This window comes from Manacus vitellinus, unplaced genomic scaffold (assembly GCF_001715985.3).
Source record: "Manacus vitellinus isolate BGI_N305 unplaced genomic scaffold, ASM171598v3 scaffold_0_pilon, whole genome shotgun sequence".
Taxonomy (NCBI): Eukaryota; Metazoa; Chordata; class Aves; order Passeriformes; family Pipridae; genus Manacus; species Manacus vitellinus.
Genome location: NW_021938789.1, coordinates 21,763,020 through 21,817,393, shown reverse-complemented (window position 1 = coordinate 21,817,393; position 54,374 = coordinate 21,763,020). Strand labels below are relative to the sequence as shown.

At 38.9% G+C, this 54,374-nt stretch overlaps 1 protein-coding gene across 1 annotated transcript; it reads left to right on the top strand.

Annotated features, from left to right (window-relative positions):
- The first annotated feature begins 4,998 nt into the window (after window positions 1–4,998).
- CHIC2 (cysteine rich hydrophobic domain 2) lies at window positions 4,999–34,763 on the top strand. Its single transcript, XM_029961068.1, is given in 9 exon segments — window positions 4,999–5,038; window positions 5,041–5,076; window positions 5,079–5,113; window positions 6,667–6,668; window positions 10,813–10,867; window positions 11,014–11,169; window positions 24,398–24,454; window positions 24,621–24,680; window positions 27,583–34,763. Coding segments are annotated over 9 exon segments (492 nt in total). The 3' UTR covers window positions 27,634–34,763.
- The last annotated feature ends 19,611 nt before the right edge of the window (window positions 34,764–54,374 follow it).

Genomic DNA, 54,374 nt, shown 5'->3' with positions numbered 1-54,374 from the left:
GAGAGGTACAAACAATAAAGGAGAGGAAAATCAATAAAGCAGACATTGCAAGAGAGAGGTAACTGGAATAAAGGGCTACATAAAAAGAAATGTGACGATGATTTAAAGTTCCCTTTAGATTACAGTACGCAGTTCTTACAGAGCAACTCTGAGGACAGCGAGTACCTCAGTCAGAGAGAGCTGTGCATGATACAAATTCTCCCCTGCTGCAGTAAGGAAGTTCACTGAGGACGGAGGGCACTCCTGCCTGGAACAGCAGCACAGTGCTCCTCAGGCTAGACTTTAGGTTTACCTTCTTTTTTTAGATATAAAGAGAGTAAGTGGCTTAAAAAGGCAATCAGTACAAGCCCGGCACTACCCTCCCTGTTCCTAGAAAAAAGACAATGCACTATAAATGTGAAAGGTGTCCTACCATTTTGAGTCAGAGTAGATACCAAAACAGTCCAAAGCAAATGCTATGATGTGAAGGCACTCAGGAGTGTGTAGCAGGTGGCAGGGCCGGTGCATGGAAGGGAGGCATTGGCAGTGGAGAAAGTGATGATTCACATGATACTTCTTCAAACAGAGGAGAGGCCCACCTTATTCAGTATGTGGTAGAACACCAGCTGCACCAAATGAGTTTACTGGCTGCCTCTAAGAGTGGTCCAGTAGTGATGAGACCAGTGCTGAAAACTTTGAGCATAGCAGGTGCTGCAGAATACATGCTGAAACATCATGGGCAACTCAGCCTAGAAACTTAGCACTTCTATGTCATACCTGCCACAGCTCTTCATCTATTAAAGGCTACCTCATACTGAACAGCTCGAAACTGCAAACCATGCAACTGCATTTGTTAGGTGAGTAATGTACACCTAATGCAATGAACTAATAAAGGGCCCTAGGACTTTCTTTTTGTCTTATCTCAAATCCATCAAGTCAGATAACCAAGCTTGTCATGCCAAGCAGTGCTGCTCCAAGGGCTGAAGTGTGATGTAGGTAAGCCCATCCCTCCAATGTAATTTCCAAGATTTCCAGCATAGTGCTTCACAGTATTAACTCTCATTACCTGCATGCTACTGTGAAATAGGCATCTAAATACAAACAGGTTACCAAATTAATCTGTAGAGTGAGCTAGCACGAGGAGGCATAGCTTCACTGAAATCAGTGGGTTTCTCTTGTTTTTGTCAGTATTAAGTTTCAGGAATGTTAGACAGAATGAGTGAGTCATCAGTCCTGTTAAATCCAAATTCTACGTGTGAGACATGTTTTAAGAACAGTAACTAGGTAAGGAAAACCACACATAAGCATACTAGTATGAAAGCACACTATTACTCCAGGGGATTCTGTGTAATTCTGTAGAATTCTGCTATTTGGCAAACGAAACCTGTTACAAGTAGCTCATGACAAAAATATTGTCACACTTTTCCAGTGTAGCAGCAAAAGATACTGCCTTTTGCTTTACAGCACAGACAGTGTCATGGATTCTCTCACAACCACACTGCTTCTACCCTGCTTTTACACAGAGCAATAAGCACCATCATATCTTTGTACAGACTCTATTCCTGAGAAGTACACCATGAGGATCTTTATGAATAATGGAGAGTAAGTGGCAATGTAGTCTTCCAGAAAATAAGCTGATCAGTATTACGAATCCAGAGGAGGGCCACGAAGATGACTGGAGGGATGAGCACCTTTCCATTGAAGACAGGTTGAGAAATTTGGGGTTTTTCAGCCTGGAGAAGGCTCTGGGGAGACCTTACAGCAGTCTTGCAGTAGCTAAAGGCAGCCTACAAGAAGTCTGGAGAGGAACTTTTTACTAGGGCCTGTAGCGATAGAAGGGGGCCTTAAATCAAAACAGGGTAGATTTAGATCAGATGTTAGGAGGAAATTCTTTACTGTGAAGATGGTGAGGCACTGGAACAGGTTGCCCAGAGAAGTTGTGGATACCCGATCCTTGAAAGCGTTCAAGGTTGGATGGGTCTTTGAGCAATCAGGTCTCATGGAAGGTTCCCTGCTCCGTAGCAGGGGGACTGGAACTAGATGATCGTTAAGGTCCCTTCCAACCCAACCATTCTATGATTCTCTGATATACCGTAACAAGACAGGAAAAAAGAACTGCAGGTTTCAGAAGAAAAATGATCTAATGTGAGAAAGAGGCTATTGTAATTAAGATATATGAAGTAAAGTACTGGGAAAGAAAAGGGAAATGTAGAATTCCCTTCACACTGATGAAAGTGGACAAGGAGAGGGCTACAGATGTCATTTATCTGGACTTTTAAAGCCTTTGACGTGGTTCCCCATGATATCTTTCTCTTTAAATTGGAGACAGATGAATTTAAGGGGTGGACTGTTAGATGTATAAGAAAGTGGGTGGATGGACGCATTCAGAGGGTAGTGGTCAATGGCTCAGAGTCCCGATGGACATCAGTGACAAGTGATGTCCCCCAGGCGTCCTTATGGGAACCACTGTTATTTAATATCTTCATTAATGACATAGATGAAGGGTTTGAGTGCACCCTTGGCAAACTTGCAGATGACACGAAGGTGAGTGGTGTGGTTGCCGCACCTGAAGGACAGGATGCCATCCAGAGGGACCTGGACAAGTTCGAGAAGTGGGCCCATGGGAATCCCATGGTTTAACCCATGTTAAGCCCATGAGGTTTAACAAGACCAAGTACAAAGTGCTGCACCTGGGCCAGGGCAACCCCCAGTACCAACACAGGCTGGGACATGAATGGATTGAGAGCAGCCCTACTAAGAAGGACTTGAGGGTGCTGGCAGATGAGAGGCTGGACGTGACCCAGGATTGTGCACTTGCAGCCCAGAAAGCCAATTGTATCCTGGGCTGTATCCAAAGCAGTGGAGGCAGCAGGTTCAGGGAGGTGATTCTGCCCTATTATTCCAGTCTTATGAGAATCCACCTGCAGTGCTGCATCCATGTCTGGGGTCCCCAGCACAGGAAGGACACTGAGGCGTTGGAACAAGTCCAGAGGAGGGTCATTAAGTTGATTAGAGGGATGGAGCACCTCTGCTGTGAGGAAAGACTGAGAGAATTGGGATTGTTCAGGCTGGAGAAAAGAAGGCTTAGGGGTGTCCTAATTGCAGCCTTCCGATACCTGAAGGAGGCCTACAAGAAAGATGGAGAGGGACTTTCTACAAGGACATGTAGTGACAGGACAAGGAGGAATGGCTTTAATCTGAAAGAGGGTAGGTTTAGATTAGATATTGAGAGAAAATTCTTTACTGTGAGGGTGGTGAGACATTGTAACAGGTTGCCTGAAGAAGTTGTGGATGCCTCATCCCTGGAAATGTTCAAGGCCAGGATAGATAAGGCCTTGAGCGACCTGGTCTGGTGGAAGGTGTCCCTGCCCACGGCAGCAGGAGTAGAACTAGATGATCTTTAAGGTCCTTTTCAACCCAGGCTATTCTATGATTCTATGAAAAGCAGATTTACCTGGTTTTTTGACAGTTTGGGGCTGAATCCTCTGACATTATACATTAAATACTGCTGCAAGTATATGATCTACTAGTCAACTCTGTAAAATAAAAAAATCTGCTCTCCCTTTTTAAAATGTTTTCCTGCTACTACTGAATCCCCTGTCAGCACTGCCTTCTCCTGTTGTTACAACAGCTGATGGCCTACTTGTTGCTAAGGCTATTATGCTCACTCCGGTTTTCCAGGTTTTAAGTTTTGGTTTTGACAAATAACAAAACTGGAGAGAGAGAACAAAAGTCTCCACCATTTTTAGGGTTTTCTGGTTAGCTTTCATCTATGTAGTCCTAAAGGGGCTGTTCCTCTGCAATTTCATTGTTCATTGCACTCCATGCAAACAGTGGCCTTGGCATGGTGCCTACCATGGAGGGCTGCAAGGCTGCTGCAGGAATGGCAGACGGAGGCACTGACAGCACCAAGGGACATGCAGACACCTGGTCTCAGACCTTGTGTGAGCAGACTGGCCGTGGCAAGGGCCACTTCCCCCACATTCCCCTCCACTAGATCAGAGGGCCCAATGGGCAATCCCTTAGCTCACAGCAGGTATCCAAAGCCCTTGGTTGACTTCATGAAGACCCAAAAAGGGGCTAAACCCTTGTGCTCTTGTGGCCAAGAAGGCCAATGGTATCCTGGGATGCATTAAGAAGAGCACTGCCAGCAGGCTGAGGGAGGTGATCCTGCCCCTCTGCTCAACCCTGAAGGCCCCATCTGTGGAGAGCTGTGTCCAGTTCTGGGCTCCTCAGGACAAGACAGACATGGAGCTCCTGGAGTGGGTCCAGTGGAGGGTGACAAAGATGATTAAGGTATTGGAGCATCTCTCTTATGAGAAAAGGCTGAGAGAGGTGGGCCTGTTCAGCCTTGAGAAGAGATAGGAGAGGGGACCTCATCAATGTCTGTAAGTGGCTGAAGGGAGGGTGTCAAGAGTCTGCTCGGTGGTGCCAAGCAATAGGACAAGAGGCAACGGGAAGAACCCGATGCACAGGAAGTTCCACCTGAATACAAGGAGGAACTTCTTTACTGTGCGGGTAACAATCACTGGAACAGATTGCCCAGAAAGGTTGTGGAGTCTCCCTCACATTCAACAACCAACTCGATGCAATCCTGCTCTAGGATGACCCTGCTCGAGCAGGAGGTTGGGCCAGATGACCCGCTGGGCTCCCTTCCAACCCGACCCACCCTGTGAGTCCGTGAAACTCGAGCAACGCAAACCCCCGGGGCCGAGGCCTCGCCCACCCTTCACGGACACCCGCCCCTCGCGGACACGCCCCGCGCGGCGGGGGGGGCGGGGCGGGGCGCGCGGCCGGTGTTGTTGTTTGTTGTTCCTGCCCCGCCCCGCCCTTCCCCGCGGAGGGTGTCGGGCGCTCCCCCGCCCGGAGCGCCGCCGCTCCAGCCCCCCGCCGCGGCCTCGCCGCCCGGCCGGCCCGGCCCCGGGGCGCCCCGCCCGCCCCCTCCCGCCCGCCTCCGCGGCCGGCTCCCGTCGCGTCCGCCCCGGTTCCTCTGTCTCAGCCGGACGCCCCGGCCCGGCCATGGCGGACTTTGATGAGATCTACGAGGAGGAGGAGGACGAGGACGGGCGCTGGAGGAGCAGCTCCTCAAGTACTCCCCCGACCGGTGGGTGTGCGCGGCTCCGGCCATGTCACCGCTGTAAGGGCCGCGCCGGGGCCTGCGTGGCCGGGGGCGGGCGGTGGAGGAGGCCCGGGCGCGCGGGACGGGGGGGCCGGGGCTCCGAGCCCGCGGGGACAACTCGGGGCGAGTCGGGGCAGGCGGGGGAGCGCCAGGCCGGGACTGCTGCCCTTCCCCGGCGGCCGTGGTGCTGCGAGGGGGCTCTTCCCGGCCCTGCCGGGCAGCTGGAGCCGCCTGGGACTCGCAAGCGGGTGCAAACCTCCACCCAGGCGCTGAGGAAACAAGGCTGGCATGGGCTGTGACTGGCGGAGGAATGTGAAGTATTTGTCCAAAATGATGAGCTGTCAGGAAGTCAGGTGCCTGTGTTCCTGTGTATAACAGGTATGTGCCAGCACATGACTGGCTGGACTATTGCTTAGGGTTATTTATGTACCTCTTTCCCACTCCCGTTTAACATGTGACCGCTAATATAGCTCTGAGGGCTTTAACAAAGAAGAGGCATCAGTTAGATAGGTACATGTAAAATTATGTGAAGCTGTGATTGATATGTGTTGTTTCACTGTGTTTACCATGGGAGCAACTTTAGTTTTGATTTGTGAATGTTTGGTATCTCTGACAGTCAAACAGCGAGTGACCAGCTCGTGTAGTACTTTTCCATAATGTAACAGATGAGGATATCTTTCCTTCAATCAGTTGAAGTGTAGTTGTTGTCAGTTATGAGGTATACTGTCAGAAGCTGAAATATCAAGCTGGAGACAAGACTCAGTAGTGCAAACTTTTTCTTTTTTAGCGTTCAGTGTTCAGCAGGACTAGTCTGGGAATAGAGACATAAAAGTTGAAGGGATTGTAGTCTGTTGCTCTGAGTCCCATAAATATTGATTTTCGGATACTGACCTGCCCAGAAATCCAGGGTTAAATTTAGAGTAGTTCTGTGGCATTTTGGTACATTGCTGCTTTAATATCTGGTTGGCATGAATACTAATAGCCAGACAGGACAGTTAGCTCTCTGATTAAAAAGAGGACATAAGTCATGGATAGACTGAGAGGGATTTGGAGAGCTGAAAGAACATAGATGGGGCAGGAGGCCGAGGAGGCCCTGTGAAGGAACAGAAGCGTGAAGTCAGTGTGTTCAGCTTATGACTGTTTATTGTGAACAGAACTTGTACCAGTGATTCACTGAAAATAAGCCAGTAGCCTTAGCCTGTTTCTGGAAAACAGAACAAAACCGCAATTAGATAGTTTTCATACTCGCAAATGAAGACTATAAAGAAGTGAAACAGAGGCAAACATTGGTTTCATCTCTAATACTCAAAGGTTTAGTTGTGCAAGACAAGATGAAGGCCTGCTAGTGGAATGCTGGGGAAGCTTGTGAAGTGTTAGCTGTGACTAGTTAAGGACATTGTGGTTGAAGGATGGCTACTTCATTAATTGTTCATTAGTGGTTACTAGTTTATTACTTTAAGATCTTCCTTAAAATACTTGTTCTCTAGGTTTTGGATGAGCAATGAAATATGTACATGTGCCTCCAAAATTAGGCAAATGATCTTCATATGTTTTCTTTACTGTGCCAGGTGTCAACAGTTCACTAAATAGCATCAGCCACTTTTAGCTCTGTAGAGCCTATAACTTTTTTTGTCATTGATCCAGAAACTTATTATTAACAGTTAGATCCCTGTTAGAACATTCACTTGGTGGATATAAGGGATAGGTCAAGTCCTTATGTACATGATGAATTAGTCTTGCCAGTATAAAAGCATGTATACGTTTTGAAGGTCTGACAAAAATTATCCGCAGTTAAGCAGATACTGGATTGATCTGTCCCTAGCTCTGCAGATTGAAGAGTTGCTGACTGCTTCTGCGATGTGTATATTTAAACAGAAGCCCTCTTTTCATAGTCTGTTGTTATATCCTCTCTGATCTCACATAAGAGTCATAATGTTGAGTTTGAAATATGTCAATTCCATGACTACAGATTAGCATCAGAAAGACATTTACCATTACTTGATTTCATCCAACAGAGAACGGAAGTGTGTCAGAGTATTTTCTAAGCTGAGTAGTTAAAAGCAATTAAAGGAAAGCAGGTAAATATTATCCAAATAAAACATACAAAGGCTTTGCCTTTGCAGGATGTGGGGCTTTTGGTTAGCACTAAGAGTTTTCTCCTTAAACTCACTGTTTGGAGCATGCTGCAGACAATACTAATTTTTTTTCTAACATTATTTTTTAAACTGTTTTCACACTGGCAGAGTTTAGGTAGCTTGGTAGACAGTAGTAACATTTCATCTAATTTCTGATAATGTGAGGTGATCTCTTCTAATGGCAAGAAACTTGAAAACTGAGAAAATATAGATCCTTACTTACAACTGAACTGAAAGTCCAAGGTATTTCACACTTGTTTCTAAAATCATATTGTGGTAGGAAGGGAGGTACATGATGAGTTTGAAATCATGAAGACAATATTTATGTGTTTTTCAGTGATTGTTTTCCTGTTCCTTGACCAGTTGAGCCTTATATATATAGCAGACAGCATTAACTGGTAATACTGAATTTCTTAGTCTCTTGCAGTGTTGGAATGATGGAGAGCTGTTGTGTTGTGCTGATGAATGCCTTTCTGTGCTGTTTGTTGTTACAGCACCTTGTGTTTTGATGCAAGATAACTTTTTGTAGGGGGAACAAAACCTTGCAAAAGATATTTTCACCCAAGTCAGTTTCTTTGATGTTAAACTGCAGTTTCAACCTTATGCTGTATCAAGGACATATAAGTGAAACCAGGGCTATGTGAGAGTAATGGAGTGTGTTAAGATTCGTGGAATATGTATTTATTTTGTAAGGGTTGGGAACATGTGAACTTAAAGTTGAGAGCAATGAAAAAAATGGTTTAGTGTCTCCATAAGAGAGGACAAAGAGGAAGAGGATGGCATGTATCAGTTCTTTTGTGTGAGAAAGATCTGAACTGCAAGCTGAAAAAGGTTACAGATTGGCTGTATCCTGCACTGTAAACTTCTGTACTTTGAAGTTTCCACCTCTCACCATTTCTTTCTCCACTGTACATAAGGGCAGGAACTCATCTGAACCTTTCAAGCAGTCATGTTCAAGAAACACTTTTTCAGGTCCAGGAAGGTTAAAAGAAGTACTCATGCGTGAGGTGAGCATGGATCTGTTGAAGACACAATGTAGAGTGGAAAGGCATAGAGCAAGCAGAGAAGAGTGCGTGTCACTGGAGATGCAGTATTGCACATAGGAAATCTAGTGCTATAGTAGGACAGCTCTCTGAGGAAATGCATCTCCAAAATATTGATTTCCAGTGTTTGATTTTGAGACATATTTTTTCTGCTTTTTTATCAGAGCTGTTAAGTCTTTGTGGTGAACATGTAGTAGTGTTCTGTGAGGTTTCTAATATTTTTGTTTCCAAATTGCAGCTTGCAGTCAAGAGTGACAATTCTGAGATCACGTAACTACTTACAATGTGTGGTATGGTTTGCTTTTAGTGTATAGAGTCACCCTTTTTTGCTACCTGTGTATGGTGACAAACTGTAATGGGGAAAGCTCAGAATTATGTTGGTAGAGTTAGCTTCAGTTTCACTGTCCCACCATGCATTCAACATTGCCACAAGCCTCAAGAAGCAACTCTTAGTCTATTTGCTTATAACTTCGACCAAGTGTAACAGCACTGGTTGGAAGTTTCTGTGCTTTACTCTGCCTCAGTGTTTGCAATTTCAGGGTTTTCCAGTAGAGGTGCCTTTGCTAGGCATGGCTTTTACGATCTTCATGAATATTTGTTTGTGTTTAATGGAGCTGTCAATATTTGAGTACTTTTGGATCATACATTGACAAAACAAACCGCTTTGTTTCTGTCCTGACAAATCTTCGGCATGAAACTGAGGAGTGTTTTCCCTGCAATTACATCTTTTCATGACTTAAGGAGGCTTTCTTGTGCCTGTAACTTACTTGCTCATGCCTCAGAGTCAAGGGCTTCCGTAGTATTCTGGGTAGAGGGACAGCTGAAATTCTGTCTCATCTCTTGGTCAGGGGCTCAGCTTCATTTTAGTTCTTGCAGCACAAGCTGCTTTAGCTGCTTCTGAATGTGTGTGGGTCCAAGGGATTTTTTTCAGACTTTGGTTTCCATTTCAATTTACTGGCAATTTTAAAAAGCTTAACTGATAGGGCATGACACTTTCTGACGTTTACATAACTTTTGCCTCAGCACTTAGTTTCACTCAGCAGTTTGGGGAAAGGGTCAATGTTCCTCCTGTGTTGGAGTAGTCAACAGGATTTTCAATGGTAGAGCTATGTTTCCATTAAGTATAAGTTTTCTTTGTTCTCTGTTGAAGTGGTAATGCTTGGTCGCCATATGTTTCTCTGGTCAACAATTTTCATTTGTTATTCCACCAGTTTTGAGAGATTTATAGAAGTTGCAGAGCTGAGAGATAACTTATATGTAAATATGGTCTCTGGAAAGATCGTATTGTGGCCTTTCAATATACAAAGGAGGCTTATAAGAAAGATGGAGAGAGACTTTACCATGTCCTATAATGACAGGACAATGGGCAATGATCTTAAACAGAAAAAGCATAGATTTAGCTTGTATATAAAAAAGACACTTTCTGTGACGAGTGGTGAAACACTGGAATGGGTTGCTCAGAGAAGCTGTAGATGCACCATCATTGCAGGTATTTAAAGTTCAGTTGGATGCAGCTTTGAGGAATCTGATCTAATGACAGAAAGGTTGGAATAGATGACCTTTGATCCCTTTCAACACAATCATGCTACGTTTCTACGGCTGGACTGCCAATATTCAAGTCTTGAGCAGTTTAGTTTCTGATTTGTGTTGTTTGTAGTATCTGATAGTAAGACTGCTCTGGTTTATAGTCAGAGGCTTGTTAATTACAACTTATATTTTCCACTGACTGCTGTTTACCAAATGACTAGCCAGTCATACAGTTTTATTCATGACTTTTAATCTGTATCGTTCCTATTAGAAGTTATAGCCCAGTCCAGATGCCAGAAAACATTCAGATTTTCTTTGAGGTTCATCCATTCATGAATCAACCAGGCAACTATAAGGTAGAAAACATTTTTTAGATAGAAAAGCTGAAACTCTTCTATCTTTAGATCTTGTGAAACCCAGAAGATTCAATAACTCTAGCTCATTTCAAACTGCTTCATAGCTTTACATTCATAGTTAGTATGTTTCTTTAAAGTTAGTTATCATTTAACCCAGGTTTTGTTACACAGTATTTTGTGTTTTGAAACTTACTATGTATTTCTTTTCTGAAAAACAAGCTGGTGTTGATTTGATTTTTTAAGCTTAGAACAGTTATTTAGCACTGGATGAGCTTTTCTTCAAGATGCATCTCTGTTGGTGCAGGAGGGAGGTGATTCAAATTGTGCCCTTAACTTACTTCCCCTTTCCCCATAAGTACTTAATTTTCCTCACTTTCCACTATTGCTTATATGTTTCGCTGAGTTTGGGGAAGAGTCAACAGTATCAAGAGAACTATGAGAAGAGACTCTAGGCAAGATGGATTTCAGTCTGTGTACAGTGGTGTGCTTTTGTCTGTTAGGATAATTTTAGGAATTTTAATAATGAGTATTACTTCCCTGAAATGAATGCTGTTGCTGATACAGACACTGAAAGTATAATGAGATGCTTGTAATTTGTGGCATGGATTAGGGTTATTTATAATTTTGGTACAATCTTAACTTTGTTTTTGCAGGTTTGGACTAAGCAACAAATTTGAAGCAGAATTTCCTTCATCTTTAACTGGAAAGGTGAGTATCTTTGAATGGGAGCTTGAAATTGGAGTTAAGATTTTATTACGAAAACAGACGTTCCAAGTATAGACCGCTATAAAAGTAATAAAATTTCACTGCTGGAGTACTAGTTTGTTTTTTGTTCTTTTTTTTTTTCATTGTAGGTTGCACCTGAAGAATTTAAAGCCAGCATCAGTAGAGTTAACAGTTGTCTTAAGAAGAATCTTCCAGTTAATGTACGATGGCTACTATGTGGATGCCTTTGCTGCTGCTGCACTTTAGGTTGTAGTATGTGGCCAGTTATCTGCCTCAGTAAAAGAGTAAGTTGAATTGTTCATATAATTTTTGATAGTTACAATTGTACTGGCTTTATTCTCATTTTGATTTACTTTTTTTTTTCTTCCTCCACCATTAAAAGCTTTGTGCTAGAATTTACTTAAATCAATTTTGTTTCATACATTTTGATATCAGTTGTCTACCATACTGGTTAAAGTTACAAAAGATACCAGTTAGGACTTTGAGCTTATAACTCAATGAGAAGTAGTATAGCTGAATATCTCTCCTAGAACTATCTACTGTACAGTTCTTATTGTTATTGAACTAACATTCAACATGTTTTTAATAGCTGCATCTTCTCTGTGATGCACTGAGTTTATCAGAATTTGGCAGTGATTGAGTGACAAGTTGCTTTTGAGGAGCTTCTTATTATACTGTGGCCAAAGTAACCATATATTTTTGTTAAAAAAGGCTGTTTTTTAAAAGGATAATTGATGTTTCTTTTTGGATTTTCCTTCCAAGTTGTAGATGAGTAAGATTCTTTTTTTTTACATTAAGAACTTGAAACTAGCCTTTTGTCTGTGTACACTTGGCACTTAGTGTATTGCTCATAACAGAAGCTCATTACTTGTGCCTGGTTTTCACTTCCTTTCCCTCAGTGCAGTTAAGTAGGCTACCTTCCCACCTCTTCTTTTTGTGTGTGTAAAAATTGTCTTTGACTTGTTCTATTTCACTACTTTACAAGAAGTCTCTGTGCCTCCTCATCGTTTCCTCACTATTTAGTTTATCTTTCCATTTCATGGCAAGGTTTGTGTATATTCTCTCATGTCTAATACTTCTTAATGCTGCAACTTTTGTACAGTTCAGTACACTGAACATCATCATGTTTTTCTCTATAGAAGTCCTCATTTTATAGGGTCAATAAATGAAGGCATTCTAAAAAGTGTAGGATGAACAGTAATTATAATAAAACCTTTGTATTTTTATATCATCTAACTTTCTGTGTTAAGATCTTAATGCTTAGTCTGTTTAAGAGATTACTTAAGTCTAGTTTTAACTGTATGCAAAATAAAGTAGAAAAGCCTTCTGGTAATGTTGGTGTCTGTGGGGAAAAATCACAAAAATAACCAAAATAAAAATATTGGTGTCAGTGGAAATTATACCAAACATGAGGTTTTCTGTCTTCAAGCTGTAACAAACTAGTAAGTCTCCTGTAGCATGATTGTATATCCATAGCCCAAAAGTCTGCTAGAATAAATTAGAATCTCGTGATTGCTTCAACAGGTTAGTTGGTGACTTAACTAGCTCGCATAGAAGACTACCTTTACCATTCTAGGTCTAGTTCTGTTCATTACAAACACAAGGGAAGCTTGCATTGCTACTGTCCATGCTTAACTTCTAAATGAAGATGCTTCTGATGCTCTGTAGTTTGACCCATTTTTCTCATATAATGGGTTGTAGCAGGAAATGATAACAGGATGTAACCTGGTAGGGGCCAATGTTGCAAACTCTATTATTAGAATAGATTCACAAGTAAACAACTTTTTATACACTGTTAAACAGAGTCAGAAAAAATACAAGGGCTTCTAGCATCTGGGGTCAGAAAAGAGCATTTGAAGCTGAGGAGAGAGGTTCTGTGTGGGAACTTTGTGAAGCAACAGTTAGAGAAGTTCTGTTGAATTTTTCATGGAGGGTAAACTCCTTCCAAAAGGATTCATCTGAAAAAAAACCCCAACCATGTATGCTTTGTTCAGAGGAGTTTGGAAAGAGGGTAGTGGTGTCATTGTTGCTGTAATATACAGAGACTGGATAAAAACAGAAGTGTCTTGAAAAAAGAATGAACAGCAGGAGCATGGACACAGATGTGGGGCTGAAGTTCTGCGAGTCATCCCAGAGGTCTGGCCCAGATTGTCCGTAAATGTTGCATTGTTCCTGTTAAAGCAGGTACCAGAAGACATTTAAGGACCTTTGCACCTTTTTCTGCACTTGGATGTCCAGCATTAGTGCAATTGATCTTTGGACTCAGCTGTCCAGACACTGTAGATGGCACAATGGCACTAGACACCGATGGCACTCAATGCCTGTGCTCAGGCAGTTTGATTATTCCTCCAGAGTAAGTCATTTAAGTCAATCTGGAGATTTCTGATCAACATCATTTGTCCATATCAGCAGTTCAGAAAATGGATGTGTGCTTAGAGAGAACTCAGAACTTGGTGTCTGTTGGGCATCTAGAAGGTTAAATATATAGAATTATTAATTAGCTTGTGTTCTTAAAGACAAAATGAAAGGGAAAAGAGTGCTTTCCCAAACTCTTAACTCTGAACTCTTAATCCTGGAAATGGGTGGGAAAGAATATTTTTTTCTGGTAGAGAAGGTAAGGAGAAAAGCTGTGGAATATATCTGAAGGACATATTTGGAAATTCTGCTGTAACCAACAAGCAGAAGAATTTTTAATTGTTCTAGTCAGGGCTACTTCTGACAGAAAAACAGTGGAAAGTTACTGCCACCTGAGTTGCTTGTACAGGTATGGGTGGATTCAACTTTGTCTTGGTAGATAGACCCAGAGCAGGAAAATACCAACTGATATAAATCCTTTAAATCCCTCTTACGTGGAATCACAGGTTTTGTACCCTTTAAGATCTCAGTACTGAATTGCATCCACAAGCTTGTAAGATTTTTCTTTTATGCAGGACTTTCCATCAGTTTGTTGAAGTGCTGTGACAAGTGCAGGAAACTAATGATATGTATTTTCCTAGAAGTGGGGAAAATGAAATTGCATTACCTGGAGCTGCTCAGCAAATTGACAGCAGTTGTAAATACTACCTCGTTCATCTATGTTCCAATCTTCTATTTGCTCAGTGGATTCCAGAAGAACTGTAACTTCATATTCTTCCACTAAAAAAAAGTAAACTCATAGACTATTTTGATTTGCTGCTAGTGTCACAGTTTTGCTGATACATAAGACTAATGTACTCAATATTATGAAGTACTCACTAACATTTGAACTCTTGAAATGCTCATGTCTGACCTGAACTGTGTCTTAGAAAAGGGTTGTGTTGATCAAATGATCTTTCATGCTTTGACTTCCTTTTGCTGGCCAGACTGAACCATAGGTATAGTCACAACAGCCAGGATTCACTTTTTGAGGAAACATGTTCTTGTTTCTTCCCTTTAACTTTTAGATACAGTGAATTATTTCCCACTAGTGCTCATATTGTAAACCAAGTATAACAAATGATCAATAAATAAAGTGTTAATTATTTTGCAGTACCTACACTTGTCCAAAAAGTGTTACCCAGAGAGCTTTCATAATTCAGTCCTGTCCTAAGTGATTCCTAATGAAAGGCCAGTTACTTGGAACTGATCTGTGTTATATCCTTTGCTACAGTGATCACAAAAAACTCCCAAGACCGTACAATTAGAGTTTGATTTCTGAAAGCAGGATGGGAGTGTTCCTGTCCTGAAATTCATGTAGATCATGTCTTAATTGCACAATAAAAATGTATAAGCCTTCATCTTTGCCCTTTTCTACTGAAATAGAAGACTAACAAATTTGTTCTGTTAAATTACATATGCAGTGAGCTAGCAAGTGGGAGTGTTTCTCAAGGATTTTATTAAATGAAACAACTGTACAATTGCTTACTTTTAATATAGAAGAGTAATTTTTCTCATAATGACCAATTAAGAAATGTCTGGTTTAAAGAGTCTGAATCGATCTACCATACTCTTAAATTCCTGTGGTACTTTGTAAAAAAAGCAGCTTCAGAGTGCGTGAAGTTACAATAATTCTCTTAGTCTTTCTCTGAATTCTGTATTTTTACTGCCTTTCATTGACTTTTTAGATTCTAATGCGGGAATGTTATCACAAATTTAGATAAGATTTTTGAGGTTACAGACAGTTATTGAAAGTTTGTGTATAGTCGGAATACATGCTTATTTTTGTGCAGTGAAAAATAAGGTAACGGTGTTTCTCCTTAAATCATCAGGTGCTTCAAACTAGGAATTTGTTAAGTCACAGACATTTGTAAGCTTAATTGTTAATTATATCACTTTAATGCATTTCCATGCAATGAAAGCCTTCCCTTCACTGAATTTTTCTTTTCAGTGCTTTGTTCAGTGCTAGTTTTGTAAGTCTTTGTACAGTGTTGTTTCCTTTCTTCATTTGCATTGAGGTATTTGAGAAAAAACCTGCTACTCTTCACCAGTAAAATAAGTGTTTTATTTGATTCAATATCTTGTTGCCTCTCTCCTTTATGTGGTCTTGATTCGATTTTAGTGAATAAAAGCTGCAAGAAAGTTGCAGGAAGTAGTCCCTCATTTGCAGATCTACATCATCAATGATCTTCAGCAGTTTTACTCATAGATTGCACCATAGTTTCTGGGACAAGTTCCAGACTGTACAAATGAACATTAAGTCTTTTAAGTTATTGTTCTTTAAGTAAAAAGAGTGTGAATTATAATTCAAAAAGGGCTGCGGACTGAGGTGCCCATTTGAAGCCACTTTTCAAATGAATTGGCACTCATTTTCAGTATTAACTAAATGCTGTAGTTCCTGATGTGTAAATAGGATATATAATTTCAACAGAAACAGTAACAATGAAAGCTATGGTAGAATTGCAATACTGCTAGATTTTTAAAAGCTGGTATTGTACAAGTAAATTGCATGTTTCAAAAGCTTTATGGACAATCTCTTAAAATGAATAGAATTAGATATTTAATAGTGATCTGTATTAATACTTTCAAGAGCTGCTTGTTTGTTTGTGAATTCACACAAAGCTGATGAATGCTGCTTAAGCCTCATCATTAGTTGTCACTTAGCAGTTCACATCTTCAGAGTGCTGTGTAAACATAAGCTAATTACAATGTCCCAAGTATTGATTAAGTTAAATATGTGGTGGAGGAGCTGGAATGAATTTTCTTAAATACAGTAGTCTTGCTTGTCAATGGATGATACTGATGTTAAAATATATTAGCTCCGTTTATTGAAGCTATGAATACATTACATTTATTTTCAAAACTGAAGAAAATGTATATTTTTCTCTTATGCCTATCTGCCAGGGACTTTGCATTGGAAATACTCTTAATAGCCTAATGCTTTTCCAAGGAGTTCCACAAGGCAATTGCATTAGACAGAAGGTACCTTGCTTTTGAAGTCTCTGTTATGACAATTTACATTATAATACAGTTTAGAAGAACCTTTAAAATTGTAATATATTATGTTTATCTTAACCAGAGCTTATGTCATCTCTGTTGGCTCTAGTCAACTTATTAAAACTTTTTTAAAAGTAAGACTTGTATGTATCAAATATGCATTCTTTACCATTGTCTTCAAATGTATTCAAAGGTCCTTTTTTATTTATTTACTAACTATGAAATGAAAACTTTAAAAGAATCAGAGGATTCAGACCTGGTATATTTTGCTTTAAAAATTGTTCACTATAATTTTGATCAGAAGAATCACCAAGTCCTCCACATACGAAACTGCAAGTGACAAAGCTTGTAGAACAATCTAAAAGTGAAATCATCATGTGTATAGCTATGTGGTAATTTTTTTTTCTGTATCTGAAATCAGATGTTCCTTCAAAGCACCTTGCAAAAGATCATCAGGTTTTCATGTGCTTTCCTAAAGGGTATAGTAGTGAGTTGGTGCATAATGAGGTGTGGGAGCAGCTAGTTCTACCATGTCTTTTAATTTGCAGACCTGCTTGGTGGAGGACAGGGCATTAAGATTGGCATGAAGAACACAAACAAATATAAGTATATCACAAAATACTAGTTTGTTTCTTTATAGGTCAAAAATGCAACCTTTAGTAATTAAAGAATATGTATTCTGAAGTTAAATTTGTAATTTGATTTGTTCTTAGTAATGGGTTTTATATAAATCCTAAATGTAGCGTATCTCTGGTATCTGTAGCGAATATTTTAAATGTTATTTAAAATCTATTTGCATTTGTAATCAGAATTTCATCTCTGAACATTTAATATTAATCAAAATAATGCAGGTGAAATTAACATTTCCGTGTTGTAACCCCTTTTACATTGTGATGGCTGAGGTATATAAAGGGATCGTGCAGTGGTTTGGGTTTAATATTGCTTTTTATATTGCTCTTCTTGTCCAGCTTGATGTGTTTTTGAAAATACAGACATGAGCTAGCTGAAATTTGCATGGAGCTATTTTGAAAGAGCATGCTAAGAATGGTCTAGTTAGTTGTTAGATTTGGAAATCAGTATTTAGGAAGGAACGTTTTTAGGATTCTGTGTTAAGCAACATATAGGTAATGCGAAGTGGGGAGCATATGCAAACACCGTTGAGGAAAAAATTAGAAGGCAAAATTACCTGCAATCTATATGATAAAATTAAAATAAGTAGAAAGCACTTACTGAACAATAGCTTGTTAGACTATGGTACTGTAAAACAAACATAAAAGTGAATGGAGTTCTGGCAAATGAGAGGTAGTGACACACTTGTGTGCCTCTTCTCTTGACTTTTCCCCCAGTAGTCTAGGTCTGGAAAGTATTCACTTTTCCACTTTACTAAACAAATCAGAGTAAAACATTATTTTCTGCCTAAGTGTAGCATTCTCAGTAACTCAAGCACTATATATAAAGAAAATAACTTGTTATTTAACAAAAAAATAGTAGTTCAAGAAACATTACTACTGACGAAATGGTTGGGAGGGTGAGGAGGGCAGTTCTACAAAAGAGAAGATGAAAGGAATTAATAAATATTCTTCTGCCATACCAAACATACATGTAAAGTGACCAGGTACTTCTAATTTTTTAGCTCATAAAAATAAGTTTTGCTGAATTTTGGAAAAAATTGGTGAATTTGGAACAATAATGATAATGGAAGATATTTTTTTAAGTAGCCAGATTTTTTTCTAAATTGGTTAAGTAGCTGCAGATCAACTTGGGATTCTGTATTTTTCTGAAATCAGTCCTAGATGGACAAAGCACTGTAGAGGCTGTCCCTTTCAGAGGGATCATTCTCTTCAGCATACACACTAGTGAAGTGTTGGATTTTACAGGGTCTTCTATGGAGTTATTTTGTTAAGTTGTGCTGCCTTTCAGTCTTTCTGGCCATGTAACTTCTGTTCTGTTCTTGGCCCCTTAGATACTCATAACAGCAGGAGTCAAAGGAATGTTCCTAGGAACTGGTGCTTTATAATTTGTGCTTTTAGGGAGGCCCCTGGCAGGCTCTGGTTCTGTATTGTGTAACAATTCATAGGCATTACCAGAATGCTCTAGGCACTACGAGTGGTTCGGAGGTTATGAAAACTTACTGATATAGATGTAAGCTGTTCCCTGCCAGCTGGCTTGAAGTGAATGAGAATATTTCTGGGCACAGTTTCATTTCTTAATAGAGATGTAACCTGAGATCCTTTAGTTTCTCCACCTACACTGGTCTTGAACTGTGTTCCATAGCATACTGCTGGATATTTTGGAAATAAATGACGGGGACTGAAGTTAACATCTCTGTAACCTTAAAAGAGAAGATGGAGGTGAAATTTTCATTAATGTTCAGTTTAAAATTTCTCACAGAGAATGACATCAGATGAATTATTTAATGGAGATTTGATCCTATTTTCATACATTTTATATGTTCATTTTCTGTGGCCTTTTCTGCGAGAGTGTCCTCCAGCAGGAGGTGGATGCTTTAGATCATCATGGCCATATTTGAATAATTTGTTTGGAAGAATTGGAGCTTCATGGTTTTTGTTTTTGTTTTCTTGTAATGACAGAGTCAGAGTTAGAATTTAATCCTAGAATAAAGGAGTTACCAATCTTAATTTACTAGTCCAAGTAACAACATTAATTACAGTCCTGGTGTTTCATGGATCAGTTCAACATTTGTCTGCCTGTGAAATGTTTTTCCACATCTCAATTAGGCCTTCTTGAGGAAAGTGTGTTAATTTTGCCAAGGTCAAGACTATTTCTTCCGCAAGGCTTCTCCATAGCATGAAGTTTTCACAATGATCAGCTCTAGTCATTGTCATCTCATTACAGAAAGTAGCTAGCAACACTTACTTGGTGACTTAGCTCTTACTGGACAGCTAAAATATCAAGTTAGCATCTTGAGTCTTTTGGGCTTTCTACAGTTGAGAGGAAATTTATATAAGACTTGTAATCATCTTCTAGGAAGTTCCCTTGATAATTTGTCTCTGCTATGTTCTTCTGTTTGCAGACTAAGATGACTTTGAAAAATACTCATCTAGTATCTGTCAGTACATTGCTGATAATTAAATATCCTCTCCATTTTACTCCTGGATAATACACGTGGGGTGTATGTTTCTGTACACCTTCTCCATTCTCCACATATTTCATGGCTTTACTGCTTTCTTAAACAGTCTAGGAATCTGAGAATCAAGGCAACCAGTCACTAAGGAATTGTCTTTGGCTTAGATGTTAAAAAAATACTACATGTCAAATAAAACTGACCTGCTCTTTATACCAGCAAACAATGTGGAAGAGACCTTTTGGTCTGTTTTGGTTCATTAAGCTTTAAATTCATCTTTCTATGATGTACCAACCCAGGGTTGAGACACGTAAAATTTAGGTCAGTTTATGGATTGAGTGTGGGACAATATTCTCAGGGCTGTCTTTCAGAATGGGGAGTTTCATGAGGTCAGTTTGATGTTTTCAGTTCTCCTGCTCCAGAATTCTGTGATTATGTTTCTCTTTGCCTGATCAGTAACTGTGATCTGTGCTTTAGGTGGGATTTGCTTTCTGCACAGAATAATCTATAGGTAAGGCAAGATGCAGCAATAGTAATCTTGTTAGACAAGGCAGTTATTTCAAGATCCTACAAAAAGCACTACTATTATATTTTTTTCGAGATATTCTTCAGTCTGTTTAGTATAGGTTCCACTTTCTTGCACAGATGTTGCAGTGGCATCTGGGATGAGCACCCTTACAGTAGTCTAAAATAAGAAATATCCTAGTTACTAATAGGAGAGATGATGCAAGATCTACATGTTCACCTATGTAGTTGTTCAGACACCTTTTCAAAGTACTGTGTGTGCTGAAGCAGGTATTCCAGCATGTCAGTACCTGAAATCAACTTGGGTTTCCCCTTTGTCCTTTTCGCCCTTCACAAATAGAGAATTCCTCAGTGAGATGGGAATCTTACCAATTTACAGTTCATAAGGGGTTTCCTTGTGAGAGTGTTCAAGATGAGGACTTGATTAGCACAGATGTATGTAATTCAGTTATGTGTGTTCTGAGTACAGCTTTGGAATTTCTGTGGTACCAATATGGGCCTCAAAATTGGCTTGGGGGATATTCCGGCATGGTGAAAGTGACCACACAGTTCTGTGACTCAGTTGACTTCTAACTTTCTATTTCATTGTTTGTGCTGATAACTAAATTACTTGGATATAAATTTTGTAGTCAGAATGAATAGAAATTCCCACTTCTGTCGTTTCTCTCTTTAAATGAGTGGAGATAGTATAGTTCAGACCTCTGATAGGATCCTTTGACTTTTTTCTGGTCATTCTTTCAATACAAATTCAATCCATGTGACAATCAACAAAAGTCTGCTTGAAATGGTCTCTTTGTATTTTGAAATTTGAACATGAAGTGTATTTGTTCAGGGCAATATTCAAAATTAATAATATTTGGTTGTGGTGAAGTTTTGTATGAAGGAATTTGAAAATCTCTTGCTACTTGTTGGACTCGTTGTGCAACATTTACATGTGTTTTCAGATGAGAAGTCAAAGATCGAATGCATGTAGCAGGAGATTCTTCGGTTTTTCTTAGACAACTATGATTAAAATTATTAGATCATGTTGTTACTATCCATGTTGTTTCCCCACTTAATAAAGACAAAGGGAGGTACTCAGATCAGCAACGTTTTTGGAGTCAAGATCCTTTTGTTTAATATTGTACCAATCATTTACTGATTTGCAGAAGAAGTCGAGGGGGCTTTGGCCCGTTCACTGGTGTAGTTTAGTGTTGTGTATGTTCCAGGTCATGTACTGCAAGAGGGGTCTCTGTTGCTGCACAGCCTTCCAGTCCAGATCGTAGCTACATCTGGAATTGTAAGCTAACTGCATTAAACACTTGCAAACACGTAACAGAAAGGTCTTGCAGTTGGTGATACATTCAATACTACCTTGTTTTTGCATGAAAAGTTCATATTTAGGCTTGGGATTTTTTTGTTCTTCCACATTTAAGGGAAAACATTTATTTTTCTGAATCAAGAGCAATAAGCACTGGTGAAAGTTTGTTCTGAGTTGGGCTTTTTTCGTAGTCTCATTTTTCGAAAGACACTGTTAGACATTACTATCTCTAAAGAGTCATTTAACTTTGCATCTAGACAGTTGAAGAGGTCTATTTCACAAAATTCTGTGGGTAACATTAAAGACTTATGTTTTTTTTCCCGAAGTATGTTACAAAGCATACTTTCTTATCATTGGTATGCTAAAAAGTACATGAATTGCAGTTTTTGCTTTGCTCAAATATTGGACTGGGTTTTAAAAGAAAATAAAATTTGAAAGCTGGATAGTATTAAATCTTCCTAATAAGCAAGTCTCTCTTCCACTTAATTTGTGCTTTTGTTGTGGCTAACAAATAATTTGTTGTATGGGTTTTTCTGTACACCATTGATAGAATATATAAGCTTGTCATCCTAGTGTGCTGGAAATGCTACACTCAAATCAAGTGTTCCTTTCTGGTTTTGTATATCCTCACCTGCTCCTCACTGTAAATCATTGAGATGTCAAGAGCAGTGATTAATTAAGCTGCACGTGCAAGTGCTTTTTTTCACCTGTCAAGTAGGAAGAAAACTTACTATAGTGAATTGTGTGATGCTGTTTAATTCATTTCTTTTTATTCCAAACTCTGAAGTTTGCAGAAATATTTTACAGTCTAATTTTCATTAACATTTCTGTATTGATAATATGATGTGATTTGGGAACTATATCCCAGATTATACTATAGGAAGGATTATATTTAAGGCTCTGGGAAGATAAATAATCATGGTCTTGAGGCTGCATGTATTTTTATTTCATGCTAGTCAAATGATTTTAAACTGTGTTATTTATGTAAACCAATTAATAGTACATAACTACCTATCGATTTCTTATTTATATGTATAATTTGTAATACAGATGTAATTTTATTGGAATTTGAAAAGCTTGGATGTTTTTCACAGTCTTTGGGGCAAACAAATTAAATTGTATAGTGATCTTAATCTATTATTACAAGGTCCTGGAAAGGAAGATTACAAGGTAGATTCAGGTTTTGAATCAGTTTTGCCATTGGTTTAGCAGCGGGTGGGCAGGCAGATGCCTGCTCAGAGTAGAACCTATTGCCATTTTTCACCATTGATAGAGTAGCCTTTCAGAGTCAATGAGCTCTGTCAATGTGAGCTTGTCAAGGCTACAACTTCATAGACCTGAGAGGCGGTTTGAGAGGTCAGCCCTTTTCAGGTTTGCTGTGATGCAAATGAACTTTAATGCTTAAACAACTATTGGAATTTTTATGTCTGCTCCTTGTTCTTTTTTCTTCACAAAGTCATTGACGAGACATTCAGTGCTTTTTAAATTGGAAGTTGCATTGTGCTAAAGACCTAGTACAGATTTACGGAGGGCTGAAAGCAGTTAGATCATGTTCTTTTCATGGTGCGATTAGAATCAAATCGATTTCCCTACAGCCTTCAGCATTCAGATGGCAATTTTAACAAAGCTTGGGGGCTAGACAAGGGACAAAACGACTGAACTGAATGTTAATTACACTCTGCAGCCTTATTTTCTTTTGATTTGGAGCTGACTGGCAACTAAATTAACAAAAGTGTGACCATAACTGCTGCCCTATTTTCATTTAAAAGGAGAGCAGACTCTAAAAGGCTATCTTTACAAAGAAACAAGTGAGGTCTACTGATTATTGTTAAAGGGCACTGTCTTTAAAAACATAATAATAAGAATAACCCCAAAAATACTCAATTTCCAATTGATGTGATAAAATAGTCACTGGCACATCCACCTTCTGATAATTCCCTGACTTGTACTTTTTAAAATAAAACATAATAAAAAGTTCAGTGTAATGAGTACACATAGATAGCAATGATCTAATTTTTAATCATGTGACCACAGTACATACTTAGATGTGTTTCCCCACAACCGCATCAGTATAAAACTAGAGACAAACTGGTGTTTGAAAACACCAGTTAATATTTGAGAGGAAATTAATAAATTTTTGTCTAATTTTTATTTTACTCCTTGTTTCTCATGACAACATTTAGTTTGATTTGTTAAGGTTCATTTACAGTACTAGTATTTTGTAGTAATAACAGCAAGATGCTCTCTCATCCTTTCCCCTCACCCCTCTCCACCTTGTAAGGAAGCTGCAGCTGCACTAAGTTGTATTTGATCCTTGTCATTGCTGCGTCCTTTTGCACCTGCAGCTCTGTTGGTCTCATCTTAACACCTGGCACCATGAATTATCCTCTTTTTATTCACAATCTGTAGCAAATCTCATTTAGAGCTAAGCAATATATATTCTGGCAGTCAAATGACTATAAATGTCAGTATGTGTTTCTCAAATGTAAATATAACTGAATAGTTATACTCAAAATGCTGTGAAACTTTACAGCACAGAATGTCCTTTACTTCTAGCATACATAATCTTAAAAAGCTGCGCAGAACAGCTTTCAGGATTCCCTGTCTGAAGTGTCAAGTGTGGACAGTACTTGCAGTACTGTCAGGCAGTAAACCTTTGCTTTAGAATCCTAAATATTGGGTTTGTTCTTTATAAAAATCACATGAATTTGTGCAATTTACTGTAAATTCTGCATTTGTTTTTACAGTCTCTAAATCTGGATGTAGATGTAACAAATTTCTCGTTTAGAGTATTGTGTGTTTGTATTTGACTTCCAGCACTGCAAAATAGCTTGCAACATTTTTGAGTTTAGCTGCTGACCTTAGTCAGTGCACTTAGACCACTGATACTGAGGGAGCAGTGTTCCTGCTTTTTATACTTGGATCACTTCAAAATTTCTGCGATTTTAAAGTTATAACTGCCATAAGAACCAGACAGCATGTATATCAACAGTTTTTGTTCCAAAGTGGTTGAAAATAATTATGTGACTGTCATAAAAAGTTGTTTCTGTTCTAGATACTATTTAATACTGGAGAAGTTCTGATAGTACTGCAGACCACCCTGTACTCAGTCACTGTCCCGTACCTCTCTCCTTTTCACACAAAAGCAGCTGCAAAACAAAGTTTTTCTAAAACCAGTCAAGAGTAAAATTCTTTCTCATTTGTCTTCCAGACACGAAGATCGATTGAGAAGTTATTAGAATGGGAAAACAATAGGTTATACCACAAGGTGAGTGCCGCAGGGAGCAGCTTCGTACTGTTGGAGTTTGAATTGCACAGTATGGAAACAGATGCTTTTGTTGAACGAAAAATATGAAAGGTGGACAAATGGGCTAGTCTGTGTGCTGCAATAAAATACAGCTCATTTTTCTTCTTTTTCTTTCCTCCTTGTCTAGCTGTGCTTGCATTGGAGACTAAGCAAAAGGAAATGTGAAACGAATAACATGATGGAATATGTAAGTTAAAGGGCTGTTTTGTGAGTTTCTCTATTAAATGATCATTTATTTTGCTTCTGATCTTATTCTTTTCATGATTATTAATCAGTAAAGGTGTCAGGAGCTTAATCGCCTGAGTGCAAGGATTTTCTACGGTTCACAGATGCATGGTTTCATGTGCAGGACTGATTTATAAAGTTATGAAAGACTTGAAAACAAGGCTTCACTGTGTTCTGAAAAATAATAAATTAATTGCCAAGATAAAATAGCTTGAACATGTGCTGATGGAGTGTGAAATTTTAGATGCTGTATAAAGAATAACCACAACTTTGGTTACGCAGCAAGTCAGATATGGCTATTTTATATAATGCTAATCAAGTCTAAAAGTATGGAAGAAGACCTTTCAACTAAGCTGTTGGAGCTTAAGAAACCTTTTTAGATTTTAACTGCCCCTTACCTCAACTATCTTAAAAGCATCTTTATCTCCAATTGGTGTCACTAAAATATTTTTAAGTCAGTCTCTGGAGTTTTAATTCAGCCTTTGGCTGAGACTCCATAAACCCTTCTTGGAAATACACAGTGAGAAGTTATATGTGGTTTAAAATGACTGATGTCCAGTATGGGATTTCAGTTTGTTTAGCTTGCAACTTTCTTGTTCTTTTTTTAGGTGCTTTTCTTATTTTCATTTTCAGAATGTCTTGGAAGTACATAGGATAGGATGAAATTAAGCTGCTAAAATATGAGAAACATCAGAATTTCCGTAATTTCTTTTAATGCTTTAGGAACTGGGCGATAGGAAGGTTAACTTTTTAAAAATTAAGATTAGTTTTTGAGAAATATCTACTGTGTTAGTTGTAATTGATTTGTGATCTTCCATTACACAGTACTCCATCTATTCTTTGAAATAACAAAGCTATAATGCATATTAAAACTTCAAACTTTATTAAACAGTTCAAAATTATATTAAAATTATCTTTATGTTTTAGTCTTCCCCTTTTTCCTGTTTCTGCATTAGGTCTTATTTCTAGCCTGAAATATAAGATCTTAAACATGTTTTTTTTCAGAATGACTCTATTCAGTTCTCTGAATAAGTACATTTTTTAACATCTATTCTACCAAATTTTTTGGGTTAGATGCCTGAGTGTGATTGAAAACAGAATAAATCAAATTTCAGAAAGTAGACTTAAGCTTTACCTAAGTGGTTCTTATTTTCCTGAAAACTTTGTTTTTCCACAGGAAACACTGTCAAAGCCAGTGGTTTCAGATTCAATTGAAAAAAACACAATGCAAGTTTGTAAATACTGTGGCCCACCAGTGTTTACAGATGAATATTCATTTTATTAAATATAATTTATAATCAGTTGACCTGTTTACATTAATAGTATATATGCATGCACATACAGTTTTATGAGATAAAGGTCAAAGATTTTATTTTCATATGTGAAACATCTGGTATTATCTCTGGATATACTTAGTGAGAAAATTTTTACAAAACCTCACTGTACTGTTTTCTCATTTTCAGTGAACTGATTTGCTAGTCTCTTTAAAAACTGCCCTAATTGTGTTCATGATTTAATTTTAAATAATAAATACTTATCCTCAATTCTTTTTCAAAACAGATGATTGAAATTAGATTCTTTCACCCAAAACTTGGTGCTCTGCTGAATTTGAAATTTTCACTGTTGTAAATGCTAAATTAAATAAATAATTCTAGAAATTAAGAAAGACAAGATAATCTTACATCTTTGGCATAAACAGAGTGTTCCAGCTTAACTTCTTGCTCCCTTCTTGAAACTTTGCCTGAATATCAGAAGCCCTGGTATCTCTGCAGAATCCAGTGGTTGACTAACGTCACTGATCAATAGATTTTGAGCAGTTTGCATCACTTCTGAAAATAAGTCCCTTCTGAATCTCTCAAAAAATAAATTTGTACACCTGATTTCAGTATACATTACTTCTAATGTGTTTGCCTTAGAAATAAAATCAGAGACTCATTTATTTGCTGATGTTTGGTACACTATCAGAGATAGTGTATACTTGCTAAGCAGCTAAGTGGTGTTCTTCTTTATAATCAAAAATATTCAGAAATAATTTTTAACTTTTATAAAGGTGAGTCCCCCTTACAAGTAAATAAAATCCTTAGTTATGTTACTAGATGCATTTATTTCTTTATGAATCAGATCATGCTGCTGTGTTATGACTCTCTCTCTGAAGAAAGAAGATGCACAAGTGAACATTTTCTTTAAGCTTCCTATTTAAAGGAGGATAAATACTTGGATTGTGTTCTGGAGCAGACCCTATTATGTACTTAGCTCAGAAACACATAGTTTTAATTTGAATCAAGACCATGAGAATAATCATGCAAAAGCATTACTCAAGTTCTTGACTAATCACATTTGTAGATATGGGAACTTTGCAAAAGTTGGTACACTTTTCTATACAGGTATTAAACTATTAACATGATTTAGAATCCTGTATTAAGTGGAAATAATTCTGAAGTAAATGGAATTGCCTGTGTAATTGAAAATTAACTTTTTATGCATTGTGCCTTCTGGATTTTTTTTTATTTTTTTCAAATGAATGCATTTATCTCTTTCATAATTTTTTCCCAATAAAGGAAACGAATTATGTTAAGGAATTTTTGTGTAGTAGCTTACTTCAGTTCATTTTCGTATGTTACGTGTCAGTAGGCAAGCTTATTCAATTGAATTTGATTCTTTAAGAGTTTGGAGTTTCTACTGATGACCCCAAAACAATTAACATGCATGACTTTTCTAATGGTCTCCTACTTAAGACAAGCTCTGTGATCTTTGATTTTTGTCACAACTTGATATACTAAAAAAAAAAGGAATATGAATTATTATTGTGATAAATAATAGGATTGCTGCCATCTTTAATATGTATTTGTTTTCTTTTTATACAGGTCATCCTTATAGAATTTTTACCAAAGACACCAATTTTTCGACCAGATTAGCATTTGATTTATTTATAGAGACTTATTCAAGTATGTTGTCTTTCCAATGGTGCCTTGCTTGGTGCTCTCCTGGTAGTGACATAGCATTGGTTCTACAGAGTCTTGTGGTGTTTTCATTCTTTTTTTTTTGTTTCATTGGTTGTTTTTTTGGTTTTGTTTTTTTTATAAGAACATGTTCTAAGTGCATTTAGTCAAACTCTGCTGATTTCACACAGGTGTTAATTACTACTTAAGTTATTTTTACTTTTGCTACTTCTGTTTATTAACGTATCTTGATTTTCAAAGAGTCTTTTATATGTGTGCGCGCGCGTGTGTACATATATATATATTACCATAAATACACAGCTGAAAATTATATACAAGTGAACAGGTATTTTTTTATCCCAATATGACACAACTGATTGACTGTACATTGTGTAGGTCCTTTGAGTTATTCATTTACATGCTGAAGTTCCTTCTAAGATATTCCTAAACTTCTGTCAGTGACTAGTCAATTGTAAATATTTTTATTTCTTCTTGGGATATTGACTAGTCTCTTCCAGCGAAAGGAGATAAAGTTCTTTTTGAAACTGGTTTTTGGAACCCAAATGCCATTGCATTAGTAGAAATCTCTGTGCTTTTCATGAAGAAGTCCTGTCAGCTGGTTCTGAAAAAGTTCGGCTTTGAAAGTTAAAAAGAAGCAGCAAAATGGAATTATTTTGCTTGGATTAGAAGACTCACTGAGAGAATTGCATGCATCTGGTTAGTAGAACTCAAGATCACAAAGATATATTAGTATTGCATTTTATACTGTACGTGTTTTAATTCAGTCTAATGCCATGTATCAGCTTTATTCCTACTGTTTACCAGAACCTGTACACAGGGGTGCAGAAGGACTTGTTTTACTAAAACTTATTGTCCAAGAGGACCTTTCAGGGTTTTTTTCGTTTATTTTAAAACTACATAAGCAGAAAAAGTTATTGAAGTATTCTTGAACAGTAGAGTTCCAGATGCAAAGGCCATTTAATAATCAAAGCAGGGTACACTGGGCAACAGCGGGATTTTAAATGTGTTAGACAGTTATTTATTACACCCTTTTCTTTTGCTCATTTTGGTTTACAAAGCTTATTTTCTGTGCAAGTATAAGACTTTTTTTAACTGGATATATGATGTATGCTTGGGTCAGGCTGGTTGTGTTTTGTTTCTTATGCTTATACTTTAGTTGTTCATATCTTCACAAAAGGTTTTGGTTTTTTTAATTGCAACTCTCGTATTTCAGAATTTGCTCTAGATACATAAAATTACTGTACATGAACGCTGATGTAAGTTAAGAACATGTTCCTTGTACAGTTGTGGTAGCAAGCAATAATGTGAATATATGAAAAAACAGATATACTCTGCTTAATATTTGTATGAATGAAAAGTTGATACCACTACAAGAATAGTCTTCTCTTTTTAATCTTTTAAATACAGGTACCTTGATGCTGTGAACTATTTTTCTATGTCTTCAAGATATTTATTCTCTGTAAAATATTCTCTAGTGAGTATTATATTCCTGAATTGTTCATAGTAGGAGTGGTCTAGAAAGTTTTAAGTTTTCTTAAATCTAAGCCTTCTGTATCTGTTCCCAAAACTCGTCCTTTGCTCAGCTTTCATCTGTGGATTCCTGCTGTTCACTTTGAAAATAGCTCAGCTATGCTTTTCATACGAGCCTACAAGTGTGTTTCTTTGACATGACAGAACATGATTTTTAATTAACAAATCCCAATTTCGTGCTTCCTCGGTCTTCTGGGTGCCACAATGGTCTCTCTCCAAAGTAAATGTTTATAATTTTCTAAAAATCAATTTCAACCTGTTCTTTAATACGAATCTGGGTCTGCAACGCTTCTCCTCTTGCCCAGAAGTATTAATTATAACCTCAAACTAGTTTTTAGCCTGTAAGGGAGGCCAGAAACATAACATTGATGGCAGCTGAGACTGGGGAGATTGGAGGTCCAGAGGAGAGGTTGAAATGGAACAGAGGTCATAACTGGTGATAAATTCTGATGACCAGAAATATATATTGATTTCTTTAAGTGTCGATTTTCAATAAAATGAATATTGAATCATATGAAGTCTAGATTTTATCAAGATTTTCAGTTGACTGTACAGATAATTTGTGTCATGGATGCAGTTTTCCACTGGTGTGGAAACCTATCCTTCCACATAGTGTGAAGGGATAGGTTGGATAGGGCTTGTGATACGTTAATAGTAGCGCCACATTCAATGTGAGCTGTTTGCCTTAGTTTACTACCCAAACTTTCCATGCTACATTCTGTGGCACCACAGATACCTTGCCAGCAGCACCCAAACCCACTGACAGTAAAGCTGCTTTAGGCACAACAAGTGCTGAAACCAGAGCAGTGAATAGAGTGTGGCATATGAGTTTACAAAGAGTATCTCATTAGTAAAGCTTCCACATAAGTGGTAGTGCTGGTTAAGTTCTTACCTACTTTTAGGTGCATCAGCAGTCATGGGCTTGGTTAGCAGGCATTTCTGTGTTTTAACTATGACTTTCTCTTAAAGAACTCTAGTACAGAGGTCCAGAGTAGAGCTCGGAGCAATTAAAAAGTTAAATCCCTTAGTAAGGAGGCCAGACTAATTCCCTCTAAAAGTATTTCCGATATTGTATTAAAACATTGACTCTGACCTAAAATACAATCAGGAAACTTGAGAAACTGCATATACAGAGAGATGAGTTTTATCTCAAAGATGTTTTTCTCCTGAAGAAGTAGTACACTCACCTAGTAAGAATGTTATAAAACATTCTGATACAATCCTTTTCAATTCATTAATTACAGTTATGGAAATTGAACATGGCAGGAACTTTAGTCACCTGTTTAATGCCTGCGGCAGTTGTCAGGATTTTCCTTTGATGTTGCTTCTGAAATATGAAATCTGTTTACTTTGTGTGCTAGTGAGGAGACATACATTACCTTTTTGTCTATTTGGCAAAGAAAGAAGTTGCATAGTTTGAACAGACCAGAAGCTGTAGTAGGACTTCCAGGACACAGCCTACACTTTGCTAAAATAAATATTACATTGTACTAACTTGTTCAGCTTCTTGCAAGTCAGCAATTCCTACAAATAATCTTATCTATTTGAAATTTCCTTTAACAGTAGGAGTTGATATTAATCATTTAGCAAATGATGTTCATTATGCCTGTTTCACCTTTAGCCTGAAGAACTAATGGTGAAGGCATCAATGACTCCCTGTGAAAGCTAATAATTATTTTTAGATAGAGTGGCCTTTAACTGGTGAATAAAGATTTTTTTTTTCTGTAGTATAATAGAAATAAATTCTTTTTAATCTTTTAGTGATAGATAGAAATAAGTCCTGAGGGAGAAGGTCTTTCTGTCTGACCCTACATAAATAATTCTGTAGAGCTCATCTATTATTAAATAGCTCTGATTTCAAGTTTATACTGGGATTGGCAAATTTTACCAGAAATGAAAATGTTTGTGGAGATAGGCTACAGGAAGTCAAGTAATTTTTTGGTAATAGCTCAGTAAGGGTAATTTTAATAAACTATTTATGCAAATCCAAAATTTCCCAATATCTAAATATCCAAAATGATACTTAAACTGAAGTAGAATAGATTATAAAATCTTCTTACAGTACTTAGATGTAAATTATAATCTCTAAACGAATTTGTTAAATGGTATTTTTTTGTAACTCCCAAGACCATGGTGTTTAAATGCTCTGTCTCTCATATACAGGCTTACTTAAAAGTCGGGTTTAATTTTTTTTTCTAAAAGTCATTATTTAGCCCTGAAGATTGTAGGGAAGAGCTTTAAAATGCAATTTGTAACTGCTTAGAAGCCAGAAGGAAAGGAAAAAGAACTTTTCTTTATTCCTTTCCCTCCACCCCCCACCCCAAAGTCTTAGTTTTAAATTGGTCTCCTTGTTTTGGAGCCCTAGCTTATGGTTTTTGAGCAGCTGGCAATAATGCAAAGTGCCCACCAAAAAAACCCATTTCAATTCTGAACAATTTAAAGAGATCACTTTAATTAAGAGTCAAAAGATATGTTAAGCAAAGAAAATCCCTGGTTCTTTTAAGTTCTCCCAGCACTGCTACTGAGTAATTAAAAGAAGAATCGTGATGACCCTACATTAGGTCAAAATCCAGATGATTTTGTGTAAAGGAAATGCTCCATTAGAGAGGTCTCAGAGCCCCAAATGTCTTGGATTCATAGTAGCAATTTATTAAGGGTAAGTGACGCTGGCTAGTTTTGTATCCGTGACTGAAATAATTTATGTTGCTCTTCAGCAACTTTGTTTACGAAAAGAAAGCATTTCAGAAATAAGATCTGTATTCATCACTGCTAATTTGCTGTAATTTCTGTGCTTTTCCCTAAAGCCACATTGCGTTTCCATCACAAACAGCTACGTGTATGATCGTTATAATGCCTTTAATAGCCATATTGTAGGTAGAAATAATTAACTTCTCAGGGACTAATAGGAAATATGAAAATGGAGTTAATGAGCTGAATGCCTATCTGCATGAAGGCTTACTTTGCAAACATCACTCTAGAAACCTGATTGTAATATGCATGACCATTATGAATGTTATCAATATACAGTTATGAGAGCTTCTTTTACCCTGTATTATTAGGCTGCTGAATGTCAAAGTATGTTGGATAAGGATAAATGAAGGTTTTTCCCTGATTTCGATGGAGTGATTATTTCTAATGGTGCTACCTTCTTAATTCCTGTGTTTATTCTTTGTAAAGTTCTCTTTGAATAGGCTGGGTGAAACAGGGGATACTGACGTAATGAGAAAATAGTGTCGTTCTTCTTAAGGAAGAGAAAAAATTTGAAGGGGAGACGTAGTCTAGAAGCAAAAAAATTTCACTGCTGGAAACATGCATTTATTCTTCATTAGTTACAGATATTCATTTGTGTTGTTTTGTTGGTTACAGAATTTTGCCATTCATTAATTTTTGAACTTTCATCTCTTTGCACACTGATGTTTCAGTCGGTGTGGGCTGAATTAGAGAGTATTTTTTAAAATTTAAAAACATCTGAATCCTTGCATGAAACTTCATTTGCTGACACTTGTGCTGGTGCGTGTATCTCTACCACATGACACCGGGGTAATATATATCCTTTATAAACTACATTTTACTGTTTTCATGGAAGTTGTCCTTTTAAAAAAGAATTCTGCTTTGTTTAGCTCATTAATATTTCATTAAGATTTATTTTCTTGAAAAAGGATTCATAAATGCTTGGCTCCTCAGAATACGACAGACCATTAGGAACAATTTAGTGAGGCAAAAGATGAAACATAGGAATTAGGAGAAGCAACAGCCAAAAGCTTGAGTTTGGAGATTAGGTTTGGAGTTCTCTGAGTACGATGGAAAATAGTTTTGAACTGAATGAATTGGCATTGAATAATGCAAGTTAAGTAAAAGCTAGCAGACCATTTCAGTAATTAGGTAGACTGTGTTAACTTCTATTTTTTTATTTTAATAAGTGTGTTATTAATTTATTTTAGTTATGCTCTAGTCGATAGACAATTCTATTATACAGAATAATAATGCGGAAGGTAAGCTTCTTTTTAAACTCAGTGTCTCTTCATTTGAAATAGCCAGACCAAAACGGAATTGCTGATGAGAGCTGCACAGTAAGTGCAGAACAGGCTTTTCCTAAGCTGGAGCCTGTAATGCATGGCTAATTGTTTCCAAAGAAAATTCTTGACTTGTCCAGACAGCTCCTGTCATGTGACAGTATATCTAAGGCCTACAAGTAGGATCCAGTTAGTACAATTCAAGTTCGTGTGAGTAAGAGAGACTTCTGTAGTTAGTTGTAGCTTTTATGGAGAAGGGAACCATTGACAAATACTCACTTTTCGAAAGCAAATAGTAGATTTTATGATGTTTATTGAAACATACTTTTTTTGTTGCTATTTTCTCCTAATTTATAACTTCTTCATTGAAAGTTACTTTGCCTTGTGTTGAAAACTAGACTTAGTAGTCAGCTGAAGGTTTTTTTTTTGTTACAGTGTTTTACATTTGTGAATCCATTTTTTAAGTCACATTTAGAATTTTTTCAGAAAGTCAGGTATCCTGATGCAATATAATTGATATTTTTAGTGGCTCTATGTTTAAATTGATTTCACTGTACTGATGTAAACATCTAATTCATCCACTCCAAGTGTTTATCTCTGATCCTTTTGTGCTTGCAACAGGCTTCCTGACTTGTTAGGATATGCAGTGTACCTACTGGTTAATATTGTCAATGAACAGTTTGGTTCAGTGAGATAACAAGGAATACAGAGTAGTTCCTGATTTGAAAAGCGTAACTTAGATTCTTGTTTCCATAAAGGATGGAGTATGGCAATCAGAGTAGCAAAGTAATTCCAAACATAAATTTGAAAGAGAATAGTAAGCTGCAAAACGGTGCCTAAATGTTGTGTGCTAAATTAGACCTGTGTAATTCAAGTTGCTTTAAAAAAATTGGCAGAGAATTGCATCAGATTGTGTGCACTTAGGAAAAACCTGTAAAATATATAAAACCGCAATGGTAAATAAGTCAGAAAGGGTGTTGCCTTTCAAGAGGGCAAACTTAAACCCCAGTATTCTGGAGTTAAAAATCCAGTTATGTTAAAAATCCATTTCAGGCAAAAATTATGTAAGCAATAATTTAACCTAGAACTGGATATTAAAGAAGCTGCTATTTACAGAGAGACTTGATGTTAATTTTGCCTGTTGGGCGCATCTCTCCTCTCATAAAGAGTTTAGAAAGATAGGGTTGCTGTGATTTCCACTGTTGTAACATTCCTCTTCAAATATTTTAAGTCTGGGTGAGAGACTGAAAGCTTACAAGACAGTACTGTGTTCACAGGGTGCATTGCTTTGGGAGGAGAAGATAGGAAGAAAAGGACTTTTTTTAAGGCTGCACAATTGTATATATGCGTATTTAAGAGTATTTAACCATGTCTGCTAAATTACTGAAGTTAATCTATTGTTGAATTATAGAATATTATTTAATGCATCAGCGTTGTTTTTTCCTGACTTGACCCAGAATTGGAATGGACTCCAGTATAAATTTTTTTAAAGCATTTCTTAAGTTGTATGTATTATAAACTAATAAAATAATTGTTAATGTATCTACTAAGCCTTGGTGTTTTTCATCTGTGTTGGGAGGGGGAGTGGTAGAGAGTAGAAGAAAAAGACAGAAAAAGCTGAAAAACTCTGGCATATGATTTAACGATCTCCTCTTGTTTCCAGTTGATAGTTTTAGTCTAAATTGGCAGGAGGGGGGAAGAGAGAACAGTTTTGGATAATTTAGGTGACAGTATATGTGACTTCAGGACTGGAGTTACCAAATTACAAGCATTGCTTGCCTTAACTGTTTCAAAATGGTTTTTCATTAAGTTTGCATTTGGAATTCTTCAAGCTTTTCAAGCCCTAATGATAGTCGGATTTATTATATGTACTATCATTCTGGTTGAATGGTGATGTTGAAGCTGTTTGTACACTTATTTATATATACACTAATGCTCTCAAACAAGATATGCTTTTCATCTAATTGAGGCAGACACCACCTGTTCAGAAAGGAATCAATCCCATCAGTGCAATTCACGTATTTTTAAGATGATCGGATATGAAATGCTGGTTAACCTGAACCTTATGAACAAAAACTAACGCTGCACTCTCCACTGTGCTGACGGCGGCCTTGGCTCTCATCAGTCAGCCGCTTTTTCTTGCACGAAACGTTTTACAGCTCTTTGGTTACCCTAGTATGGAAATCTTGACACCTTCTTTATAATGTGTGTGTGCATAATGTCTATAACATGTATGGGGGGGGGGTGTTAGACGTGCACATGTCCCCAAAGTGTGGGTGGGGAGGGGTGCTCCCTCCCGGTGCTGTGAAGCATTCCGGGTGTTGTAATGTGGGCTTGCAAAGCGGTATGATACAATGTTGCTGAGCAGAAAAGCGCACGATAGATTTAATGTAGCCAATTGTGTACTTTTGAAAAAAAGAGTAACTGTTCAGTGTGAGTTAATTTTGGATTTTTTCAGCATCTCTCTTTTAGGCTTTGTGCTGCATTCTTCTGGACAAATGCGTATTCCATGTGGGCCACTGTTCTGCTAAATGCTCTCAGTTCTCCTTTTGCAATCAAGATTATGTTGCTAAGGAGATTTTGCTTTTATTGGTGCCATTGATTTGTGTTAATACGTTTTGAATACCTCTCGGTATTCTTCCGCAGACAAGGCCAAAAGAAAAACTTCCCTGAGTTTCCCGATTTACATCACAAATGGAGCGGTGGTGTAATGAAGCCGATATAAAGTGGGCAGTTGAAAGGGAACCAAAGAAGGGCACTCAAGTGAGAAATGAAGAAATGTGCCGAGAGCGGTCTGCGGGCCGCCTCCGACCCAGCTGCGGGAGCGGGCCGGGCCCGGCGCCGGGGCAGGGGGACAGCCCGCGGCCTCCGGCGCCCGGACCAACCACTCGCAGCGCCCGCCCGCGGATTACGCGTCGCCGGGGGGGGCCCCCAAACGGCCCGGCCCGCCCGGCTCCCGCGCCTGTAAACAGGGGCGCGGGAAGCCGGCGCGGGAGAGCGAGCTCTGTGGAGCTGCGGGAGCGCGGCCTTGGCCTCTGCAGCGCTGCCCTCACCGCCCGCCCCTGCCGTGCCCTCCGGGCCGGGCCCCTCGAGTGGTACCCCGGCTCCCCGCGGCTTTCGGATGGGGCACAAAGAGGCAGAGGGACCCGCTTTATCGAGGCACCGCTGTAGCCAGGCTGTGCTGAGTCTGCGCTCGGCCGCGCTGGCTTTGTGGTGCCCTCGGCGAGGTGGGGCTGTCTAGGCACTGCTTTATCCCTCTGAGCGTGCCTGCCCTTTAAAAACAAACAGACCAACACCACCACTCCAAAAAAGCAACCCCACCAAACAAATAAGCAAAACAAGCCTCAAACTGAACCTAACAGTTTAAAATAAAAGTACTAAAGAAACCCCAACCTCTAACCTTGTGTTCATGATTGCTCCACTGAAGGCAAGCCCCAGGAGGACATCAGGCCTCCTGCCTTCATGGACAAGGAAGGCTCTCCCTTGCTCTCTCTGGCTCTTCCACATTAAAACAATGAGCTCCTAAAAGACTCAAAGACCTGGTACTTCTTTTATGTGAAAAGATTATTCAGAGAACATTCACACCAAAAAGCCAAAGAGCATTCCCATGTTCCAGGGTTTGCTGTCACAGAGATCTGCCTGCGGTGTTCAAAACCCCTGCCCCCTGCTTTGCTTTGGGATGGCACAAAGAGGACCTGTGTCTGTGTCCACAAACAAGGAGCAATGTATGTACTTGCAAAGCACAGGAGTGGTTGCACTGCAGGTATTCAGAGATGAAGACTTCTGTTGTGCAGCCCCCCAGGTGACGTAGGAAGCAGTTGGAGCCCTGTGCCATGTGCTGGTGAATGAGCTGGGATGGTGACTGGTTTCAGGCACCTTGTTTATGTTTTGGTGACCCAAAGTCACAGCATGACATGACTTCTGATCCAAAGGAGCAAATGTGGTTTATATATGGAAGTGCTCTACCTTTTGCATCGGAAGTAGCAGTCTCCTTTATGTTGTATATTGCTTGCTGCAAAAACATCCCATTGCATTTATGTAGGCTCAGCTTGCTTCTTTGCATTGGTCAAGCCAGAGGTCGTTGTTCTTAGGCTATTGATCATATTATATGTAGAATAAACTTTATGTCTTCTACTCTTGCTCTCTGCAATATTAAGACTCTGCCAGAAGGTTGGAAACTCAGGCTTGCTGAAAGGGTGGGAGGAGAAGAAGAACTCAACCTCTTTACTCATTTTTGAGGGGACCTCTGGAGGACTCCATGTTAAGTGACTTTTTCCTATTTGTGCACCTTCGAAGATCTGGATCTTGAGTAATTGTTTAATAAAATGAGAGAAATGCATAAGGATAGCTTATGAATGATGTGAAGATCATTTTAGCAGTGGGTCTTAGGATTTTATGCCATTCTGTTTTAATTTCACAGTTCTAAGTGAAATCCTTCATCGTGTTTCAAGAGAGTGTGCCAAAACACATCTTTTAATTTGTTGTTTCATACATTTTCCAATACACTCTGTGCAAAGGTTCTGGTTTTATATGAGATAATGAGTTTTGAGGTTAATGAGGATAAGGCCCAGCATTCCTACTGTATTGTGTGCCATTAGTATACAGTAGAAATAAATTGAGAAGCAGACACTGTTTTAAAATCCTCTTTCATTTAGGCATTTTGTTTAGCATTCAGAACACAGCCACATTACATGATTAGCTGATTTTAATGACTGTCCTCTAATCAGATAAATGGAAGTACGTGGAAAACCTAAAAAGAGAATATTTGTGGAGACAGTCTGTTTACATTGTTACACCTCAGCTAAGAGGATACTTGGCATGTATGATGCAGCTAAGAGAAGAATGTGGAAGGCCAAAGAAACCTTGAAGACAATTGGATCCAGCCTATTCTTTCTCTCCCCACAATGCAAGCTCTGATGACTTGGTATTTTAATTAATGTCAACCCTTACCATCAGCGCTCATGGGAACAATCATTAAACCAACACAAAAACATTTTAAATGGCTGGCAACCTACCAGATACTGAGCTAAGCATTCCCATGGTGGAGTGGATGGTTTCATAGCCAATTCTGCACTGGATTAAATAAGTACTCTAATAGTACTGGCTAGAAAGGCTATTATTTTCATACTAAACAATGCAGTATGGTTTCTAAGTTCTATTTTAAAATGTTTTCATACTTACTTCCCAACACTAGTATCAATGTTATTTATATGGATGTGGTTGAATTTTACTCTTTGTTGTTACTAAAACTTGTTTTTTCTTGTTCTTCCCGTTCTTTTTTCTTTGTTTGTTTCCTTGCTGCTAAACCAAAACCATATATATTTTTTTTTCTCCCAGATAATGCACATGATCAGACACAGCCTAAACCAAAATTGGTTTCCAATGTAGCTTAAAAGCTGCTATCCAAGTGAATTTTAAAATTGGACAAGTAATACATTTTTTTGTATTGTGTTACTTTTGCACGGTAGGATCTGGGTCATGTCTCTAAGTACCTAGTAGGTACTCTGTTGTCCTTACCGCTGCAATGTTTGCTTGCCAAGTGTACTGAGTAGTCTGATCTTTCTTATTCCTCGAAGGACTCTTTCCCTCCTCCCATTTTCTGTGTTTGCTGTTTGCTCAAATTGTTTAAACATGGAGCTCAATGACAGGCTATTAGCGCTGACCGGAGCCACACATAATGTGGCCACATGTTGTGTAAGTTTCACAACTTGTCTGCTAATTTGCCTCAGGCCTGACCTGAAGTACCCTTACTAGTCTAGCTCTTAGCCCTTCCCCAGCAGAGACAGACACTCATACTAACTCTTATGACACATTGTTGACATCTTTGATTTGGGGCCAAGTCCTACCTCCCTTTCTACGGAAGGTTGTGCCATGGCAGTCAGTGAATCTGCCTGAGGAAGAGAAGAGGACAGAGCCAGCTGTGCTGTAAGGATGGGGATGAGGGTGAGAACTCTTCCTCTTCTGGTGCAACCCATCAGGAGTTAAAGCCCGTGGTTGAAGTGCATTGGACTGGCAGTGCAAGAGGAGCTGCCCTGCTCTGCCCATGGTTGCGTGAACCCCACTGGCGGATCCCTGGGGAAAATACAGTTTCCATAGAAAGTCCACAAGCTACAAGGAAGTCACGTGGCAGGGAAGCCCAGGCTGGCAAGCAGAGAGTGCACTCTGTTTCATTCTTGTCATTAGGCTCTCTGATGCCACTGTGATGGGTAAAAAAAGGGGGGATATTTTAGTCAAGTGGGAAAACAAAAAGAGCAGCCTGTTTAGGAAGAAAATGAGGATAATGAAATACATACTGAGGAGCTCAAAGAATGTACTTGTATAAATGAACCTAGAAGGATCCAAGCCAAAAGTGAAAAGATCAATGCAGATGTGTGGCACTGGTATCCAAAAAGGAAATTAATTGGAGAGATGGATTTCAGATGATGAGCTACATTGATTGGGAAGAGGGGTGTGTGGTAGATTAGGCAATAGGATTGATGGGTTGATACAGTTGATCAAGAGAATGGAAGTATATAGAGGAAACCTTAAAAAGGCATTGGAAGCCCCAGCAACAGTGTATAAACAGCATTAAAAAAGACTGTAAAGCTAAGAACAGACTAGAAAGTGGAATATGAAAGTTTTGTGAGGGTGAAATTTAGGAGAACGTGAAATAATAAAGTTTAGTGAAAATGAGTAAATTTTGAGCAAGGGAAGACAAACAGCACAGAAGGAAAAAGAGGAAATTCAAAAGACCTGGAGGGAAAAGAGTTAGAAGTGAAAAGGGGAGAGAGTTTTGTACATTAAAATCACAGGGGGAAAAACTGAAATGGTACAGAGAAAAGAGGAGGGGAAAAGAGCAGAAGTGTACCTGCAATGTACAGGCTGGGTTCATCTCTTTAGAAATACCTTTAAACCTTTTGAAAGGTGCACAGCTTTGGAAACTGCAAACCCCAAGATCACCAGCTCTGTTTCAGGTTGGGAACATCCTTACCATTCCCATTTAGTGAATGCAGTTTCTTATTCATGCGATTTTTAAGTCATAGGAAGAACTCTTGCCCCATTTTATTTTTCTTTCTGCATCCTGTCACTCTGAAATGCTTCCAATATTCAGTCCTCTGTGTATCTCAGAGACTGAGACCCACAACATGCTCTTTTCAGATTCTTGTTCAGCTTTTCCTCATTCACAAGCTGAATTTCCTGACATAGTGAGATATGAGTAGCGGGGGAGGCTGCATTTTACCCTCAATAAGCTGCTGCAAACATCTTTTCCCATTAAACTGTGATTTTTTTTTCCTGAAGATGAAGGGTTGTTTTCAAAAGCATTGTCATGATCTAAGGGGGTTTTATTTTGCCCCTTCAATTCAGTTTATGACCCATATTATGAATGTAGGCTGTAAAACCTTCAGTTGTTACAATGTCCAGAAAGTTTCTGGCAAAGTCATCATCTGTTCCATAAAGGTGAAACTTGCTGCAGACAGATTAATAGAGTTTTTCTAGCTGAGGCATATAATTAGACCAGCAGAATTTTCATGCAAATTCCTCCCTTAGGAATAATGAACAAATATACAGATTTCAGCATGCCATGCCAGACCATGGGCTTAGGACAGATGTTCAAAGGATCTATAAAAAATTGAAGGCAGGCATCTAAAAACAATTTAAAGTTGATGTAGCCAAGTCTGTGACAAAGATCTTTCCTTGAAATGCCTGTACGAAGTGTGCAGTGCTCTAATTTACATAGCAAATAGGTGATCTTATTTATATAATAAAGCTTAAAAGTTTGAATTAGGAAAGTAAGCTTGTTTTCCTGTGTGCTGTACAAATACGTATGCTAGAGATGGACCTTATTTCAAAGAATGTGCAAGTAGTTAAACAAAAGAAGCAAATAGAAAAGCTGAATACAAGCAAAATATCTTATTAGTTCCCTCAGAAATAATGGTGCTTCCTCATCATTTCCCCTTACTCATTTGAGTCGTGTCAAAGCTAGCCCTGCCTGTCACTGCTAACGCATACCGAGCATCCTCTGTCACCCACACAGCAAGGATTTAGTTGGGGGGGAGGTGTGTGTTAATCAACAGGATTCTTCTGTGGGTTTTTTTTTTCCCTTCTGAGAAGCAATTGTCTTTCTCAGGTCTGGTATGAATAAAAAAAAAAGAGTAAAACCAGCATAGCTGACACAAAAAAACTCGAGACACTTTGGTGTTCTTCCCAAAATACAAGGCATCTTATCCTTGAAAAGTTTTGCTTCTGTCTAGTGGCATATAGATGTCTTGCTTTTCCCCATTCAGGTTAGTTGAATGTTAAAACTGATTTTCAAAATCCTCTTTCTTTTGCCCTAGTCAGCAGAGAACTGACTCAGCATCCCAACAACAATGCATTTAGAGCAGGCATTAGTTTTGAAAATGTTGTTTCAACTCTGTAAGAGACCATGGCAACAAAGATAGGATGAAGACCTTTGAAGAAGCCTCTGAATACTATTTAGAAGAAGGAGAATGGATAGGAAAACAGAGGGAAAGAGAGTAGGATTCATTTGCTTCTTAGTGATGCTACCATTTTGAGGGGCAGTACTAATTCCTATAATAGATTTCACTCCTGGGCAAAGAATGCTACCAAATAGCCCTGAATGAGTGCCACTTCCCATTGAGATAAAACTGAGCGTTTTTTTCCCCTGTGTTTGTTTTGACAAGTAGATTCTTTTGCTTTATCTCTCTTAAACAAGAGAAGTTTTAAGGCTTAAAGATTTGAGCCCTCTGAGAAATCAAAACTTCAGTCTTTGAGATTGCGCTAAGTATATTTACTCAAGATTTATGACAAATCCCACAGAAGTAAGGAGAATGCTTAATACAATTCAAATAGGCTGGAACTTACCATCTAAATAAGGACTAATCTACTGCCTGCCTGTGCTTCCCTAGGAAGGGACACCACCACTCCCAGTGTAAAACAAAAGAGGACTTTAGGGAAATAGAAAGTCTGAAAATCCTCATAGTCTATTCATGGGTTGTCTCCTTTTAACTGACATTTCAAAAGTTATGCCCGCTCATGACAAATGCACTTTTCAGGTTTTGCAAGTTTCATTCTTTTTATGATTTTTAGTCCATGCTAAGAAAATCCTATAATACTTTATCTTGCTCTAGCTATAAACATGGAAGAATTTTGATCAAAGGAGACTATTTTAACAGCTGTCTTTCAAGGCAACATGTGGAGCTCTCTTGGCAGCTTCAGCTAGTAAGGTTTGAAGAAAACAGAAGTCTTTGAAAAGTCTTTGCATGTTTGAGGTGTCAAAAATATTGAATATATTGCCTTTGCTTGGTGCTTTCCGGGATCTCAAAGCCGTGGTCAGGCAATAAAAAAGCTCTGCAGCAGGAACCCTTAATTTAGTTTAAAGAGATCTGAATGATTGTTTCTGTGTTTTGGGGGGTTTTTTGGGGTGGCTTTTTTTCCCCATAATCTGCTTTATCCAGATATTTGTCATCAAAAATAGAATTTTATTTTCTTGAATAAATATGGTCTGGGATTAGTTATAGAAGAAAAGAAGGGACTGTTGCTCTTTTTGCCAAAATAGAGAAGAGGCACTCCCCTCCCATTACCTTTTCACAGCCAGGGAAATGAACACTTCCATTATGCTGGACAATGTGGAGCAGAAGTAGCAGGTGGTGACTGCTACTAATCAGGAAGTTAAGTAATAGCCATACTTGAGCACTTTCTAAAGGATTACCGTTTATGGGAAGATTTGTCCCCTATCTGGGCACCCCTGGAAAGAAAATAGAGTGAGAAAGATGAAAAGATGCCTATTAGTTACAGATTTTCCATCCTCTCCCCAGCTCCACACACATACACACACTGCCTGCTGCTCCCCCTTTACTGCCCCAACCTGTTCAAATGACTCCAGCAGACAACTGGTAAACCCGTAAGAACAGATCCTGCACTTAATCCTGCCTCTGCTCCTCCATTCCTGCTTAAGAAAAGCCATCCTTTTCCCCTGAACACTGACTGGTGTGCCTGCAAGCTGTTGCTTGGCTGATCTAAAGGAACATGATTTACCTGGGATAGGCTTATAAATCGAAGTCCTCTACTTTTAACAGCACTTATTGGCAGGGAAGGGAAAGGAAGCTATTATTGCCATTTTTACTCTAGGAATTACTAATTTACTGCCTGACAGATGCCCACAAAGTGGCCTAGATTTGCCAAAGAGAGGTAATCCTATGTCACAAACCCTTCTCCATAAGGTATCACAATGCTAATTCTCCAACATGAGGAAATCACAGAATGGTTTGGGTTGGAAGGGACCTTCAAAAGGCCTCTGTTCTATCCCTTGTGCCATAGACAGGGACATCTCTCACTAGACCATGTTGTTCAAAGCCCTATTCAACATGATTTTGAACAGTTCCAATGATGGGGCACCCACAATTTTTCTGGGTGACCTGTTCCAGTGTCTCACCACCCTTACTGGAAACAATTTCTTCCTTGATTCCAGTATAAATCTACCTTCTTTCAGACTGGTCCCACTGATTACCAAATCTTATTGGCTTCATTGTTGAAGACAGGAGAAATTTTCCAAATCTTCGAGTAGGTCACAGTGAGTGACATTGTTACAAATCTCTAGTTTTAATGTCTTGCACTTTTGTCTGTTCTTATGTCAGCAGTGACATGTCACCCAGGCATACAGATTTGAGTAAGTAACCAAATTTGATATATAAATCCAAGCTCCAGAACTGCAGAATGTATGAGTGTAGTGGGTTGATCCTGGCCAGATAACCAGGTACCCACTAAAGCTGCTCTCTCACTCTCCCTCTGCAACTGGACAGAGGAGAGAGAAAAAAAACATCTAAGAATTCATGAGTTGAGATAAGAGTTGGGAGAGGTCAGTGACTGATTACCTTCACGGGCAAAACAAGACTCAAAGTGGGGATAATAGTTATATTTATTACTAACAGGATAAGAACCAAAGAATGAGAAATAAAAGAGTCTTAAAAACACCTTCCCTCCCCCTCCTTCCTTCCACATTCTCCCTCCTCCCCCCCAGCGGTGCAGGGGGACAAGGAATGGGGTTGCAGTCAGTTGTTGTTTCTGCCTCTGCTCAGGGAGAGGAGTCCTTCCCCTGCTCCCATGGGGTCCCTCCCAGAGGAGACAGTCCTTGATGGACCTCTCCAGTGTGAGTGCATCCCTTGGGCAGCAGCTCTTCCAAAACTGCTGTCCCGTGGGTCACTCCTCCATAGGGTGCAGTCCTTCATGAATGAGCTGTACTGATGTGGGTCCCCCACAGGGGCCACAAGTCCTACTCAGGAAAAACCTGCTCTGGCATGGGCTTCCCTCTCCACAGGCTGCAGGTCTCCAGCAGGACCCTGCTCCATCTTGGGCCTCCCACGGGGTCACAGCCTCCTTCATGCATCCACCTGCTCCAGGGTGGGCTCCTCCATGGGCTGCAGGTGGGTCTCTGCACCCCGATGGTTCTCCATGGGCTGCAGGGGCCTCAGCTCCTGAGCCTGGAGCACCTCCTCCCCCTCCTTCTGCACTGACCTTGGTGTCTACATTGTTATTCCCACGTTCTTGCTCCACTCTTCCCTGGCTGGAATTTTTTCTGCGCAAAAGTCTTTTGTTCTTAAATATGTGATCACAGATGTGTTACTATTACTTCTAATTGGCTCGGCCTTGGCCAGCAGCAGGAAGTCCATCCTGGAGCCGGCTGGCATTGGCTCCATGGGACAGGGGAAGCTTCTGGCAGCTTGTAACAGAAGCCACCCCTGTAGCACCCCTGCTACCAAAACCCAGCCAGAGAAACCCACTACAATGAGCCTCTTCAGCCTGCTAGCATCTCACAGGTTGCCCTCAGAATCCAGAGGGGATTAGGAACCCAAGTAGGGACCCAGCAGCTGTCTCATGAAGTTCACTGCTTTTCATGCAGGGAGGAGAGTAAGTGACAGAGTTATCCAGCACTGCCCCACATCTTGCCAAGATTACATATATTTTGTGTGCCTTCTTAAATTTGTCCACAGGTCAAAACTACCTCAGCAGTGGTTTGGTGGTTTGGTTTTTTTGTTTCATTTTTGTGTGTGTTGTGTTTGGGTTTGGGTTTTTGTGGAGGTTTTGGGTTTTTTGTGGTTTTTGTTTGTTTGTTTGTTTGGGTTTTGTTTGTTTTTGTTGTTTGTTTGTTTTGGTTTTGTGTTTTGTTTTGATTTTTGGTTTTTTTTGAGGGGGGAGTGTAGTCTAAAAGACTGTGCTAAGTAGGGCTGACATTTTAAAATTTTTGGAGCAATACAGGGCATGTAATTCTTTTACAGTATGAACTTCAGATTTTCAGGTCTCCCCTCTGGACTGATCTGATTAATACAAATTACTTATGACCCCTGGACCTTGCTATACTGCCAGCATGTCCTGGAAGCATAAAATAATATCTTAAAGAACACCAAGTATAGAGCCCTCTGAATTTGCCGCAACTCCCCCAGAACAAAACCTTCTTTTAAATACAGTTTGTTCTAGCCATTTCAGTACCACTGTTCGCTTTCTTATCTGTTGACATGGAGGCTTAGCTTCCTCAGAACATTTTTGTCTGAAAGATCATTATTTTCTTTTCCAAGCATCCCATGAACAGACCAATTGTACTTCATCAATTTTAAATTTTGACCATCTGCCAATTGCTTTCAAATCTAAAGCCAATCAAAATTCAAAGAGATTCAGAAAACAGTGAAAGAGGAGCACATCCACTTCAAAAAGGTTACCCAACTGTTTGTTGTTGTTGTTTCATTTTGTCTCAGACTTTATAATGATGGCTTTCAGCATTTTTGCTCTGTTTATGTGTCCTTGTTTAAAAGTCAGGGCTGTGCCTGCCCTTCCCCAGGCTGCAGACACACAAGTGGGCTGCTGTGCAGTTCATCATTCACATTCGAGCCTCTGTTCACTCAGAAGTCTGGTGAATAATTGCCAAGAAAGACGCCTTCCACATTTATGTGGAGGGACTTCGCTTTCACAGCTGCTGTTTATCATAAATAACATGGCTTGGAAACATCATACAATGTCTGTGGGTTTTTATGGGCATCTAATTTTGCTTGTTTTAACAGACTACAGGTAAGCCTGATAGTTACAGATATTTCATGAGTAAGACTCTAACCTAGCTGTATGTCAGGGAAATAATAAATACTCTTGGTACCTAGAATAACCAAGGTCCAATGTTACTTAGCTTCTCAGGACTGAAATAATTTGTGCTATAATACCTCTGGTATCAGTAGGATCCCGGAAGGATGAGTTTGCTGAAGTTTGCTGAAGAGCCTTTTAGTTTTCTTCTAAAAATTAGAAAATTCTACACATATATGAAACTATGTTAAAACCTATTGCTGCACCTCAGATTTTTTTACTGACCACAGGGTCTATATCTTCTGAGGCCATCACCTGCATGAGCAGGCCTGCCGACCTTCTTGGTCATCAGGAAACCTTCTACCAGCAGGAGGCAGGGGCAGACGGCTTCCTGCTTTACAGTGACACCCTGATTTCTGTGCTCTCCCATTTTGGCATCCTACTGAGAAGCTGAAAAATGAGTGCATCCATGTGATGACTTGTGCTTATTTTTCATTATCCAAACTAAGACAAAAACATTTCACATGAGCCGCTTTGATATTTTCAAACCGGCTAGTCTTTGTAGTTGTGATTACTTTGTTATATACCAAGTATTTCTGTGCTATTCACTTGAGACTGAAAACTTTAGAAAAATACTGGGTTTTGAAGGTTTGGAGAGTGACTTTCTTTCTCCTATCAGCAATAGGAATGGTTATAATGTATTTTGTCTGTAATGGAAAAACAAACAGTAGAAAGTTATTGTTACTCATGTAAATGCAAGACAGGCTTTTTCCATATTCTTCATGTTAAATAAAAGAGTTTGGCAACAGATGGAAGACTAACATTACTAGCAGTTTAATAATGAACAGTACCGAAAATGAATGCTGCCATTGCTACGGTAGTTGAAGGTGAGAACAAAGCCTTATGGTGTTTCTTCTTGGGACCCTAGAAAATAAAAGTAACAAAGGCAAATGGGTTCATTCTGTGCCCTGTATGCTCGAGTATTGGCAAGGCAAAAGAAAGGCTAGGAGACAGTATCAACTATGTTAAGTCAGGTTTTGTACACTGAAGGCATGCATGCATGCTGAAAGAGTGGAATCACAGCAGAAAATTACTTTTCAGAAATTGGCTTGAGCCATAAGACTCCATCTGTGTCCTTAACGAGAGGAAAGAAGAACCACAACCCACTGCTTTTCTTCTGCCAAACTTGAAACGAGAAATGTTGCCCAGGTGCCAATGTCTTAGGGAGAATTTCTAGGCTGTGAAACTCAGCTTCAAGAGACAGGAGATGAACTCAAGCTGCAAGGAAGAGTCTACGTCTCAGAGAGGGCTGAATTGCAACCATATTTCTCTCTCAGATGTTACCAGGGTGTTGTCTTCAGCTTCTCTGCAGTCAGTGCTGCTCAGGTACTCCTAATTCTCCCTTTACAATGTGTTACATTATTTTCTGCAGGAACTATGATGTCCAACTCAGGAATTTAAGTCTGGAAAACATAAGCTGGAAGTTATGAGTGGCGATGAAGAACATAACTTTTGTGGTTCAGGCTGTAAGCAAGGTAGATCTGCTGTGACTGTACATGGTTCGTTTTCTTAAGAAATCAGTCTAACTCTCTTCATCTTTTCTTAGTGGTGAAAAGTTGAAAAGAGAAATTGTGGAAAAGTACAAAATACTTAGGAAAGTGAAGGGCATGTGATTTCAGTTATAGTTTAGTTTGTAGTACTATAAATGAAATATGAATGTTTGCAAAGTACCTACTAAGTAAATATTTCCATATTTAAGCTGATAGTTTGTGGGATGCTGTTTTGAAGTGCTAAGGTGAAAAGATTACTAAATTGTAAAGTGTGTAAGATAGTGACTTATATAGGCTGAAAAAACACCCAGAAGGAGAAATTCTTGTTTGCTTATTTCACTGCTGGGGTTCTGTGCTCTTTTTCTCCTGGGAGAGCTCCTTCCTTTCCCTGTTGTTTGTCTCTCAGGCTGTTGGTAACATCATTAAACACCATAACATAGCTTAGACAGAATAGCCGTGAAGTACCAATTGCAGCAAAAATCACATATGAATCTGTAATGTGCTGGGCAGGGTTCTTGTCTAACTGTAAAGCCAAGCTAAGCAATAAGATATATAGCTTTTAATTTTTAAATGCAGGACTGTTTTTAATCGATATTCAGTATATCCTTGTTAAATGATGTTTTGCAATATCTACCCTATAAAGAGGATATTATAAATATATTAATATAGTAATTATATGAGAAATCTTAGCCTGCTTTTACTTTTATGTGAAGTACAAAATATACTTTCAGATGTGGTTTAGGTAGTTACAAGTATGGCATGTCTGATGGTGATGTACAATGTGGCAAGCTCTCAGTATCCACACATTACAAAAAAAGTGTGAATCCTACACCTACGACCTTAATTGAAGTTAAAGTTTGCTAGCCTGCATGGACCACCAGTATCACCTAAAGAAGAAAAAAGGAACAAATGTTTAAATCATTGAGCATCCCACCCACGCTTCTGCCCATTAGTTCCACTCAGCCTGTACTAACACTGCAGTTGTGCATCAGCAGTGTGCTACGACCATCTGGCTAACCTCAGAAAGACATGTGGGCAGCTTATCTTCAAAGATGAATACCGGCTTTTAGCAACAGCACTAACAGCTGTATCAAGCCAAAGAATGGAAAATAGATCTCCTAAGTTCATCTTCTTCTATAAAAGACCAAACGACCTGCAGTTGACAGTGCCATTTTAAATGAAGACACTTGGTCAGATTTGCCGGTATTTTCCCTGTTTCTTTGGAAAATGTGCTATATAGCTAGTTATAGTTAAAGAGCATAAATTATGACGTGAATCTGTAGGATATATTAGCAGATGAATATTTTTTCCTTGCTTAGTGGAAGTGAGGAATGTCCTATGGAGATAAAAGATGGGAAAATTACTTATAACAGTTCATATGATCTTTAGCAGTCTCTTCTTAATAAGCACTACATAATTACTGTGAGCTGTTTGAAACTAATTTTGGAGATGTCTCCTTCAACTCTTGCAAGTGTACAACATTTTATAAAAAAATTTGAACAGAGAGGTATTTTTATTTCAAATCAAGACCATTTAGCCCATCCAGCAATGAGAAGTGTTGCATTGTTTCCTGCTTACCGGTTGTGAAACTAATGTGTTCCAGAAAGGATAGACTTACCGGAGCATCTGAATTCCTGCAAGGAGGATGAGGGTGAAGTACTTTTTAATTGTTTTGACTCTACAAATGATGCAAAACCAAGTGCATGGAGGAAAGAGTTGTATATTGGGAAGTGTGCTGCTTCATTCATCACCCTAAGAAAGAATCATGAATCATGCATACAAACTAGATTTGATTCTTTCTGCCTCTTGGCCATGATATTATTTTTCCTCATTCATTTATGTGAAACAGGAAATTACTCGTTGTCTCCCTTAAGAGAGCACCTTCATGTTGTTTGCTTTGTTAAATGATTCTGTAGGAATCACAGAATCACAGTATGGGTAAAGTTAAGAAGGGACCACAGTGGGTTACGTGGTCCAACCTCCCTGCTCAAGCAGGGTTACCATAGAGCACATTGCACAGGATTGCATCCAGATGGTTCTTGAATATCTCCAGCGAGGGAGACTCCACAACCTCTCTGGGCAATCTGTTCCAGTGTGTGTGGTCACCCACACAGTAAAGAAGTTTTTCCTCATATTCAGGTGGAACTTGAATGCATCACTTTTTGCCTGTTGCCTCTTGTCCTATTGGTTGGCACCACCAAGAAGAGCCTGGCTTCATCCTCTTGGCACCCTCCCTGTAGACACTTACAGACATTGATGAGGTCCCCTCTGTATTCTCCTCTTGAGGTTCAGCTCCCTCAGCCTTTCCTTGTAAGAGAGATGCTCCTTCAATCATCCTGCTTCCAGTCCCTTAATCATCTTCATCACCTTCTGCTAGACTCACTCCAGGAGCTCCATATCTCTCCTGTACTGAAGAGCCCAGAAATGAACACAACATTCTGGATGTGGCCTCACTAGGCCTCACACCCCACGACTGAAGTCAGGTTCTCTGAGCTTCTGCACTAGGGCAGAATAGAGGGGCAGGATCACCTCTCTTGACCTGGTGGCAATGCTCTTCCTCATGCACCTCAGGGTACTGTAATTCTCCTTATGAAAGAAAAAGTGACTCCACAGTAAGGATGCTGAATGCATACTCACCAGTCACAAAGAATAAGGATCATGCAGAATAGTCACATTTAAAATAAAAGTAAAAATACTTCTCGCTTTTTAAAGGGGAATCCCAGTTATCTGCATGTGTGTGACTGCAGTATCATACAGTCCTGAACGGATCATGGTGTTGTGAGCTCCCAGTGGTTTTACAATTGCTTGGTCAGCCACCCAACAGAAACATGCATGCAAATGTATGTGTTCTCTGTACAAATAGTGTTTCCAGTGACAAACTTAAAAATAGATCATTATATAGGCTAGCAGAGTCCCTGCATATAACCAAGAAAAAGAAGATGAATGTTCATAATACTTTGCTAAGTGATTCTTTTCATCTTAACCCATTCCTTTTCTTCTAAGCTCAATTATTAGCCATACACATGGCAACTACAGATATATAACTGTGTGATAGGAAGATAAAGGGCAGGTAGAAAAAATTCCTCTGATCTTTTCTTATCTCCCGTCTGCAGGGTGCCCTGGAAGAAGCAGATGAAATAAACAAAATACAGAGATCCACCTCCAGACTGTCTTTCCACAGTCATGACTATCACCAGGCTCTTACTGATGTTTCCCTAAGAAACCATGTCTAGCTCACACATCCCACATTCAGTATCTCTGCTGTGATAATGTACTTTTTTTTTTAACTGAGAATACTCTTCCCCACACCTTCAGTAACTAACCACACAGCTTTTTAGACAGATTGTCAAACTGTATACTAACAGCCTTTTAACTCTACACTTTCCTCCAACATCACTTGTTCTCCCACCACTCTCAACCCCACTTCATTATATAAGACCCTCCTTCTCCTTGTTTGCTTTGTAAAGATGCATCGGGAACTGAACCCAGCTGCTTCTTGTTTCAGAGGTAATTGCCAGCTTTTCCACAGCTGCTCCAGGGATGGGTTGAGGTTTTAAATGGCTGGTGGCAGGGGTAGTTTTTCTTTCTCTCTTGTGTGCGGTTTCTGATCTCATACACTGATACCTACTGGCAAAGCAATGAGTGCCTCAGTAGTGATGTGAAAATGCCTTGGTCCTAAGCACAGCTTCTTTTTTTCAAAAAGCAGGACGGGATTCATCACACCTGCACCAGAAATGGTACAGATTAAGGGCTCAGTTTTATTGTGAGATGTATATACTAACTTGTAATCAGACATACATGCTATATTTGTTCAGAAGGTTGACTTGCAAGTGATTTTAATAATTCAACTTGCTTTAGCAAACTTCTGGTTGCTATGTGGAAATAGAAGAGGCAATTGAACTTTACCTGAATAACACTGGGGAAATGGCTCCCTGATTATCAATATATGGTTTGTGGTTTAAGTAGCATAAAAAGTGTTGAAGGAACTACATCAAAACTACAAAGACAAGCAGCCCAAAGACTGACTTAAAATTGCATAATTTGGCTTCTAAGTGCATACTTGCTCTGGTGCTGTTTATTTTCTACCTTGTCCTTGCTCAGAAGACTCTAAAAAAAAAACTTTAGGCTGTTTAGCATAAACCCTTGTTTCACATCAGAACTTCAGAGACAAAATCTGGTGCTCCCAGAAATGCTTAGTAGTTTTAACTGTATGACTGTTGTTGCTCTTGCACTTATCTTGCTTGTGACAGCGATTTTACCATGGGACTCTGTTGCACTGCTAGAAAGTACATCCCATGCACTAGAGGGAAGCCAGGATCCTGTGGATTAAGAGTCAAGACTGTCAATACATATTGACTGCAACAGCAGGATTAAAGCTTCTAAATGATTCTGTATTAGAAATGGCTTGTGCTCTGCAGATTTAGAATATGGGCAAATCTGTTATGTGACTCTGTATCCTTGGTCAGCAGAAATCTTGGCCAGGATGAGGGATGCTGCAGAGTATGCAGAGAAGCTTTCCTTATCCAGAACTACGTGTACATCCGCAGCTGCTGTCTTTGTCTGTTTAGTTTTGTAAAAATAAAGATAAGGTTACCTTCATCCGCAGACAGATGAAAGACTTTCCCTGAGTCTTTCATTCTTGAAGTCTAGATCCCAGGGAATTCACAGTGTAAGAGCCATAGTCAGAGGTTTTGAGGGGTCATGCAGTGCAGTTAGGGTGCTATTACACCTCAAGGTAAGCTGAATTAACGAAACTACAAGTGTACCCTGTAGGTGAAGGCTGGTGTCTGCCTGTCTTGTGGCTGGGAAGTGGGAGAACTTTTTCTGTTATTTTGTGAGAACCATGAAGAGCAATGATTCTGTGGTTCACTGGTCTGACATGGGAAGAATTAGCTTTGCACCTTTCTTATTTCACTTCTGACTTTCTTCTGTCCTGAAAAAGCAGGGCGTGTTTGATTATTGGAGTTCAATGTTCCTAAGAGAATGGTATTTGGATGAATACAGCAGAACTAAGCATGCTCTGAGAAATGGTTTGGTTTGAAGGTGTTAGTGAATCCTAAAGAGTTGCCACGGATCATCTTCTGGAAAACTGATATGCCATTCTCAGTCACAAATAAAAAAGCTTAGAGGAAGTCAGAAAGATGCATTAAAAGACCTGCTCACATCCTTTCATGTGTTAACTGAAAGGTGTTTGATATACTCAGTTTTTATGGCATGACAGGATGGAGGTGGCTGTGGGTTTAAATATCACAGCAGAATCAGCTGACTGCTGATTCTACCACTTTGAAAAATAGACCCTGATAGCAAAATGCAATAAGTTTAGTGAGAAAATCTAATATGGGAAGGCTTTTTTTTTTTTGGTTGGTTGGTCAGTTGTTTTTTGTTTTGTTTTGATTTTGGTTGTTTTGTTTTGTTTTTCCTTTTAAAGTACTTCAGTCTCTTGTCTTGAAGTCTCTGTTTTTCTTTTAATACCTCTGTGTATTGGTTTGCCTGCTTTGGAAAAGAAAAGGGTAAAATGTGTGTTCATACATGTAATTTATCTGAAATAGTGAATAGTAAGAAATACTTCTGTCGACTTCAAGTGATTATTACCAGTTTTCTATGCAAGGACTTCTACGGCCTTAGAAAGGCATACTTTCTTGATTCTCAGTGGCTTGTGACTGTGATGATCTATTTTCACAATAGAACACAAAATTGGTATTGAACTTCTGATATTTGTTGCATTGATGCATTGGTACTGTTTTGTACTAGAAGCTTTTCCAGGAGCTGTGCTTCTGTGTAAACTTAAGCATTTCTGGAAAGGACTCAGCTACCTGACTTTTTTTTACATTGATCCAGAAATGGTCTGCCTGGCATTGTGGGCAGGTGCCTTACCATTTATTATTTGAGGAAAAAAGGGAGTATGTACTGCCTGGTTTTAGGATGGCATCTTTTTAACCTTCACATCCCTCAGAGTATTTTTTTTCCTCCCAGTAAGTTGGAACGTAGTCTGGTAGCATCTTTAGTTGTTGTCTGTGAACTTGCTGCTTTGTGATACTTTAACAGATAAAGGAAAATTAATTCTTCAGTAGGTAAATGCGTGTATTCTATGAAGTAAATTTATGAAAGAAATCACTTTCAATTCTAGATCATTTAAATGTAACTTATGTATTTAAGTTGGTACAAACCAGTGGAAATTTCGTTGCTGTATATATGTATGTATCTAGGTCACAACATACCGTAGTACTTAAGTTTCCCTTCCAGCTGATGATTTTTAAAGACTCCAGATAGTTTAAAGTCTTAAAATTACTTTTCAAACTATGCATTAATGGTCTTGTTTTATACTCTTTGAAACTTTACCCAAGGAGTGTCAATACTGTGAAAAATATGATTATATATTAATCTTACCTATAAGCCCAGGGTAAAGTTAATCCACGGGGATATCTAGTATCTTGTCATCTGCTGTCCATACATTGGTGTGAATCACACTGCTTGAAGTAAAAGGCTTCCTTTCTCCTGACATATGCAAATTCACCACTAGGGAGAAAATAGAATTAATCTTCAATATCAAAACATGAGT